The following is a 72,089-nucleotide window of genomic DNA, read 5'->3' as shown; positions in this document are numbered from 1 at the left end:
ACGGAAAATGCCGTGTGCTGGCAAGACCGGGGTGATGCTTCTACAAGCCAAAGACAACAACTGTCAACAAACCACAGGGGCTAAGGGAGAGGCATGGAACCGAACCTTCCCTCAGAGCCATCAGAAGAAACCAACCCTGCTGAGATCTCAGTCTCGGACTTCCAGCCTCCAGAACAGGGAGACAATAAGTTTCTGCTCTTTACGTCACTCAGTTTGTGGTACTCTGCAAGGGTAGTCCTAGCAAATTAATACGAGGTCATTTGGTGTCTTCAGCACAAAACCATGGGATCACACAGATCTGATGTAAACCTCTGCACTTACCAGCAGCATGACCTTGGGCCACTTACTCGCCTTAGTGGGCCTCGGGTTCTTGAACTGTAAAATGAGAGATTTCACATGCTTTATGGATAGTGGTCAAGAGTTAAGTAAGTCATAAATGCAAAGCATCCAGTTGCAATGCCTGTCTCCTGGGAGGCACTCAACAATGGCAGTGGGGTTTTCTAATGAAAATGACAGCTCAACTCAAATTCTTTCACCTCTCTAAACCACTGCACCCTCATGAGGGAAAAAGAAGGGCCGGCTTCCCCACTCTGTGAACATACTGAAGGCCCCAGACCCAAGTGTAGTAGATTTCTTTGGCTACATAACAAATTGCCACAAAAGCAGTAGCTTGAAACAATATCATCTCACAGTTCTATAGATCAGAAGTCCAGAAGGACTTGGCTGAGTTATCTGCTTAGGGTCTCACAAAGCCAAAATTAAGATGCTGGCCTGGATGGGCTCTTACTTGAAGGTTCTGTGTATTAACTGCTTCTGAGCTCATTCAGATCATTGGCCAAATTTAGTTCCTTGCCTGTGTAGGATTAAAGTTCCTGGCTCTGTCCTGGCTGTTGGTTAGGGATCACTCTTGGCTCCTCAAGGCCTGTTATCTGTTTTTACCGACAGCACCTCTGATATGAACTGTGCGGGCTTTCCACACCAAGCAATTCTCCAGTTCTATGTGGACACCAATGTGTGTTCTACAACCTAATTCACTTCCTGTCCTACCCAGGGTTAGCACGGAGTCTGCAGGCTAAGGGCTCAGTCTCACAAGATGCCTTCCCTTCAGACTCCAGTCACAAGCCCAGGCAGCCTACACTTCCGCCCAACTGACTATAAAGTAGAGGGGTTCCCATAACCCCCTCCTGAGGTTTGATAATCTGCTAGAACAGCTCACAGAACTCAGGGAAACACTACGTATGTTTACTGGTTTATTATAAAGGATATAAAAAGAAACAGCCAGAAGAGGTATATATGGTAAACTCCAGAAGAGCCCTGAGCACACGAGCTTCTGGAGGATGAGCCAGCCTTGCAGCATGTGGATGTACTCACCAGCCTTGAAGCTCTTCAAACCCCATCCTTCCAGGTTTTTATGGAGGTTTCATTACAGAGGCACAGTTGATTAAATCACTGACCATTAGTGACTAACTCAATCTCCAGCCTCTCTCTCCTGCCTGGAAGTTGGGGGAATGGAGCTGAAAATCTCAACCCTCTAATCACAGAGGAACCACCAGCATCCTGATGCTATCTAGGGGCCCATCAAGAGTCACCTCCTTAGAGTAACCTCAGGTGTGATTGAAAGGGGCTTATTATGATTAACAGAAGATATTCTTCTCACCCCTATCACTCAGGAAATTATACAGGTTTTAGGAGCTCTTTGCCAGGAATCAGGGATGAAAACAAAATATATACTTCTTACTATATCACAATATTAAAAGGTCCTTCTAGAAGGTCCCCCCCCCCCCAACTCAGCAACAGAGAAATGCCCTTGTGCCAAAACTGCCTCATATTTCAACCTTCCTGACATCTTCTCCTGCCACTAGCTGGAGAATATGCTCTGCGTTTAAAGGACTCCTGGGATGAGATTAGCCCATTTGGGTAATCTCCCTTGTGTCATGTGACATAACATAATCACAGAAGTGACACCAGAAGGCAAAGGTCACAGGTACCTTCTTAAAATTCTGCCCACCACACCTGCTATTCTTGGCTCTACCACTGAGTGGATGAGTAACTTTGGACAAGTCCCTTATCCCTATTAGAGCACAAATTCCCTTTAACTCTCATATTCTATAACTCTCCACTTGATCAAATCACACTTTCTTAACTTTATAGAATGTGTGTGCTGATTAAAGGTAGCAAAGAAACCTCTGCTATCAGAGAAGTTTTACAACCTAAATGCAACATTGTTCATCCTTTAATGCAAATTACAACCATCTGGAATCTTTAAAAATACCGAGGCAGGGGCCCCTATCCTCAGAAATTATGATTCACAGGAACTCTTGGAAAAGACAGACAAGGAAGACATGCCCTGCCCTGGGGTGGGAGCATGAATGGAGAGGGATGGGAGTCTTCTGTTTGCAGTTAAAGCCTTTCAGGGATGGGATAGATAGGGCTGAGGGCAGTGGCAGCTGGACCCAAGTGTGCATCGTAGCACAAGACATCCCTACAAGCCACATAATTTCAACTCTGTATGTTTGCTTCTAGTGGTGTCCCAGGTGTCACCTGAGGATGGAATTTACTAAACACATTTCTACAGGGACTGAAATACCCTGTTCCAGACACAGAACACTCTGGGGGAAGCCTGTCTAGCTCCAAAGCTCAAGTCTAGGTTATCTGTCTTTGAGAAAAATGAATGCAATGCATTTTTTTTTTTGGTCTAGTATCCCTGTGTAGATATGTATGTGTGTAAATATATATACACGTACATTTAGAGAGAGAGAGAGATTATATAAAATTTCTCTTATTTGCTAACAATTGGATAGTGGACAGGATGTTTATATTTGCTACCAAATTCTTGGTATACAGAATTTTGCCTTGCAGATTTTAAACCCACACAATTTAAACATGCTACAAAAAATTGTGGAAAATTTTGTAATGGGCAAAAAGACTATTGAGTGTCCTTTCAAAAGAATGCTAGGTATTTAGAGGAACTTTCTAAGGTTATCTGATTCTGAAGAGGTCTGTACCTTTCATTGTCTTTGACTATTTTGCGATTCAATAGAGACAGAAATTAACTTCTGATAAAATACAAATGATTCTCATTAATAGAAATGGCAAATCTTATTGGATGAAGATGCAGTGGAGTACTACCCTTTGGATATTGAAGAGTTTTATATCTTTCAGTAAATTTTTGTGACGTTTCATTGTATGAAGGAAAAAAAATTAAGGCCCCTTTCTTTTTCTTTGGAGGAAAAAAAAACCCACTTACTTATTTTCCCTTGAAGAAAGCAAAGGGGGTTTTAAAGTCAGGTAAACAGGGAGTCCTAGTCATTGAGGAGGGTGGAGGTAAGTCTTATCTCAGAATGTGTGAGAACAGGGGTCCTTTACAGTAGTCCAGGAACACAGGGCTCAGATAAAGTTCAACACTCTCAACAACATAGAGTAGAATTCAGCAACAAGAGAATCATCCATCTCTCATATTAAAACTACAGTGAATCCAAACTTTTGACCTAATGTAGCTGAAACACTATCCATCATAATACAAACTAATCTTTATTTGGAGGAAGGTCTTCTTTGACAGATGGGAAAGATTTTAAAATATCCATACCATAAACTTTTAAGTCACAAATTGACATTTCTCCATAAATTTGGAAGTCCTTCACTATAAAATGTATCCAAATTACAATTGGGCAGTATCTTTTATATCACATGATTCATCTAAAACTAAAGACAAGTACTTGCAATTTTTCAAATTTTGAATTAGTTGATCTTTGATATTATTTGAAAGGTCTTGAACTCTATGGGCAATTCTTTGTTTGCTTAACTCAAGATCTTTTAACTTTTGTAAAATACTTTTAGGCTTCTCATAATTTTCTAACAAAATTTCTATAACTGAAAAAAAATTTTTTTACCATCTCTCCATCTAAAAATAGTGTATGTGTATTCACACATGCAAGAATTCAAAGTTACAAGCTCAAATCCTGTTAAAAATTATTTAAAAAATTTTTAAACATTTAATTTTGATTTCAGTTAACTAATCCTATAGATTTTTTTTTGACTCTTGAGAGGAAGTTTCACTATTATTGGCTTAAAATGTCTCTTTTTACACAACAAACACCTTTTTCATTTTGTTCTGCTGTAGCAAATTGCAATTGCTATTCTTTATGACATTTGAAACATACCTCCTTCCAGTCTTTTTTTTTTTTTTTTTTGCTCTTCTAGTATATGCTATAGAATGTTATGTCCTCGCGAAATTCATATGTTGAAACCTGATCCCCAATGCGATGGTATTTGGAGATGGGGCCTTTGGGAGGTGATTAGATTATGAGGGTGGAGTCCTCATGAATGAGATTAGTTTTCTTATAAAAGAGACCCCAGAGAGCTCCCTTGCCCCTTCTGCCACATGAGAACACTGGCAGAAGACAAGCAGTTATGAACCAGGAAGTTGGTCCTCTCCAGACACCAAATCTTCTGGCACCTTGATCTTGGACTTCCAGCCTCCAGAACTGCAAAAAGAAGTTTTCTGTTTAAGCCACCCAGCCTGAGGTATTTTTGATATAGCAGCCCAAACAGACTAAGACATCATCCTACTAGTTTCTCCGTCTCCATTCAATCCTGCACCAATAGTACACCTTTATTTCAAGTTTAAAAATTTGTTTATGTGTATTATTTTAATTAGAAAACTGATTTAATTGTAACAAAAACTAAGTATTTCAGCTCAATTACTGATCACAATCTACATGGGAATTACTATAGCTCATGCTGTCTGTATAAAATGTTCAAAAAATTATACTATATCAATACATACAAAAAAAATCAGTTGAACTGAAACAATCCATTGTCAGTGACTAGATCAGTGACATGCTCATGTGTAACACCAGGAAAACAAAAGTGCCGAGCCCACACAATGCAAACAAAATATATTAAGTGATGCAACAATTAAAGTGAAATTTAGTCCTACTAAAACAATACATTTGTGTTTAATGGAAAATGCTTTACATTGCTTTGGTTTTTAAATTTAAATTAATTAAATTTAAATAAAAATTTAAAAAATCAGCCTTGCTACATTTCAAGTGTTCAAAGCCACATCTGGCTAGTCGATACTATATTGAATAGTGCAGTTTAGAAAGGGGAGAAGAGAGATTTGGGGACCTACCAGGAAATGTGGGATGTTGAAAATAGGTAACAATCACAGATTTTAGTTTTGTTGCTGTGCTATATTATCCTTCCTTTGCTGTTCCCTCAAGAAAACCTACAGAGCATTATATGTATATTATATGTATGTATTAATATTATATATGTAATGTATTAATTATGTATGAGGGTGAGTCAAAAATTATCCACACTCTGGCTGTAGAATTTAATTGACTTTTAGAAAAGACAAATACATCATTTTTCAACATTATCACCTTGCTTTTCAATATACTGTGTCTGCCTGTCAACAAGCTTTCGTATTCCCTCATTAAAAAATGTTTTAGGCTGAGCCACGAGCCACGAATGCACCGCTGTCTTCACTTCATCATAAGTGAATCTTTGTCCTCGTAGGGCTGCTTTCGGGGTAACAAACAGGAGAAAGTCCAATGGAGCAAGATCAGGACTGTAGGGAGGATGCTTTAACACCTCAAAACGAAGTTTTTGCAGAGTGTCGACAGTGCGGACATGCATTGTCATGCAAGATCACAACGCCCTTGGATAGCAGTCCTCTGTGTTTAATCCAAAGTTTAGGCTTCAGCTCTTCAATAAGCATCTCACTGTAACAAGCACTATTGATTGCTGAACACTTTTCCACCTTAATCCACTGTCACTCGTCTATTCGACAGAATCATTTCACTTGCACGCTCAATGTTGACACAGCTGTGGATGTGGACAGGCATCTGGCTCCTTCTGGATGGCTAACACTTGGGCGACCTTCCTTGAATTTCTCTATGCATTCATACACACTTCTTTGTGACAAAACACTTTCTCCATACTGTGCACAAAGTCCTCGATAAGTAACGGCACCAGGTATACCCTCAGACTACAAAAAATGAATTACTGCACACTGCTCTTCTTTTGTGCACATTATAAGTGGGGCATCCATTTTTGCTCACACCACAGTTACAAATGAACTGATGTAAAACGTTACACATGCACAGCAGTGACTGGCGAGACAGTAGCCTTGAATGGAAAGCACTGATAAGACAGTGAAAGTACGGTCAACAGAAGTTTTAAAATAACCGGCATGGGGATAATTTTTGACTCACCCTCATATAATGTATTAATATTATATACATAATATTATGTATAATGTATGAATTAATTATATGTATTTTATTTATTTATTTATTTATTTATTTAAAGGCCTTTCGAATCAGATCAGTGATTGCTTTTAGTTATTATATTTGTCTGCTTGAACTGCTATAACAAAATCCTTCATCTCTCTATAATCTCTTTTTACATACAGATGGCCAAAAAACACATGAAAAGATGCTCAACATCACTAATTATTAGAGAAATGCAAATCAAAACTACAATGGTCAGAATGGCCATCGTCAAAAAATAGATAAACATAAATGCTGGAGAGGGTGTGAAGAAAAGGGAACCCTCTTCCATTCTTGATGGGAAGGTAAATTGATATAGCCACTGTGAAGAACAGTATGGAGGGTCCTTAAAAAACTAAAAATAGAGCTACCATATTATCCAGCAATCCCAGTGTTGGGTATATATCCTGCAGAAACCATAATTCAAAAAGATACATGCACCCCAATGTTCACTGCAGTACTATTTACAATAGCCAGGTCATGGAAGCAAACTAGATGTCCATCCACAGATGAATGGAGAAAGAAGATGTGGTATATACATACAATGGAATATTACTCAGCCATAAAAAGGAATGAAATAGTGCCATTTGCAGAGACGCGGATGGACCTAGAGATTGTCATACAGAGTGAAGTCAGCCAGAAAAACAAATATTGTATAATATCACTTACATGTGGAATCTAGAAAAATGGTACAGACGAACTTATTTGCAAAGCAGAAATAGAGTCACAGATGTAGAGAACACACTTATGGTTACCAAGAGGGGAAGGGAAGTGGGATGAATTGGGAGATTGGGATTGATATATATACACTACTATGTATAAAATAGATAACTAATGAGAACCTACTGAATAGCACAGGGAACTCTACTCAGTGCTCTGTGGTGACCTAAACGGGAAGGAAATATAAAAAAGAGTGGATATATGTATATGTATACCTGATTCATTTTGCTGTACAGCAGCAACTAACACAACATTGTAAAACAACTATACTACGTCAATAAAAATTAGTGAAAAATAAAAATAAAGTCTCTTCTTATAAGAACACGAATCCTATCAGCTCAGAGCCCCACCCTTACCACCCCATTTAACCTTAAACACTTCTTTCCTCCAAATATGGCCACAGTGGGGCTCAGGGCTTCTACATACGAATTCTGAGGGAACACAAACATTACTCCGTGACAGTTATACAGACCAACAGGAACAGTCACAAAATTTTATTTACTTATTTAAAATTTTAGGCGTTTTAAGAATTTTGCTGACCAGAGAGCCACAGAAAGGTGGACCCAGTGAGAATCCACAAGCTGGTCCAGGATTTTAAACAAATATAGTTATCTTTCCCCACAGATACAGGTTAGCTAATATGTAACTAAATGTAGCTTTCCTTTAATCACTGTATTGGCTAGCTGATTTGAGGTAATGCATGCACTTCTGATTTAAACCTAGTCTTAAGTGGGAAAATACTGATTAATTTGGATTATTCTCCTCTTCTCTCTCATCCTAAAAGCGGCACCTGGGCACACAGGAGGACACACCCTGACATGGTGGATGGTGGCAGGGGGGCATCTGGCCCAGGGTTGTTTCTCTGCGGGCGTCCTCCGCTGAAGCAACTCATCCATCTGCTCTTCGGTCCCCTTCTCTTAACCAGAGGAATCCACTGTTCAGGTGCCCTTGTCCTCAGAGATCCTGCCTCTGGTGGATGTAGGCTGCTCGGTGCCTTCCTCTTGACCACCACAAAGCCTCCTGGGCAGCTCACGGACATTTTGGCTGCTATCTGTCCCTTGCTGCATCACAGGAGACCAGATCTGGAATGCCATCTTAGGCTCTCCTTGCCTAAACATGCCATTGTTTCCATTTTGCTGTGACCCATGCCCCTATACTGGGGCTCCTCTAAGACACCTGCAGTCTCCCTGAAATACACCCTTAGAAATCGAGATACAAATTTTCTTTGTCTACAGAGGTCAGTTATCTGAGGTTTTGTGTTCTCTTCAACTCAAATCAGCTGCCAACCCAATCAGGTAAGAAGACTGTTGATGTCCTTCTCGAGAACCTACAGCAGTGGTTCACCCTCACTCTCCTCATTAAATCCTCTCAGGAATCATCCCCCACCCAACCTCAGATAAGAATGAGTTTCTGTCATCCTTAAACCTGGCCCTTTATCACCACCTATTACCCCACTGATGGGGTACACTCATTAACATACTCAGTGTTTCCAGTCCTCTAGATCTGGCCCCAGCCCACTCATTTTCATTAGGATATGTAGAGAGAAAAGTAGAATAGTAAAATGAAAAATCTGGCCCAGGCGTGTGCAGCCTTGCTGCCCGGTGCAGACTTTTGGGAAGGAGGTGCAGGCCTGGTGTGATCTTCTGTTCGGACAGAGTGAAAGAGACCATGCAGAAGGACTCCGGCCCTCTAGTGCCTTTACATTGGCTTGGCTTTGGCTATGCAGCACTGGTTGCTTCCGGTGGGATCACTGGCTATGTAAAAGCAGGCAGTGTCCCGTCCCTGGCTGCTGGGCTCCTCTTCGGTGGATTAGCAGGCCTGGGTGCCTATCAGCTGTCTCAGGATCCAAGGAACTTTTGGGTTTTCTTAGTTACATCTGGAACTCTGGCTGGCATTATGGGAATGAGATTCTACCACTCTGGAAAATTTATGCCTGCAGGCTTAATTGCGGGTGCCAGTTTGCTGATGGTTGCCAAACTTGGAATTAGTGAGTTGGGTAAACCCCATCAGTAGCAGTCATGGCCCAGCTTGGACTCATGAAGAATTTTTAAATTTCCACTATTTTTAGCATAGTAAGATAAATAAGTACAGCATTTTCACATATTCTGACATTTTACTTAAAACAAAAAAACCAGCACTGAACTTTGCAGAGAAAAAAATCAGTCATTATCTTTACAACCCTGAAGAGGTGGGTAGAGTGTAACATAAGAGCTTCTTCCTGCCGTTTGATTCCTGTATGTTGGTGTTATCTGTTCTCTCTCAATCTATAGGTAAAATCTCCAGGAATAAAATGTAAGGTATCACCATTGGGGCCCCCAAAACCCCATGCTCTACTCAGAGGAACAGTGTGAAAAAGATCTCTTAACGAGATTTAGCCTATCTGTTCTTTTGTTTATCTTGGAGCACAGACCTACTTTGAAATTATGTTAAATCAAGTAAAATAAAGTTTACTGTAAATAATAAAAAAAAAAAAAAGAAAAATCTGCACACTATCCACCTAGATTCAACACCAGTTAACATTTCATTGTATATGACTCTAGCACGCTCTCTCTCCACACGTTTTTTATACTCCTTTTTCTTCTTTTTAAATCAGGCATATTTAAACAAGAAAGCATACATTACTTACATTAAAATAGTTTTCACATAGTAAAATTATTAAAAATTTAGATTTAGGTTTTCAGAAAAATGGAGCAGAAAGTACACAAAGTTCTCATTTACTCTTCCTGCCACCCCCCCCCCGCCCCCCACCCACAGTTTCTCCTGTTATGAACATCTCACATTAGTGTGGTACATTTGTTATGACTGATGAACCAATATTGATATACTATGATTAATTAAAGTCCATAGTTCATATTAGGGTTCACTTTACGTGCTGTTCTATGGGCTTTGACAAATGCAAAATGTCATTTATCCACAGAATAGATTAACTGCCCTAAAGATCCCCTGAGCTTTGCTTAATTCTCTCCCCACCCCCCATCTCCACCAAAATCCTAGCAAACACGGATCTTTTTATTGACTCTATAGTTTTGTCTTTTCAAAATGTTATATAGTTGGAATCACAGTGCACAGCCTTTTCAGACTGGCTTCTTTCACTTAAATATGAATTTAAGAGTCCTCTATGCTCTTCTCATGGCTTCATAGCTCATTTTTTTATTGATGAATAATATCCGATTGTATAGATATAGAACATTCATTCACCTGTTTAAGGACTTCCTGATCGCTTCCAGTTTTTGACAATTCTGAGTAAAGCTTCTATAAACATTTTTGTGTAGCTTTTGTGTACATATGATTTCTCAACTAGTTTGAGTAAATAGCAGTGTGATTGCTGGATGGTATGGTAATACTGTGTCTAACTTTTTAAGAAACTGACACACTATCTTCCAAAGTGGTGTACCATTTTGCATTTTCACCAGCAATGAATTAGAGTCCCTATTTCTTTATATCCTCACCGACATTAGGTGTTGTCAGTGTTTTGGATTTTGGCCATTCCAATAGGTGTGTGGTGAGTGTCTTATTATTGTTTTCTTTTGCAATTCCTTAATGATATATGATGTGGAACATCTTTTCATATGCGTATTTGCCATCCGTATATCTTCCTTGGTGAGGTGTCCAGATCTTTTGTTCACTTCTTAATTGGGTCATTTATTTTATTATTATTATTGAGCTTTAAGAGTTAGTTCTTTGTGTATTTTATTTTATTTTATTTTTTTTGGGCACACGGGCTTAGTTGCTCCGCGGCATGTGGGATCTTCCTGGAGCTCGGATCGAACCCGTGACCTCTGCATTGGCAGGCGGATTCTTAACCACTGCGCCACCTAGGAAGCCCCCCTTTGTGTATTTTAGATACAAGTCCTTCATCAGATATGAAGGACTTTCTCCCAGGCTGCAAGCTAACAACCATAGTTTTATAGATGCTGGTAGAAGACTCAGACTTGTGCATCAGAGACAAAGGACTTTGCTACTCACAGCACAGCAAGGGGCATGAACTTCTTGTTCACACTGGCTCCTCTTGCCCTCAGTTCCCAGGGGGGTAACGCAGAGCAGCCCGGTTGGGGGGTGTGGAGGTTTGTGTCACAAGTAAGGAACTCCAAGCTCAGGAAGCCTAAATCTTTTATAATGCGCTGCAAGGAAACCTGCTTGACTTTTACCTGAGAGGGAGACTGTTTTTATCAGGCTACACTTTAAAAAAAACCTTTCCCTTTGGCTTAGAGAGAGACACTATCTTTCAAGGCTGTCTGCTAGTCAAATGTCATTGAAAAGATGGTTTGGCACAAAAGCTGTTAGTGTCTTTGCTCACAAGATTGTGCAGAAATTGATAAAGAACCATCTCCCTACAGTCACGACACAACACCTCTAAATATCTTGGTATACGTACTCTAAATATTAATCACCATAAAATTATCACAAATAAGAAATTTGACAATGATTTCATAAATCACAACTCCAACAATTCATTAATATCCAATCCACAGTGTAGCAGAGGTAGATGGCAAGTGCCAATTTATAGTTGACACAGGGTACAAACTTCCAATTATAAGATGAACAAATTCTGGGGATGTAATGTACAGCATGGTGACTATGGTTAACAACATGGTATTGTATATTTGAAAATTACTGAGAGAGCAGATTTTAAATTTTCATTACCAACAACAAAAAAATTATATCTATGTGAGGTGATGGATTAACTAAACTTATTGTGGTAATTGTTTTACAATATAACCATATATCAAATTAAGTAATGTACACCTTAAACTTACAAATGTCATACATCAATTTTGTCTCAATAAAGCTGAGGGGAAAAAAGAAACTACCTACATGTCCAAAAATGAGGAATCAACCAAGTAAATTATGGTAAGTCCGTACAGTGTTAAAACATAATTTAGCCATTAAAAATTATATTATATAAAAAAATAAAAAATAAATAAAATAAAATTTCTCCAAGTATGCCAATAACCTGTTTTATGGCTTAAAAAACAAATCCAAAACAGATTCCTATCAAGGTTAACTATTAGGTTTGGTTGTTTTGTCTCTTCAGTATCATCTTGTCTAGCACAACCCCTTCTCCTTTATTTTTTCTTATGGGGGAAGAAGAGGTCCCACATTCTGAATTTGTCTGATAGCTTCCTTGTGATATCATTTAACCTGCTCCTCTCTCCCACGTATTTACGGTAAATTAGAAACTGAGTCTAGAACGTAGATAAGATTCAGATTAAACCATTTTGGCAAAAACACTTCATAAGTGACGTTCATTTTAAATACAGCGAGAAAGCAACATAGCAGGAGGCACTTAATGTCAGGCTGTCTTGCTACCAGTTTTGATTACTTGGTTAAAGTGACAACTGCAAGATCTCTCTTTCAAAGGTGCCATCTTCTCTTTGAAATTTGTAACCAGTCTGAGATGTAATCCTTTCGGCATCAAGCAAATGGCCTATTCTCCAACAGGTTTTAGCACCCATTGAAGTTTCTTCCCTAAATTAATTATTCACTGGGGTTAGGCTTTGCTACTAATTGAAGCCAACCTTCTAAAATTAAAAGAAGTGAGGATGAAAGCAGGACAGGAGGAAGAAGGAACATTTCTCTCCCTATAAAAATGTGTCTCTTAAAGTTGACAGCTGTGTTTTTCAAGAGCTCATTTTGGAATACCAAGTCAAGAATTTTACTCTGTTCTTAAAGGTCCCCAGCATCTACCCTTCCCTGGGGCGGGTGAGCCTTGGCCTTAGTCCTGGCAATGGAAAGACCACAGAACAAAGAATTACTGAGAAGGAAAACTGTATCGGGGAATATTTCAAATATGATCCAGCTGTACTTAAAGAGCAGTCTTTCCCAATGGTGGAGGTAGAAAATCATCCATGGATGTCAGAACGCATGGGCAGAGGTTTGAGGAGAAACATAGTATTCACACAGGCTCCGTATACATTCCTCCAAATTACTTACCAATTTAAAAAGAAGTAGCTTTCAAGCTAAGAAGGCAGACCCTTTTTTAACCAAAAGATCAAAGTTAACATCACCAAAAATAGGACAAACTGAAGATGCTTCCTGATGTACCTGGGACACAACATCATTTCTGTGCTCCTCTTTTGTAGATATAGCAAACTCTGGGTTAAATCAGGCAAGCCCAGGCTGAAGGACACGCTGGAATAACTCTTCTGTGCTCTTAAAAAATGTTGCAGTCAATTATGGTAAAGGAATGCTGAAGAACTACTGCAGATTAAAGGAGATTAAAGAGACACAACAACTAAACGCCATGTGTGATTCTGGAATAGACTGTGGATCGAAAAAAAAAAAAAGAAGCCATAAAGGACCTTCTTGGGATAACTGACAAGATTGGAATGTAGACTGTGGATTAGAAAATAGTATTACATCCCTCTTAAATTTCCTGATTTTGAGAACTGTACTATGATTATGTGAGAAAATGTCCTTGTCTAAAGGAAGACATGCAGAGGTATTCAGGGATAAAGGGACCTATCTCCAACTTACTCTGAAATGGTTCCAAAATACACATATATGAAAATATATTTAGAGAAAAAATGAGAACATGGGGCAAATATAAACAAGTGGTGAATCTGAGTAAAGGGTGTATGTATGACTGTTGCAACTTTTTATAAATTTCAAATTATATTTCCTCCACCACCAAAATAAAGCCACTCCTGGTTTTTGTTTTTTGTTTTCCTTTTTCACTTTCTTTACTTCCTGCTCTAAAATTCCTATGGGAGAATGAGAACTATCCTGGAGACAGAAAACCTGATTATAACTGTCACCTTCAACCAGAACTTGTTGGAAGACCTTGGGCTAGATCCTTTCTCTCTCTGGGCCTCAGATTTTTTATCTACATAAATGTGAAGTCAAACTCTAAGGTTCTAGGATTCCAGCACCAACTGCCGAGATGGAAACGTCACGGGGGTTTTTTGTTCACCTATTGGGGCTCTGCTCCTCATACTACCAGATGAAGCCTTCATCTCCAAGTCTCCATCTATTTTTCCAGCTGCCTCTGAAGAACCCAGAGTAGATTGAATTTGTTGCTTAAGCTGGATCAGAAAGAGGGATGCTGCTTGTTTCAAGGGATGCTGGTGCTAAAAGGACCAATTCTGTGTCTTGATTAGCCAAGGTATATCGGAATGCCCAGGACTTTTGCTGCTGCTCTTGGCTGGGGCTGGGCGGGGGTGGGGGTGTTGTTACCAAACAGACGTTCGCAGTTCTTTGCTGGAGAGAGCTGCTAACTTCAAGGCATCTCTTGAATGGGGTGGGTTGGGGGTGGTGGATGAAAAGGGGACACACTACTGCTCCCACCTCTGAGTATCTGGGTGGCTTTCATCCATGGCCCTTCCTTTCCCCCATGGCCCTTTCTTCAAATTGCCAGACTGAAGGTGTCTCTGAATATAAACAAGAATTCAAACTTCCGAACCACTGACTATAGCTATAACACTGCTGAGCTAGAAAAAAAAAATCGAATAAGACCTCTAATCTCTCTCCTTTCCCATTTTTTTTTTTTCTGGAAAAAACAAACAAACAAAAAAAACCCAAACCCATAAACATATGGAATCTGGAAATTTAGCATAAATAGTTAAAAATTAATTTGAGTAGGGGTGGAAACTGCCACAGCTAAACCAAAGCAACACATCATGGAGCCTTCTAGCTCTGTGCACATACCTTCCTGAGGGCTCTCACACTCCATTTCAAGTCATTAAATGTTCACATGGTAGAAAGTCTATCATCTGTTGATCATTCAAGGTTGGAAAAAAGGCACCTCTCCCTTCCTTGAGACTTTATGAGTAACCCATGGATTCTAAACAAACCTTCTAAACAACTCACTGATAAGGGCAGCAATTAATTTTATCAGTTATACATTACCAACATTAAATCACCAATATGAAAACAAACCAGTATTCTTCTCTCCGCCCCCCCCCCCTCCCCAGGAGTCAGGAATGGAGAGAAAAGTTTGTTTAAAGTGATAGTGAAGCAGTGAACTGCAGTGCTTCCCAGTGGACACCATTTTGTTTAGACCTGTCTAAAAGTGAGAACCACATCACTAGCCCTAAAGCTCCTCTGCTCTGTGTTTAGTTGAATGCCTTTTCAAGTAGAGATGCCAACTAAGATCAGATGAAGATTACAGAGTTCAGCAAATTGATCACTCTCATTTCTTCTTCCACACATCACACACCTCCTTGTGATGCTCTATCAGTGAAAGAAGACCTTCTGATATGAGTGGATGATGGTATGTTAAAATCTCACAAATCTGGTTCAGTTTTACATCCTGTATTTCACAAGAGGCCTTGGTAGTGTTACTACTAACAGAGGCCCACTTGTCAGTTCACAAACACTTCCACACATAGTACCTTATTTCATTCTGAACATAACCCTGAGCTATAGGCAGGTAGACAACTATTTCCACCAATCAAATGAGAGGGGGAAAAAAAAGCCCAGAGGCTTAAAATGGCTTGTTCAAGGTCACAGAGTCAGTGAGTAGCCAAGGTAGGACTAGATCCCAAGAACAGTGACTCCCTTTTGAATGCCACAGCCATGATGCCCTACTGGTCCTAGTCTGACAACTGAGGGACTTGGTTGCATAGGTCTTGCTTTCATATCCTTTCCCCCAAGGACGGCTGGAGGAAAGAGGATTTGGGGAGTGAGGAGCTGGCTGTGAAGATGAGTCCAGGAACAGGATTCTGGTTAGGAAGGGCTATGCTAAAGCCAGGAGAATACTGAGTCGCAGGCCAGGGGTGTGGTGTATCACCATCACCACGGGATCAGGAGGAATGCCTTTGCCCACTCGTGATCTCCAACCTGAAAGAGTTCCTTAAACTGAAAGATGAAAGCAACAGCGAAAACCAGCTAGATAAAATGGCAATAATTCCCACTAGGAAAACCACAGAGTGGGTTCAGCTATAAGCACTGATGACCTCAGATGTCTTTATAATGCTGTACAAAAGACAAGAAATGACCACAGCAAACACGGAATTTTAATCTGAGGGAACTACAGTCTTACAAGTGTCGAGGAAACTTGGTAGGTTGAGGATCTCACAAAGTATGACCCCGTGGAAAGTTGAATCATTGAAAAGAAATATCTAGTAGAGGAGTAAGAAGAGTCATATGAAATGTTAAGAGGGTGCAGACTTAGTTGGAAATCCATAGACCTGAAACAGACAGTGAAGAGCATGTGGGTGAAGCAAAAGGAGGGAGAACCAAAATTCTACCAGCAGAAGTATGCTCCTTATCAAAAAGGCTACAGCAAACATTATTAAGAGAGACAAAAAAGTCAAGACTGAAGAATAGATTAGAACTCTAGTTTCTTTACATAAGGCAGGCCTCTAGACCCATAAGAAATTGCAGATCTGTTGGAAAAATAAAAATGGTAAAGGTTAGACACAATGCCAACTCCAGTCATTTCTGATTTCTCCCATGGCACACACCCAGAATAATCTGTGAAAGTGGAGAAAGACTGGATACAAACCATGTTCAAGTTTTCCAAGTGGGGAGAAGGACAGATTCCAGAAACAACTGGCAAGCAATAAAAATCCCAGACCAGAGTATTGAGCAGGTGGTTTGTCATTTAGGATGGAAAACGGTGGTCTCCAGGAGGCAGCATGGGTCAAACAAGCCATGACAAGGTGACTTCGCTTCCCACAGTGACTGGACTGACAGCGCAGATGAGGCAAGAATGTAGAGGGCTTGCCATTAGCAAAATTTCTGACATTTTCTCATAATAATGGACAAAGTATTTAGAAACATGGGCTGGATGTTAGTAGAAAGAGTTAAATCTGTAGCTCGTTGGGCTTGCCCAAAGAGTATTGATTGATGTACCCACGACAACTTGGACAACAGGAGAGAGTTCTCCAGTTGGCTTCTGAGCTTGATCCTTGGCTTGGTTTTGATCAGAATTTTTATTAATAACTTGAGTAAAGACATAGAAGCTGTAGTGTGCTAGAGCTGGCTTATGAGTGCAGATCATTACGTTTTTAGAAGATTTGTGAACAGGTTGACATGTTAGCTTGTAATTGGCCATGGTGGGGTATTTAGACTACAGAAGTGAGCAAGCGCTATAAATCAGGGCCTTTCCTTTCCCCTCCCAACAAGAACTGGTTGTTAAACATTTACTACTACACACTGAATAGAAAAGAGTGTATTGGTTAGGATTCATTTGACTAAAGCTAAATTGGTTTAAGCAAATAAAACAAACAAACAAATAAACCCCAGCAATTTCAAGTAATTGGAAAGTCCAGGATAGAGCGTTGGGCAGAGTTGGACACTGGCTCAAATGATGTCACAAAATCTCAGTCTCTCTCCCTATACCGCTCTCCCTCACGTTGGCTTCATTCAGCAGTAACTCAAGGCTTTTATCTTATCAGCATTGCAATGCCAGTGGAAAGAAAGCCCCTCTTCCTCAATAATTAAAAACAAAAGATCCACTCACTTTGATGAAGGGAAGAGAATGCTATGATTGTTCAGTCCTGGCTTATGTTCCTATCTCTGGCTACAGAGACTGAGAACAGGGGAGTAGCTGGCCAGATCACAATGCCGTCACCAGGAGAAAGAGAGACGGATGCTGGGCATCCAAGAAACACGTATCCACTAAGTGCACTTATTTGATCTGTGAAAAAGACTGAGGAATGATAATTCAGCTAAAAAAGCGTAATCTCAGGATGACTGAATCCATGGGCATAGAGTGTCAAATAGGAAATGTAAGAGCTATTCTAACTACGTAACTACTCTTGGAATTTTGTATTCAGCTCTTGGCGTTGCGCTTCACAAGGGACATGAAATATTCACAAGAAGGTCCTAAAACCATGTATGTAGAAGAAAGTATGAAAAATGGCTGAAGAAACCAGAGAATGTTTGCTTTGGAGAAAAGAAGACTTCAGAGCACATGGTATCTCCATTTTCAAGCATTGAAAGTCTGCTTCTAATAAATGATGTCCTCTGTGTGACTCTAAAGGGTAGAGTCACAGGACCAGGGGACAGATTTAGTTCAACATAAGAAACTACTCTCTGACCATGAAGGCTGCCCAACAACTTGGATGGGTTGACACAAATCAGGGAGCTCTTTGTCACCAGAAATGTTCAAACAGGATTTGGATGACCAAACTTCTGGAAAGGTATAGGAGTCTGCTTGGGATATTACATAATGGGATAGCATTTTACGTGGAGGTTAGACTCTAAAGGCAGCCAGGCAAAAATCATGGGTAGCCAAAATCACCTTGAAAATTACCTATAAAGAATGGTTAATATATTGTAGATCATGGGTTTGTGCCTGTGATACATATGTATAAATGTACAATGTATTTAGTGTACAATATAACAGAGAGCAGTCTTTTAAACACTGGCATGACAAAACCTTTGAGAAGTGTGTGGGGACCAAATAAAACCACTACTGACTCAAGTCTCCTATTCACTTTGGGGCACATAGTGATTGAATGTGACCGTGGATACACTGCTGACAGCACCTCACTCTTCCCTGCCACTCCTCTACAAGCACATCTAGGTGAACCATCCTGTTGTGTAATAAAATTGAACTGGCCTTTGTCCCTGGTTCCTGGGAGAAAGGCTCTAAATCCTTACAGTTTCCCAAGTAAGAGGAGCATCTGTTTATTCATGAGTGTCTTGGATCACACCTGAGTTTATGCTAAGAGATGCGATGAGTCAGGATGGGGGCTGGTCACCAGAAAGACTACGTGATTAGACGTTTGGGACTTGGAGCCAGCTCCACCTCCAGGAAGGGCAAGGGGACCGGAGATTAAGTCCAGTCCCATAGCCAATGATTCCGTCTGTCATGCCCATTAAAAACTCTGGAGATCAGCTGAGTGTGATTTCCTGATTAGGGAACACACTGATGTACTGAGAGAGTGATGTGTTCCACCAGGAAAGAGCATGGAAGCTCTGCACTTGAGACCCTCCCATGCCTCACCTGATGCATCTCTTCATTTGGCTAGTCCTGACTTGTATTTTTTAGAATAAAACTATAGTCACAGGATGGTGCTTTCCTGAGTTCTGTGAGTCTTCTAGTGAATTAGTAAGCCCGAGGGGTTGTGGGAACTTCTGAATTTGTAGCCAGTGTTCAGAGGTGTGGGTGGCCTGGGGACTCCTAAGGGGTAGCTGGCATCTGAAGAAAGGGCAGTCTTGTTGGGGACCATGCTCTTCAGCCTATGGATATGACACTAACTCTGGGTGACTAGTGTCAAAAGCACACAGCATTATTCCAGCTGGTGTCAGAACAAACACAACCTAAACGTGGGAGGTGATTGTACAGTACCTCCGACAATAATTCTCCAACAACTCCAAAGAAGTCTACTTTTTAAATGACAGACTCAACAAAATTAAAACTTTATCTTGGCCCACAGAAAAGCCATTAGGCAATAGTCTTGTACCATCTTACTTTACAAAATTAATGTTTAAGATGCAAGAAAACTGGACCCTGAAAGTCTTTGGCTCATGCAGTTTCACGTTACTGACCAAGGTTACCAGAGAGCAGCTGAGGTCTAGTGATGCAGCATCTAGTCCACAGGGAGGTCAGGCCAGGTAGGAGAGGAAAGCAGTGACTCTTTCTACGTCAGAATATGACCCAGGAGACACTAGCACCATAATAATAAGGGGAGCGCTCCCACGCCTCATGGCTTGAAGGTTGGCAAGATTTTTCTCTTCCTTTTTTCTTTCAGAGAAACATGAATCAAAAACATCCACTGCCAATTTCACAGAAATCTGGAGGGAGGGGAAATCCACTTGCCAGCTCTTTCGGGGCAGAAAGGACACTGCGTTATTTCCCCAGCCCCTTCAGTCAGAGGCCAACAGCAGCAGTATTCATCCCCAACACAGCGTCTATTCAGATCCCTTAGGATGCCCCAGAGATGCTGCCCTGCCCCCCTGGCAGTGACGGGCAGGGAGTGAATTCCCAAGAAGGCAGAAGGGAGATCAAGGCGGGAAACTATAGGGGGATCTTCTCAGCTGAGCGTAAGGAAGGACTTTCTGAGCAGAAAGTGCTTCTCAGCAGACTGGGAATGAACTCCCTGTAACCAGCAGGTCTAAGCTCAGGGTCACAGCCATCTCATGTGGGTAAGAGGACAAGGAGATGCCCACACCCCAGAAGGGGTGAGGACATGAGAAGACACTTCAATCCCTGCAGCTCTGACAGCTTCTCGTTCTGACTGTATGTTCACAGTAAAACAAGGGAAAATAATCCCACGTAAGGAGACTCGTCCGCTGTGTCCTTACCACAGATATTTCTCAACAGTAAATCCCACTAGAGCACCTCCTGCATGATGTTATTTAGGGCAGTTAAGGGAGATTTTGGAACTACTTCAATGCCATATAAATTCATTATCTAATGCTAATTAAAATGATCTGTTTGCTGTCACTAAGGAAAATCTTGTTAGGGAAACTGATGAGCTGCAGCGAGCTGTCACTGAGCTGGGAGCAGATGCACGCTCACAGCACCACACGTCCCATGTCACCGACAATTAAAGGTGAAGGAGAGTTAACCTGGCCACGTACCTGGCCTCAAGCAGGTTTCTAGGGCCAGCCAGTCATCTAATGAGCACTCAGCTGGATAGCAGGAGACCTGCCTCGGACCTGCTATGTCACCTTGGGGGCAGTCACCTCACTCTCTGGGTTGGTTTAGATCAGCCTCTTTCAACCTAGGATGTACATTAGAGTCACCACAGGAACTGTCAACAATTCAATATCCAGGCCCCACCCCAGACCAATTAATCAGAATCCCTGGAGAAGGGGCCCAGGCATCAGTATTTTAAAGCTCCTTAGGTGATTCCAATGTGCAGGTGAGGTTGATTACCACTGCATTCAATGGTCTCTAAGGACCGCTCCCTCCAGTCCTGTACCCCGCCCCATTTCCAGACTAATTGAATGACGAGAAATCATTCACTCAGTATGTTGCTCTCTTGCAGACACTGGTTATAATGAGTCTGATTCAACGGAATTCCACATGAGTATCAGCTGTTAAATCATGGAGGTAACTGCTGTTAAATCATCACCATGTCTTAGGGACTTCCCTGGTGGCTCAGTGGTTAAGAATCTGCCTGCCAGTGCGGGGAACATGGGCTCAAGCCCTGGTCTGGGAAGATCCCACATGCCACAGAGCAACTAAGCCCGTGCACCACAACTACTGAGCCTGCGCTCTAGAGCCTGTGCTCTAGAGCCCTCGAGTCACAACTACTGAGCCCGTGTGCTACAACTACTGAAGCCTGCAAGCCTAGAGCCCATGCTCCGCAAGAGAAGCCACCGCAATGAGAAGCCACCGCAATGAGAAGCCCACACACCTCCATGAAGAATAGTCCCTGCAGCCGCAGCCAGAGAGCCCACACCCAGCAACAGAGACCCAAGGCAGCCAATAAATAAATAAATTTATAAAAAAAATCATTACCATGCCTTAGTTATTTTTGCATATGCTTAGCACATACTGGGTGCTTAGTACTCATCTTACAAATGAATGAGGCAGAGGCCAAAAACTCCACTTGCAATTCACCTCGTGTCTCTGCTTCACTTTGAGCAGCATTTTAATCACGTTGCTGCTCTTTATCACTCAGCGGAGCAAGAAGGGTTAGTTACTGAAGTTAAATAATGTAGAAGACTCAACTTTGTTTAACAACAAAATAGCCCCCAAGAGTGGACTAAACAAGAAAAGTTTATTTCCCTAAACACATAAAAACCTTGGTTTTCAAAACATGGTCTTGGGACCAACACAATTCGTATCACCTGGGAACTTGTTAAAACTCCAGGCTTTGGGGCTCCAAACCACTATCTACCGGATCAGAGACTTCGGGGGTGGGGCCTAAAAATCACTTGGTAGTTCAAGGCTACCATAGCAACTCCATGAAGTTGTCAGGGACACAGGCTCCCTCCTGCTGCTCACAAGCCTTCTTTTCTAGGGTAAGAACCTTGTTCCGTGCTCCAACACAGCTGCTGAGGTTCCAGCCATTACATCTAAGTTCAAAGAAGTAAGACAGACAAAAAAACCAGAGGAGGGCGCTCTTTCTCCTTTAATGTGACTTCTTGACCGAGTACAATACTTATATCTCATTGGCAAAAAATTTTTCTGTGAAGAAGGTAGAAAGTGTTTTTGAGTTGGGCACAGCCCACCCAGCCCAAAACTGGAGTTCTGTTTCTGAGGTACTGAGATAGAAAACTAGTTGCTTCTGTCTCATCTAATCACTCAATGATGATAATAAGGAAAACTAAAACTTACGCGTGCTTTTCATGTGCAGGCACTGTGTTTAAATACATCACATGACAGTATTCTATTGGAAACTGTCACAGAGTGTGTGTTCTTAGCCTCAAAGCTATGCTACTCTGATAAAAGTGTTGGTGGAGGAGAAGAGAGAAGGTAATAACTGATATTTTATATCATTCTTCACCAGCAGGAATAATGCCATCACTTAATAAGGTTGAGCTTGCAAAGCAACCCCCACCCTATTCCAAATGGCTGGTTTGTTCTTTGTTAAGCGTGCCCTTTTAGTTCACTAGGACGGGTCTGCAGTGATGTCTGCACATTAAGAAGCTTGGGTCTAATGCAAGGGAGGATCCAGGATTTGTGGGTCCTAAAGCTTGTACGATTTAGGATCTCCCCTTAAGAAAAAAATTAAATTATGAATACAAAATGAGGTAGCAGGTTGGAATGCCAAGCAAGCAAAGGGCCTGGATGCTTAAGCCTCGCTGGCTTCACAGCAAGTCTGCCTGCAGCCGAACGCCTCCCTTCTGGCCCGGCTGCTGATTGCACGTGGCAGTGAGGACACAGTGCAGGTGACTGCAATCAGGCAATCATGGACTATTTCATCTAGAAAGGGCATTGGAGATGATGTTGATCTGTGCTTTTCTAGCTTTTTGTTTGTTTTTAACAGCAGAACCCTGTTACAAAAAGAAACCTAACTCCAAATCTGAACATGTTATACAGATATAAATGCGGCTGCTCTCATTGAAGCCCAGGTGGCTGGTCAAGAGCCCCATCTGCTCTGCCCCCACCTCCTACCACACTGCTGCTCCCAAGGCATCTCTGGGCAAACTGGGACTTTGAGGATCCCATCTAAAAACCACCAGATCACGCCTCCCACCGGACCCGAGAGTCAGCTTCGCCGCTTGCCTTGGACCCGTGGGCCTCACTGTTCCTCCAGATGGACCCCAAATGCTCCTACCCCACTGGCGGCTCCTGCAGCCACGTTGCAGATGCACCTCCTACAATAAGAGCTGCTTTTCCTGCTGCCCCGTGGGCTGTGCCAAGTGTGCCCAGAGCTGCATCTGTGAAGGGGCCTCGGACAAGTGCAGCTGCTATGCCTGATGTCGCGGACAGCCCACCCCACGTGTCAACAGAGCCACCCGGACAAACTTTCCGTTTACACTTTTTCATACAACCTGACCTGATGCTACATTCCTTTGTCTCTGAAATCTGTGAATTGTAATAAAAGTTGCTGAATGTAAAAAAGCAAACAAAAAACCACCGGATCTACTGGCGGGTTGGGGGTTAGAACTCACATCTATCTAAAGCACTTTTCATTCTACTGTAATAATCCTTGGATTCCTAGGCCAGCCCTCAAAGGCCTTTTGCTGAGCTGTCCTCACCTTATTCCAAATGCAGGATTTGTTGTATTGCAGAATCAACCACAAGGTACCACTTGCTTCTAAGGTGAGTCAGAACATGCCTGTCCCACTGCAACCCTGGTGGAGGAGGGCTGTGTACCCCGTCCACTTAAGTCACCGAAGATTATTCCCCTGAATTACTGGTCCTCTTTCTCCCCTTCTTCCACTTGGCACCTCTGGCCTAGTCCCTGGCACACTGCAACCGGGTGACTTGGGAACCAAACAAGGCAAGCAATATCTAGTCGATCTGGGGAAGCATGAACACCTACAGAGTTTTACAAGGCACCTTCACGTACATGATCTCATTTGATTCTGACCTCTGAAATTTTCAGGTACGATCTCTATTTTTACAAAAAAGAAAACAGAAGTTTCTAAAGATTGACTTACCTACATTCCTGGTTAGAGTCAGGGCTGAGCTCCAAAGCCAGATCTTCTGAAAACAAACTCCAAGTGCTTTTCACTGTGGTACTGCTCTCAAAACCCCCTCCCATGTGCAGTGAATCTTCTTGTTAAAGTGGCAGAACCCACGCAGGGTCCAAGCTTCTCAAACAAATCCAAGGCAATTTCCTCTACAAGGCAATCAACTGGAGCTGGCCCACCCTGTCTCCTGGTGCTGACTCACAGCCATCTCTGCATGCCAAGACCACTACCCAAGCTGAAACCCTGCACTTCTCTGCTGTTCCTAGGCTTACTGGCCCAGGTGAATGACCTCAAATTACCCTCTGCTCCTTCCCAAGGAAACAAACTCCCTCTCCAACCAGCCTAGCTCTCAGCATTCTACCTGAACAAGCTGATAGACTTTGAAGGAAAGTGTTAATCACAGGCTACAGCTAAAGGTGCCGTCCCTACCAGGGTTATTTGCATTTAAAAAGGAGCCAATTTGGGCTCAAGTGCTTTCACCCCTGCTTCCTAACCTGTGGGGAGAAGAGACTGCGGGGGGGGGGGGGGGGGGGGGGGGGGGGCCTGCAAACCCTATCTTGCCCCGAGCACTGGAGTGATGGCTTTTCAAAGGTACTGCTTTAAATTGTAAAATATGTATTTTAAAGTGGTAATGAATTCATGGACCTTCCTCTGTGATTTCTTAGCCAATACAAGCTAAAAAGTACAAGTGTAATATTGCAATTTGGGGCAAAGGTTGCTGAGAGGTTTGATGTCAAAAAACCTCAAAGATGGGAACTTTGACTTCCAAGTCACGGCTTTATGACAACAGCGGCCTTTCCAGAAATCTCCCATGATTCTACCTGCCCACTAGGAAGTCTGGCCCTGGGAGTGAGCCCCAACCTATGTGTTCAGGCCCATTTCTAGGTCCATGCCACATGTAAACTCAATTTAATCCTCACAGTGACTCAGTGAAGTATCTATCATCATCTTTTATAAAGGAGTAAACTGAAGCAGAAAGGTTACGTAACTTGCCCAAGGATGTCCAGTTAGCAGCCAGGCTTCAAATCACATGACTCTTGGCCAGCACACCTAACCACTATCCTATACTGCCTTTAATTTCACCTGATGTTCATTTTCCAAAGGAGTATAATTTGAGTGTAAATATATAGCAGAAGACACCTAGGAGTTCAGCAATAAAGAAAAGTTTTGAGACAGGTAAAAAGCTACTATAGAAAAGTAGGCTCATGTAAAAAGAGAGGAAAAGATGGATACTGTATTCTACCAATGGTAACACCACCTTGATTCTAAAACCCACCATTATTTAGTTATCACTAAGGAAAAAGCTGCCTGTTAAAAATGACCAGGCTAAGATGCCATGGACTGTAAGATGCATCCTTTCAGATCTGTTAAAATGGGATACACACACACAAACACACGTGCATTTTTAGAATTGATGAAATGCAACAATAGTCCTTTGCCTGGTGCTGCCTGCATGGATAAGGAGCCTGAGATCCCAGGGGAAGGGAGAGCATCTCGCGAGTTCTCTCACAGAAGCCCCAGAGTTCTAAATGCTCTGGTTTTGGTCCCATGCCAGATTCTGATTTGATGCTATTTATTAAAAAGAGCATTTCACCCATTAACTTGTCATTGTGGCCAAGTGAATGGTGCTGAGATCTGGGAGACCTGGGTCACGTGCACCTGGTGAAGGCAGGTCATGATGGGTTCACCTACCCAAACAGGGTGACTGTGAAATGTGAGAGGAGGGGAGTCCCCAAAAGGTGACTGCCAGACCAAAACCCACATCCACCAGGTTTATTATACGCAGATACAATGGGTTCCAACACATATCTATATTTAGAACTAGATTTAAGTATTAAGCAACACAGATGGGGCAGAATAGTTGATTTGGCAAGAAAAATAAAACCCAAGACTCGTCCATTTCTTCAAAAGCACTTCCTTGCTGTTACACAGGTCTTTAAAAATCACATTATCATTTCTATCACTGTCTACTGTTGAATGTAACAGCAGCAAGTAAATGTCTTTACTGGCAGGTTTATCAATAAGAACATGAGTTTTAAATGCAAGAGGATTTCTATCTAAAATGACAGTCTGTTTTCAAGCATCTGGAAGTCATTTAAAATATCGAAATTATTCATTATGCTTAATTAGAGTCATCAAGAGCACAAAGTCAGATGATTCTCATAACCTTACCAGATTTCTATCACCTTCCACTTAAGTGTCATCACGTATCAGGCACAACTAAGAACTAATCATTTCCCCCAAGATAGAATTAATTCCCCTAAAAACAAGATAGCATGGACCAAAATTTCTTATTACCATGTTTTTGCATTTCTCTTCGTCCACTTACATTCAGCAATGGGCATGAGGCCACGTTTAAACATTAGAAATCATTTTGATACAGACTCCAGACACCACTCCTCTACAAGGATGGGAGTGGAAACATCAGACACTGTCTTCCAAGGCACAGTTTTGGGTACAAACATGCACACAGCAATCAGTATCTGTTTGCAAACTCTGGAATGCAGAGCAGAGCGGGGCCGTTTAGTTACTATTCCGTTTAGTTACTATTCGTAAGAGACATGAATTTCAAAGAACCTATCTACTGGTTAAGACTTCATTTAAAACCTTAAGAATTCATCGGGGAAGAAGGTTAGGGAATTTGGAGGCACTGTGGTGGTGATAGTGTTAAATTTAGAAAACGAAAGATGGTGTATTCGTTTTCTATGACTGCCTAACAAATACCACAGACTGGGTGGCTGAAACAACAGAAATCTATCTCCTCACAGTGTCTGGAGGCTGGAAATCCAAGGTGAAGGTGTCAGCAGGGTCTGTTTCACTTGGAGTCCTCTTGCCCTGGCTTGTGGATGGCCGTCTTCTCTCGTCTTCACATGATCTTCTCTTTACGCGTGTCTAATCTCTTCTTACAAGGACACCAGTCATACTGAACTAGAGCCTACCTATGGGACCTCATTTTACTCTAATTGCCTCTTTAAAGACCCTATCTCCAAATATAGTCATATTCTGAGAAAATGGTACAGGGGTGGGGACAGTGGTTAGGATTTCCACACACAAACTTGAAGGGGACACAAATAATTCAGTCCTTAACAGATAGAGATGATTAAAAACTTAGTTTCTTTAGGTTACACAGTTTCAGAGGTGAAAAAAGAGTTCAAGTGGCAGATTTTTATGTTTATTTAAGTTCATGAGTTTTAGTATAGAAATAGTTTGATTAGTGGCTCAGTATAAACTGTTGCTGCTTTTTCTGAGACCTTGTGCTCTCTTAACCACTATTCTAAAAATATACACACTCTTAAGAGTGACTAATCTGCTATAATTAAGATGTAACCTTTCCAAAATTTCATTGCAAACAGAAACAGAAGTGCCATCGCATATTTTAAAGAGCCTATCTTTTGTGTTCAGGCATGCAGGAAGCTTTAATCCATTAGGCAAACACACATATCCCCAGGCTTAAAGGGGAACAGGTTCTCCTTCCTTCTAGGCAATATCTGATTGATCCCTGAGAAAAGCATGGGGTGCAATCTGAAAACTACAAAGGCTAAATTTTAAAATTAAAGACATTCTCTAATCTAGTAAACTTTTCCATGGAGAACACATCCTCCATTTACCCAGGTAGGCTGTTCTCAATTTGGTTAAAACCATTTGTTAATTTCTGCTAAGAATAAATTAAAATGATATAAAGTCAAAAAACAACAAAGGAGGGACTTCCCTGGTGGTGCAGTGGTTAAGAATCCGCCTGCAGATGCAGGGGACACGGGTTCGATCCTTGGTCTGGGAAGATCCTACGTGCCATGGAGCAACTAAGCCCGTGCACCTAAAGCCCGTGCTCTGCAACAAGAGAAGCCACTGCAATGAGAAGCCCACTCGCCACAACTAGAGAAAGACTGCGCACAGCAACGAAGACCCAATGCAGCCAATAAATAAATACATAAACATAAAAACAAACAGAAAAACAACAAAGGAAATAGGAGAGAAGCCATCAGTGAGTGAACAATAGCAACAAATATCTGAAAGAAGAGGAAGCCACAGAGAAAGGAGCAGGGCCAAGAAAGCTGAACACCACATGCAAGCAGAGGAGCAAGTTAATTCTCACTATGATCTACAGAAAATCCCAGAAAGTAGAGGTGCTAAAGCACTGGGGAAAGCTGGAGTGAGGCCTAGGATGGAAAACAGGGATACTGGCTTAAACTGGCTGACTACCACTCCACACCCTGGCAGAAGGCTGAGAGTTTACTTTGTGGACTCACAGTGGTTCAGCCTCTCCAGACTAGGGGATCCCACGTATGAAAGCATGAAGGAGAGGTACTGTACTCAGAGCAGGTGGGTTAATGAAAATCTGCACACAGTGTTGAGCAACCAGAATTCTGGCTGCCAGGTAGATTTCCCTCTAGAGGCACACAATGGCCCAGACATAAGGCCTTCGGATCCTGACATCTGGAGGACTCCAGTGAAACAGCGGCATCCACACCTCGTCACCTGTGCAACGAACAGTCAGCAGTTCACTGGGGCCTGCCCCCTTTCTAATCAGTTTTAGGTGTCTTAAGTATATAAAGGAGAGCCAAAGATCTCTCCTTGAAAGTCTCAAACATGAGAGACCAAAATAAACAAAAAGTGTAGGCACCAGAAAAAAGACAAAGCAAAGTAAAACAAATTAAACATAAAAGACAACATTCCCAGGGATTTAAGAGCGATTTCATTCAAAAACAAGAAAAGAACACGTCAATGGAAGGGCTGCCAGAGAAAGTGGAGGAAATTTCTCACCCAGAAAGTGAAAAGCCAAAGAACTGAAAAAGAAAATTAGAGGATCAAACTGGCATTCGAAATCTGCTTAACAGGAGTTTCAAAGAGAAAGAATAGAGAAAACAGGGTTGGAGGAGGAAGGGGTTAGGGAGACAATACAAACACAGCCCCCAGATAGAAGGGCTTCACTTCTCCGACTAAAATCCTCAACAAGTACCCAGCATGCAGAATGAAGAGCAGACACACATGACACATAGCAACACATGTGATCCTGAAACGCAAGAAGGAGGCTGGGGATTAAAAAAAGTCTGGAAACCTTTCAGAGAAACCCCTTACACCCCCCCTCACCCCCAAAAAAAGGCCACATATAAAAGACTGAGAATAAGAATGGCACTGGACTTCCATAGTAACTCTGCAAGCCGAAGAAAGTATTGACCAATGTCTTTATCCAAGGCAAAACTAATTTCAAACTAGAATTCTATATCCAGCTAAACTAAAATAGGTGCCCAGGTGAGAAAGTGTAGAATAAAGACATTTGGACTGTAAAATTTTACCTTGTATGCATTCTTTCTCAGGAAGCTACTAGAGACTGTGCGCCCTTCAGAAGGGGATGTTCAGCCAGAAAATGAAATGCATGGGATCCTGGAAATGGGCTTCCCATAGGAGACATGAAGGGAAGGCCCAGGATGATGAGGATGGCTGTGCTGTGGTGTTAGGACACTCAGAAAGCCAGCTGGCTCCAGGAGGGGTGTCTGCCAGCGGACCTGATGTACTGGATAGCGCGGGAATTCGTATGCAGCGACAGGTTGGCACCATCTTGGCTGCAAGTTTCTAAAGAGTCAGCTCAAAATGGCCTAAATGATAAATGAAAGTTAATTCTCTCACCTAACAGGAAGTTCATGAGAAGGGCAGCTCCAGGAGTTGATTTATTCAGCAGCTCAAAATCAAAGTTCCAGATTCTTTCAAGCTTTTGCTCAGCCATCCTCAGGATGCTTTCTGCATATACTAAAGTTGGCCAGCAGGCCAGTTGTTCCCTGTGGGTCTGAGATCTAAGGAACCTTTCCGGGGAATATACTTCTCTTCTGAGGTTCACTGGCCAGGCTCCTTCCTAAATCCTTCACTGACTTAAGGAAGGGCCCCCGGGATCTGTTCACACCAGTGCTCTTTTGCACAAGCCACACAAGGGAAATGTTTGTATGGCCCAGTGGAGTAAGAGATGAGGCTGTTAAAATCTTAGCACACCTATGACCCACTGGAGGCACACTAGATGGGACATATCAGAGCCATGGGGAAAGGGTGGACACCAGAAAAACATGGGAGCCTTGCCAGGCTGAAAAAAGAGGAAAATGCCTGCTGGAGAAGAGTGCATGCAATTCTGATGGACAATTTGAGAAAAATTAGTAATAGGAATGTAGGAAAGTAAGCAAATAAAAATAAATGAAGCAATTTATTAACTCTGGGAAAAAGAAAATGGTATAGGAAATATCAGGACAGTTCACTACTTCCTTCAGTATTTAACAGTTGACGTCAGCATAATCATATAAACCAACACCAATTTATCAAAAATAATCCAATTCTAGTAGGAACATGGAAAGAAAAGAAGTAGGGGGACAGTGGTGGTGAAAACTCTCAATCTGTATTTTTCCATAGTAGGAAGTCAAAAGAAAATGTCTAAAACTGACAGATTTAAAAAAAAAAACCCTCAAAAACTACATATTAAAAAACTTAGCAGAGGTAAAAAGAACTGAAAGTCATTGCTTCTGGGGAGGACAAGGCAGGGGTGTGGAGGAGTGGGGCAGAGGAAGGATTTCTACTTTTATTATATGCTTCACAGTACTCTTTCAAAACTATGGATGTTATTTTATGTTTTTAGTCTTACAGATGGAACAAACAGCAGATTTTTTGTCTCCCTCTCCTTCTAAATGGGCCCTTTATATGGAAAACAAACTCACAATATAGCAGTCAAACAAAAGCAAGCTCTTCCCCACTATCCCCTCACCCCACTCCCAGTTCCCCTAGCAGTCCCATCTCCACCCTTAGACCTGGCTGGTGGAGGGGACAGGGTAGGGGGAAAGTCTATGCCAAAAGAGAATTACAGGCATCTGCTCTTTTGCTCCTGCAGGGTTCCCTGCACCCACAGGAAAGAGCACCAAGCGACACACTGGCAGCCTGTGCGATGGGAGTAGTCCTGGTAGGAAAGGCACAGCCATTCTCCTTAGGTGCAGCTGCCGTGACGAGCCGAGTGGGTGTCCTGCTACAGCAGGCTGCTTAGAGCAAGCAAGCAGTCAGGTATTCACAGGCATGGCTACGTGAGCCTGACTGAATCCTTCCAAGGGCTACCAATCCTTTGTTGCTTGGAAACCAACTGTAATTTTAAAATTCAAACACCCTAACTGTACTTGAATTCAAATTTCTGCACGATTAACAAATCTGCATCTCCTTTCTTCTAACTCAAACCCTATAGGCCTCAACTACTTGAGGGAAAGTCCCAAGAGAGAAAGGCTCATTAAAAGGAGCAATTTACTTGGAAGGCCCCGTTTCAAAGACAGGAAGATTCTCCTGTGACCTTGACCTTAACACTGCTACCCACTATGACCCCCTAATTCCTCCAGCACAATCCCCCCTACAAATCTTAACCTGCAGGAGTGGCCTGTTTCAAACACAAGCTAGCACAGCACCTAAGCCACAGGTAGCTAGGCAGGCAGCTGCCCTGGAGGCACTGTACCCCCATCCCTGCACCCATCAAGCCCCAAGGCTTCTGAAGTCCAGCTCAAAGCCATTAACTGCCACCTCACGACTCCCACCAAGGACTCCCTGTGGCCCTTCTTTACCATGTCCTGCCTTCCTCTGAAGCCCATTCAGGTTCCTCCTCCTTCAGGAAGCCCTCTCAGACTACTGCTCACTGCAGATGTCTTCTCCCCTGAATCAATGCATGCAACTACTTTATATAAATTTGGTTGGTCCCACTGCGTATGACTGTTAAACCTTTCACATTGTGATTTGCGTACTGTTCAATACGATAAAAGAGAAGGCTGAGATTTTTTTCTTAAAAAGGCCATTTTTAGAAATTATTTTATAAATAGATTCTTATACAAAGAAGAAACACATATACAGAGCACTCAAATTACCAAGAAAGATGGACCCTAGCCCTTCTTTTCTGCGCTGGGAAAACAGAAGAGGAAAAATGACTCCAACTTGTTCTTAACTGTTTCCACCTAGGCAGTCAGTTTTTCAAGTAGCATTTCTATCCCTTTGCTGGCGTTTTTGGTTTTTTCCAATGTGGGAATCAGGTTTTTCAGTCCAGTTTTGACTTTACTTGCAACTTCTTGATCAGAACTCTGGAGAAGGCTGAAGAGAGAAGATAAAAATTAACAAACAAAAAATTGAATTTCATAAAAATCCCTCGATCTCCTGCAAACACTACCTTCACACATAGTATAAAAAATTCACTGACTTGTGAGATGTCTTGTAACAATAAACACATTTTTTTTTTCATTCATCAGATGAATGATGGGAGCTAGTTGTCTAAATTCTAAAACCATAATTGCTCCTGCTTTCACTTTGTCTTAGGACATCATCCTACCTTAAAATTGTTTACTTCATTTATTCTATCTTTCCTTCTCCACCTATAGCAAAGGACCCTGTGTTTTATTTATCTCATGGCACCACGTGTACAGAGCAGACAGTCAAGAAATGCTCACTGAGTGACAATTCACACGTGTGAAAAGGTGTACATGGAGGAAAGGTGGGAGGTATGAAAGGTAAGCAGTTAATGAATGGCCTTCTTACTGAACTCTATTACTAAAACATTGAGTGAAGGGGTGAAGAACTTTACCTTGGAACCTAACTGCCCAGACTTGAAATCTGCCTCTGCCACTTAGTAACTATACAACCAAGACCATGCTATTTAAATTGTCAAAGACTCAGTTTCCTGGCCTGTAGAATGGGATCAACAAAAGAATCCACCCTCTACCTAACAGGGTTGTTTTTTGAGGCTCACATGATCTCGTATCCAAAGCACCTAGCCAGAGCCTGACATGTAGTTAATTAACCACTCGATCAGTGTGAGTCATCAAACAAAATAAGCTCTGCTCTCTGAGACCTTGCTGGAGTACTCTATCACACATTCGCGGAGCCCTGCAGGCTGGCAATAAGCTGGCCCCTTTCTCTAAATAGGGGCCAGGTCACAGGCACTCAACCACCAAACACCAGGGCTGAATTTCCTATTCTCCCTCTACTTCCTCATGACCACATTTAAATGCTGACCACTGAAACACATCCTAGAATGAAATCACTTGGCATTTTTGAAAGACGCTGGCCCCAATAATTTCCATCATGTCCACAGAGAGGAGGAGAAGTTAGCAGCCCCAAGTAGCATTCCACTGCTTGTGGGAGACAAGCAACAAGTACGCTTGCCACCTGCAAAGCTGAAAAGTAAAGTGTCCTCTTAAGAGACTTGTGACTCACTAGGTGTTTTTATTACATACCTTGGCTAAACACACAGCCACATAGTGCATAATAGTAATACAAGTTAATATTTACTGAACACACGCATTAGACATAATGCTAAGCATTATGTATGCATCATCTCAGTTTTCATAACAACCTAAGAGTATCATTAATCTCATTTTACATCCAAGAAAATTAAGGCTCAGACAAGCTGAGTAATTTGTCCAAGGCCACACAGTGAGCTGGGACTGGAACCCAGGCAGTCTGTCTAGAGTTTGTGCATTTAAATGCTAAAGAATTATGCTTCCTTGAGTTATTTTTCAGATTGCATACACGGCTGATTTTTTCTCTCAGAATGATGCTTTTTTTACTTACTCTAAAAAAGATTTAGCAAAACAAACAAAAAACTGAAAAACACATACATGAACACACTCATATACTGTACAAGTTTAAAGAAAATATAAACAAGCAAAGAATTCTGCCAAACAAGCAAGCACATGGCAAAATTCTAAAACCAAATAAAAATAATTATATTAATTGATTATTAATTTATCTACAGTTTCACTTAAGAACCTCAGATACTTCATGTCTAGATATTTCATATTCCAGTTTTAAGAACTGTTCCATAATAAACCTACAATATCCTTCTCATGTTTGCAATCCACCCAAGGGGAGCTCTGGCTGATGAGCTATCTTTACAAATTAATTTTAGGGCAATACTGGAGTTTTTAGTTAATTGAGTGTAATGAAAGAATGTGTCAGTAGGTGTTAACACTCCGAATGCCTGGTAAAGAAATTCATGTCAAAAATAGTTCATGTTTCGGCTAATGGACTCTGGCTGTTCAACATCAGCTAGAAAATTAGCTAATTTTAATGGGAAATGAAGTAGTAATCTGTATCACCCATATCTGGAGATACTGATACACCTAAAAAAAAAAAAAAAATGCCCATTTGGAATGTACGTATTTGTGAGTACATGTGTACCAAATCAAAAAAATATATTGAAGAAATACGTACAACATTTATAAACAACACAAATTAAATTGCACAGTATTTTGCATGTGAAATAACTGTGGGAAATTCACTGAGACTGGTAACTCTTTTTCCAAATCTCGATAACACAACAGGGAGAAAAACTCAACAGTGATTGCTTCAAAACAACACACAGAGCTATTTAAAATGACTATTCTTAATAGAAAGGTTTTATCTGGGAATAGAATACATGGAAATTTCAATGTCCTGTAAATTATAAACTCAACCTATGTCCAGACAACAAAATACAAGTTAAGCATATGTCTCATTTCACAAATCATCAGTTTTCTATCACTTTAATTAGAAACAAAGATAAGCATGTAGACTTTAATAGCAAATGCGTCTCAAATCTTTTCAGAATAGTTGAAAGCAAAGGATTATATGTAAAGTCAGTCACATTTTAAAAAAACAGCTTTGGCAGTTTTCACAGGAACAAAACTAATCCATTAAAGAAGAATTCAATTACACGTTGGTCAAAACCATAAATGTGGTAAAACAGTCAAATGATGCCTTGTAAATGTCACAATTGTATGATCCCTGCCAACCAAAAGAAGGCATATGAAAAAAACTGTAAGACTGATGGAAAGAGTTACATTTGCTCTCTAATTTTTGGTATACTTGTCTAGGCCAGGAGTGACTGAAAGGAACACTGGACTATTGGAAACAGACATCAGAACCGAGAAATAAACGTGAAGGAAGCACATTTTGCACAACAGGCATTGAGGATGAGGACCCTGAGCAGAGAAAGGCACACACTCTCCATACCTTGAGAGAATAATGGCTCCTCGATTGACACTAGCCCAGGCCTTCAGGTTCTTCATACCAACATGCTCTACAAGTGTTTTTGCAAAACAACCTGTAAAATAAACTGAAACTACATGAACGTCATATACCAAGATTTAAAATCCCAATCTTCCTCTCTACTACCCTTAGTGCTGGAAGCATGTTTTAAGAAGAAAGCTAATAAAGAATTCTCACCCAATATCGCTTAACACTAAAAATACAGCTCAGCTTTACATAATGCGTTTTTAATACGGCCATTTCTTTCAACTCTGACCCAAATCCTCAGCTACGTTTAGCAGTAATTACTCAAGAGAAACAATGAATTCTTACAAAACGCTCACTTGGTCATGTTTGCATTTCTTTGTACCATTTAATGATTTAACCCTGACCTGAAAGTTACTCAGGAAGTAAATGTTTGACAGCAGCACCTCATGTTTGGTTAAAATCAAGTTTCCCCTCAAGGAAAATGCTCACTCAGAAGGTGCCTTCAACACAATTAATGGTCAAATGACTATTCTGGCTTACACCTGGCAATTTCTCTCTACAACACTAAGCATTCGTTAACCCATCAAAAATAGCATTCATCTTTTGTTATTTTAGTACACCTGATTCCCCAGGTCTTAGAGTATATTAACTTGTTTACTGTGCCATCTAAGTGTAACTAACTCTTGGACAAAGGAGAAATTCTGAAGACTAGGATCTGGTACAGGTGGAGGTAGGGACAACCTATCTTAAAGGTAAACATTTTGGGTAGGTAGCATGTAAAATTCATTCAAAAATACCCAAATGTGAGGAAACTTTAAAAGCCAAGAGGCCTTTCACTATTCGCTATTGGTTAACAGATATGGCTATTTCACTCTTTGTGGAACATGCTCAAGACAGACAGAAATCAGCTGGTGAGGCAGACAATGTTTTCCAAAGGTGACCACAACAATACTTCCTGTCTGTGTATGCTTCCAGAACAGTGTCCCCCATCTAGAGGCGGAACTGATGTCTTCTCCTTTCGAACGGGGTGGGCCTTTGTGACTGACTTAATCAAGAGAGTGTGGTACAAGTGACCTTAAATAACTTTTGAGGCTAAATCATGAAAGTACCATACGTGCACCTACTTTGTTCTCCTAAAACTCAACCACTATATTGTGAGGAAACCCAACAGCCTAGGGAGAGGAACGGAGACTGCTGGACTGTGAAAGTAGATAATCCAACCCCAAGCCAAGCTGCCCCAGATGACTCGGAGCAGAGCTTCTGCTTCTGAGCTCCACCAAACACCAGCCAAATCACTGGTGTTTTGAAAACTACTAAGTTTTGAGGTGGCTTGTTACACAGCAACAGATAACCAAGACAGCTAGCCAGTCATTTGGTGCTACATGAAAATGACAACTACATCAAGTCCAAACAGATGTGTTTTAGCGTTGCCAGTGCAATTTAAATAAGGAGAAAAGTCACTAGAAAATTCCTGGGATTTTTAAGAGTAAGGCAAGACAACTTCTCTGACATAAACTCAGCTCAACTATGCACCAACTTTTTAATAATGAAAAAGATGATTCAGTATGTTATTTTTTCCTTCAAAATTACAAGAAGTTTTCTCTTTTATAAAAAAATTTACAGTGAGAAATAGGCCCAAGTCTCTGTTCTTAAAGGCAGTGAGAAGTGACAGCTCTACTTCTATAACGACTGTCTCACTAGCCATTAGAAATGCAACTTGCCTCAAACATAAATTCATGATCCATCACTTTTTTCAGACACAGTAATAGAAAGCCCAAACTGTTTTAACTCAGTGGGAGGAAACCTCTTTAGTGGCTAAAATACCCGATGGAGTTTGAATTTAGAAAGAGAAGGTCTGGTCAAAGATAGGACTGAGAGGGGAATGAAATGCAACTGTTCACTTACTGATAAATAAAAGATGCTGTCCTCCTCTTGAGAGCTGAGTTTCTACAGAGCAGCTGTAAGGTTTATGAAAAACCAGAAAGTGCCAAGGACTGGCTTGCTCTCTGGTCATATGTATTCCAATGCCAAATAGGCATCAGTTCAAAAATTCTCTGATGAGATAATTTTCTTTTGCTTATCCTTTCCTCAAAACTAAAGATAAATATGTTTTTCAGTTGGGGTGATGATACTCACAAACCGGCCCTTCTACTCTGTTCTCACCATCCTCAAAGAATAAAACCACATTTTAGAGCACTGGACAAGCCTGTTTTGAAGTCTGAAGTAGCAGAGGAGAGAGGAGAGAAAGGGAGGGAGGGTGGGGAATGGAAAGAAAATGAAAGGATTCTAGGAGGCAAATTTCCAGGGGAAAAAGCATTATTTTCAAGCACTAAATCATTTCTTACTCACAGACATCATTTCTAAACACTCAACAAACTTTCATTTGAACTTAAATGGCCAGCATAAAGTTCGGGGATGCCAGACATTACTGAAATTCCACATTCAATACAAGAAAAGGTCAAGTTGCACAGCCTACCTTCTCTTCCACTTTCTTTCATCTTTGAATCTTGTTCTATTAACCACTTCAAAACAAGATGTCCTGCAGGATGTTCTGCAACATGAAGCTGTAAGGGGTCAAGAACACATTAATTAAAACGCTGTTTTCATCCACTCGTCATCACCACATACGGACAAGGTCTCAGGCGAGTTGAAAGTTCCATAAGGCTTAAGGGGTCTTTGTCTGGAATGACCACTACACCTGGAGGGATGAGAGATCTACTCCAACCCTTACTGAAATGAAGATGGTTATTCAAGATAACAGGGCCACTGAGGCAGATCATCTTCAGCTTCACAAGCTCCAGTCTGACCAGCTCTACCACCAGGCTCATCTTAAGATCATGCTAACCACTTTCCAGATCATCACATGCAATTCTGAGGAGCAAAGAAACCGACGGCACAGAACACTGCAGCAGAAACATTAAAACCTAATGCTGAATGCTGTTTAAATACAGGTGCCTGAGGAGCACTGCCTAATGAGCAGGCCAAGAAAGCACCTTTCAGCTTTTCAAAGGGCCACATCAACTGTTCACACAGAGATCCTCTAGAAACCTCTCCTTGTGCAGCGTGGCAGACAAGGGGCTCTACCTTGTTACAGAGGAACTTTCATTACGTCCCGATTTGTTAACAGGATCTGCTCTTATGAGGACAGGAGCCAGGGTGTCTCTAAGATCCACGGCCCATTTCTTTCCCCATCTCCTGAGTCAGAAAACAGCATGCTCCCCATCCATGTCTGTCCACCAGGAGCTCACAACCTAGTGCGGGGCGAGAGCCTGGCAGCATCTGGCTTCCGCCTTCCTCTTCCCTTTGCTCACTGATTTCCAGCCCCCTGAGCCTCCTGTTTTCAAACACACTGAGCTCTTTCCTTCCTCCAGGCTGCCACATGTGCTCCTCTCTCTGCCTAGGATCTTCTTTCTTCACTCAGCTACTAATCCCTTCTGTCTCAACTTAGCTTTCACTGCCTCAGGAAGTCCTCCTAGGACAGGTTGGCTCCCATTCGTATACAATCCCATAGAACCTGGAGTTTTCCTTCACACCACATCTCTTCCACAATAAATAATCGTTTGCGTACGTATTTATTTAAGTATTGTGATTCCCCAAACTGTATTCTCTTTCTGGGGGGGAGGGGAGGGGGGACGGTGTTGACCACGGCCTGGCACATGTCCGGTGCACGAACCAAGACACTTAGGGTACAAGGCAGAATAACATGAGGCCCAAATAACACAGGCAGGCGCTGTCAGAAAGAGCAGACTTTCTGATGGGGAGAGAATTAAGGAAGACTTCATGGAGAAGGACTGCGAGGACCTGGAAGGATGAATGAGGCTTCCCACAGGAAGAGCACTGGAAAATGGAAACATGGGCAGCAGCTGAGGCTGCGAAAAGAAGTACACACAAGTGAAAGAAGTGCAAGAGTCCACAGCAGATTCAAAACAGAATTAAGAACATGGAAGATGCTGGAAAGGCAGCCTGGATCAATCATGGACAACATTAAGAGGAACTTGTTTTCACTCTGCAGGTAATGTGGAGTCATCAAAAGACAAAGAGTGAAACAGCACTGTGTTTTGAATTCACAATTTCCAAATGTACTGTGGGTATGAGGTGAGTTAATTATCATTAAAATTCTCTTTATAGCAACATTCCCAGTGATTGGAGTTTCTGCGGCCACTGCAGCTGTCCCACCTGTCTCCCGATAGCACATTACCTCTCCATCCTTGCCCCCAGGATGCAGCTCTGCCGCTGCCAAACTGGCAATGGCATTCATGGCGGGCTGCACATCTCCAGTGGCAGCTCCCAGGATGTCAGCCACCAGCACACACGCAGACTTATCCAGCACCACCTCTTCGGCGTGTCCTTGCAGGTAGCTTAACAAAGCCGGAGAAATGGATTCTAAGAGCTCTCGTCGGCGGATCTCTGTATCTTTCTTACTGCGGGAACATGTTGAATCAAGAATTAAGGTAAGATAAATGGCGAAGGAAATACAGTGTTTTATTATCACAGAAACCTCTAAGGGCTTATAACGGTTTGCGTCACGCTCTATTGTAATTGTCTAATTTCTGTTGCGTATGTAGATAAGCAATTTGAGGGCTGGGTATCTGTCTTCCACCTTTGTGTCCCCAGAATCTGAACAGTGCCTGGCACAGAATGAGCACTCAGTGAGTGAAGCTTGCCTGTGTAACACACACAAAAAATCCTAAACCAACCCCAATTCAAATAATGACAACAGCAATATATCTTACAAGACAACACATGTTTAGACTACTTTACGGACTGTGCTCTCTAGAGTACTTGATTAAGTGGTTGCTTTAAACATCAAGCAAAATCATAATAAACCACACACCCAGGCACGTACTATGTGCTGGGCATTCTCTTGGCAAGATGCTTTTATTTCCCTTCCAGGATAAAAACTTTAAGAATCGGCCCAAATCACAGGCTGAAACATGGAATTCACCTTTGGAGTTTGAGAGAGGGAGGGAGCCTGAGAGGTGCACGTGTGCGAGCAGATTTACGCAAGCACGTGCCATTCACAGTGAACGAACGACGACGCGAGTGGAGGAACAAAGGGCGCACGCCGTCCTACTGGCCCTTACCTGTGTGCATTACCATCTCCCTTCTGCAGAACTTCAATGATCTCTCGTACTGTGTGTGCAGGATCTCTGGGGCTTAGCAAATACAGCAAGACCTTCCTTCCATATTTGTCATTTACTATGTTAGGCAAGGAATTAATAATTTCCTGTAAAATTATAGAAACAAAAACTGAATCTATACACTTAAACTATGTTTGGAACCCGAAAGGTAAAGAAAGATACATAAGTTTTCCCCAACGTACTTAATGAAAAATGTACAGCTAGCTCTGAAGGCATTTCATTAAAGCACAAAGAAATTTATACTTGGAATACAGAACTGCCTCTCTACTGGGACTAGCATTACTGAACAATCCATTTATATCTAACTGATCAAGCTCAAGGACTTAAAAAATATATATTTAAAGGAGTTATCTCACTCATTGTAACCAATATTTCTTAGGCCACTATTATTAGAGACATTGCTTGCAGGGGCCACTGAGCAGATACAGTTAATTTGCAGCTGCACTTAAATGTAGCAGCAGCAGCATTGATGAGGACCATTCTTATTAGAATTTCCCCACTGAGATGTATGTGAAGCGAGATAAAGAAACTCTGTTAAATAGAACAAGTGGATAAAGGCTTTTAAAGTTAGGTTACTTATTCATGGCAAATGAAGGCTGTTTAAGTATCGCATGGAAAACAAAAAGAGAGGGGGAGGGAAATAAATGCAGAAAGACTCCATGGAGCAGTTACAAATAATTGCATTCTATGACATTTCCAATCAACTTACCAAGAACAGTAACCTCCTTCTCTAGTTGTTTGAATTTAAGGAACAAAGGCAATGTCATCCCCACCCTAACTGAGCTCCTGTGTAGATGTGGTGATGTTTGCAAAGACAGAAAAGTCACTGTTTAAAAATTCCTTTCTCCTAAGTACGCAACAGAAAAATCATTAGTCTTTCCCTCTCTAACATGCCTATTTCTTACAACAAACCTAATAAATATTCAAAGCCATGTGTGTTTGAACACCAGAGATTCTTCAGAACTGACTGGGACCACAGAAAGAATTCAGTCCAACCACTCAGGTTTACAGATGAGGAACCCAGAAAGGGGGGAGGTGACCTGCAGGAGGATGTGAGAAGGCCAATGAAAGGGCTCACACTAGTCCTGGTCCTCTGACTTCAACGCTAGTCTCTTTCAAAGTAAAACATACACCCCCCTATTAAGGAAAGGAATTCTCCAGGAGATGATATACTCAGATCTGCTATTCTCTTAACTACCTACTGATTACAATGAGATTAGTAATTTTAGTGCAGGGGGCAAAATCCAAAAAATAAAAATAAGCTAGAAAATAGGTGTGATAGCTCTAATAACCACCTCAAGATGAATATGAATTTCAATCACTCAGAACAAATGACTTAAGATTTCAGTAATAAAGGGGAAGACAGAAAAAAATGTATATAACTTCACAGGGATGGAAGCTCTTTTGCAATTTCAAGGTAAACATGACCCACAGTAGACTCAACATACACGTTTTTGAAAAAGAGGCATTCAGTGCCACAAAATATGGGCTACCTTTCGTGTGGCTTTTTCTATTTAAAGTTTAACCAACTCATAAAAGAAGATAAATGCTGCAATCAGTTTAAAGAGACTGAGAATGATACATAGCTTAGGCCAATTTCTACAATCATTAAAAAACCTCCACAGCTTTTCTGTCCTTAAAAAACCGTCTGGGGTATTACACCTTTAAAACACCTGCTTTCCTTTTTTTTTTAAAGGGAGGGTGGTAGTATGCAGTGAAGAACTATAAATGGCTGCTATTTATTTTTAATTAACTTTTTTTTTCTTGGCATAGGAGGAAAAGGGGTGGCATGAAGCCAGCAATGTAGTCTTTAAGGTACTTGACCTTCTCTGTGGGTTCTACACTTAAGGACTACTGCAGTGTGCCTAGCTTGGGCAGAAATGGTTTCACCTTAACACAAGATGCGTACAAAATCCATGCAAAAATACTACTCAAGGACTAGTGCCCAAATTCACTGAACTTTTACTACCTTTCAGTTTGTAATTAAGGAATTTAGAATCTACACTTATATTGGTCTGAGGTTCTTAAAAGAGTGCAATGTTTATAAGCAATCATATGAAACTAAAAAATGTTTACTTAAAAATGTGATATCATTTATTTCTCCCCCAACTCCCCCTTATTCCTGGTTTCCTACCATCAAAAACATTCATCTTGGAAAAACTAACACAGTGTGAGTGATGCTGTCTGATGGAGTACTAATTCATTTCTCTTTAACCTGGGTTGCACACAGAGGAGAACAATTTCTAGATGATCACCTGGAGAACACTAACAAGTGCCATAACACGAAGAGATAGGGAAGAGGCAGCTATAGCACAGCTGATTTGTGCTGAGTTTGGTCTTTGGGTTCAAGCTGCGTAGCCTTTGGAAGATCCTTTAACCTCTCTATACATCAATTCCCTTATTGCAAAATTAAACGATACACCTGCCCGACCTGTGGGTCACTACCAGGAGCAAATTAGAAAATTCACTCTGCAAATTGGAAACTGCTATAAAGTAATTATCTTCATATGAAAAACCTATCAATATACAGCATCTTAACTATGGAGATTAAATAAAGCTGATGGAGTCATGAGTTTGGCATCCTTAAAAGAGAAAAAAAACCCAACAATGAAGGTTCAAATGTAAAAGTTTTCAATTCACTTTCCCCCTTACTTAGAGAAAATCACAACAAAGACTACTGTTGTAAACTCTTCCCTTATGCTTTAAAGCAGGTATGTAAACAGAAGAAAAGTGCAGGAAGAACAAAAGACCTCCCTTGTGAAAATGTGTGGCCATTCCGACCCTGTGTTGGACCTTCGTCAGATTCTTTGGCGTTCTTGTTTTGCCAAACCTCCTTTAAAAAGTAAAGGTAAAGGTCAAAATGAAAGGTGCATACTGGAAGTAGGGTTAGAACGCATATGCATTTTCAGTGGAAGAAAGAAATGCAAAATGCAACATACATTACTGGGCACCTTGCCCATCCATGGTCACGTTCTTCTATAGGAGATTGTGTGTGGGAACAAAAAGAAATGCAGGCTGGCCTTAACCTTAAAAAGCTAAAATTTAGAGAAACAGATAAGAGAAACTCGATAAAAAGTTAAAAATAAAAAGAGATTTAAAGGATACAAACAGAAGTGTAAAAACAAGGTTAGAGTACTGGCAGTGACTGCAGCCTCTTGAGTGTTTTGTTTTAAAAACATGGTGATTTTATCCAAAAGTCCAAGTTTTTGGCTGCACTCAAGAAACTGGGACGAGGTTATTAAATGCACAGAGTTTTGGTGTTGCAAGATGAAAAAGTCCTGGAGATCGGCTGCACAACAATGTGAATATACGTAATACCACTTAACTGTATACTTAACAATGGCTAAGATGGTAAATTTTATCACAATTAAAAAGAAAAAAAAATTGGAAGATCTATCACCATGGGGCTCACATTTCCAGAGGCTGGAGCCAAGGGTGGCTACCACCTTGGACAGGGCATGTGTACTGTAGTCCCTACCACCCCCACCCCCTGCAAAACCTGGCCTGCCTCACTCATTTACCTGCCTGCTCAATGAATGTGCATGAGTTTGTAAGCCCTGGGTCAGATCACAATTAACTGCTAAATGTACAGAAGGCAAAGACAAAAACTGTAAGAGCTGAAAGAACGGGGGAGCAGGTCTGGCTGAGAGATCACAGAACATTACCTGGAGACTGAATTGGAGCTTGGTCTTAAAGAGAAAAGGAGAAGTGTATGTTAGGCTATGATTTCAACCTGACATTTCAGGAAATCCAGTTACTCTGAATAGAATGCTTAGCAACACTAAGTTTTCCTGGCTATTTTTAAAAACACTGCATAATGCAACAGGTTTTGTAGTGGCTGGGTGGGAAACACAGACACATGACTCTATATAAACATATGGGCAGCATATCTAGCAGCTGTCAGTTCTGCTAAGTAAATGCCTTAGAGAAACAAAGAGACGTACAGAAATGCTTACAGAACTATTTGGAATAGCAAAAAATAATAAGAATGTTTAAAGTTATAAATACTTAGGTTCTTTATAACTAAAGTTATAAACAACCTAAATGTCCATCAACAGGAAAATGGAAAAATCAACTGCAGTATATTCATATAGTACAAAACTATTTGGCATTGAAAAATAAACGGTTTAGAAAAGTGGTGGGTAAACCATGGCCCGTGGTTCAAATCTAACCAGTAAAATGTTTTTGTACATCCTTTGAGTTAAGAATTTTTTTTTTACATTTTAAAGTGTTGCTAAAAACAAAAACAAAGTAAACAAGAATATGTGAGAGAGACCATACGTGACCCACAAATCCTAAAATAATTACTATCTGGCCCTTTATTAAGAATGCTCGCTGACCCCGATGATGACCCATAAACAATGCCACAAGGAAAAAGCAAGCAGCAGGAGAAAACACACATCACTTATACACTGTAAAATGCAAAATAATATCACAAACATCTACATATAGCAAAAGGATGAGGGAATGCATGCAAATAATAAGCACCAATCCATCACAGCGGGTATGGCGGTGGAGTGAGGATACGCCCCCCCCAAAAAAAAGTACACAAAGGGCTTGAACTTCAACTGTATTTGGCAAGCTTTACTTCTTCATGCCCCATCAGGTGGGAGGCTGCGTGTTCACTGCTATTATTCTTTATACCTTCTGTATAGTATCTTAAAGATATTACGTTTTAAAGTATGTATCAATTTTCACTCTCAAAGAGTAATTGGCCAGTGTACTTACTTCCCTTTTAGAGGATCACTGCTTTTAAAGCACCTGCATCATACCAACAATTCCAGGATGGGATTTTATAAGTACGTTTATTTTGGAAAGTAGAGTAAGTGGGAAACAGTGTGTATCTATTTTGAAAGGTGAGGGCTCAGCTGACCAGGCTGTGATTCCAGCCTGACATTTCAGGAGTCTGGTTACCCTGAACAGAATGCTTAGGGACACTAAGCTTTCTTGGATATCTTTAACAAGCACTGCATACTGTAATAGGCTTTGTGATGGATGGGGGGAGCTGGGGTGGGGGGGGGAGATACAAGAGCAATTAGCATTCCAGAATTTTATCACTAGCTACATAGTTTAATGATACACAGAACCCGTTGAGCATTTGTCAGCTAGAGGCAAGACACCAGCAAATGAGGCCACTCTCAGGGAAAGCTGCCCTAATATGAGAAAGTTACTAGGAATGCGGTTAAACAGTTGTGGGAATCAAACTGATAAGCACAAGGAATTAAAATGGTTTCAACAGCAACTTTAAGCGGGATAAATCTTTGGAAAAAATTAATCTAGCAGACAATTGTGGCAAATTGTGAAGGAAGTTTGGTTTCTCTTAAAATCCACTTGGAACAGTTATGCAAATTTAGTTTGTCATGAAAATATTAAACAAAAGCAAGCTTTCAATAGCCCAGCCTGTTTCCATTTTCATGAAACAACTTTATTCATTAGCTAATCTATGGCCTCACATTTCTGTCACTGGAATGAAAAACAATCATTATTGATTGGAGTCAAAAGGGTAATAAAGTCACAAGGAACATGTCAAAATACTCAGTTTGTGACATGAAAGTCCTGCCAACTTGTTTCTTCCCACAATCCTATCCCAAAGAAAGTCATCACAATCTTAAAAGTCAAGAGGCAAGCTGGAAAATGACAGCAAGGGCATGAGAAATTCACACACTGGGACCTACAGCTGGCATCTAAGAAGACAAATCTCCTACCCCTTTACTAGTTGGGACATTTTTCCTAATCACCCAGCTCTACTGGTCCAGATAGGCTACAGAGAGGCCACAGCACCACCACAGGCCGACAGGTAAATTCTCTTTCTCAACATCCATATGCTTCTCCCTGCAGATGGTGTGGAAGTCGCTTTTGTCACTAAGATTTCTGCAAGGGCCCCATCCATGTGTACCAACTTTCAGATGAATAACCTGTGTTTACACAGGTTATGTGTTTTTTAAAACATTTCCAGGTTTGGTCCCTGCTACCAATGTTGCGATTTCTTATCCCTTCTCCCAAGACCTCTATCACACATGTAACACCACTTGCACACTAGAAAGGAAAAATAAAATAGGATCACAGAATCTGAAGTCAGAAAAGGGGGCAGTCACCACAGAATGAAGAAAATTATTTCATAATGCAGTTTTTACTTGGGTGTAGTTTTATAAGAGAACAGCTCAGTTCTTCTGAAGGCAAATATAGGGTTAAGTAAACCACATGCAATTATTACCACTTTATGGTCATTATACCAAGCTAAAAAGCTAAATGTAAAAAGGAAGCTAGTATTTTAATTTTAGTTAAAGTTTTTCATCTAACTCTACACCAGCTTTCATGAAAGCTCTAAGAAGTATCACAATTGAATGAATTTCATCAGTTTTTCTTCTCTAGTTTAAATCATGACAGATGTATTGATAAGCTATGCAGAGGCAGTTTCTCCAAAGGGAGAAAAAAAGGTCGTGGATATCTTCTGCCTGGGTGGAAATAAGTTCCTGAATAATTAAAGAATTAATATGAAAATAAATTTCTGATCAAATCTAAACACTGCATTGATAATTTTTCATTTAGTATGTTTTATGGTCTAAAAAGTCACATTATCCTAATTTAAGCAGTCTTTTACATATTTAAAGCAATATTAATTAGTAATAATCAAATAACAAGATTATGGTTTGTACAGGAATAAAGCAACCCCCCAAAATAGGTGTAAGGCAACTAAAAGATAAGAAATACTGGCAGGAAGCGCAGTTCAAGGTCTTTACATGTCTACGTGTGAAATCAAACTTACACACCCACAAATGATATATCAATTCAACTTAAATTCAAGGCCATGTGAATTACTTACTGATATGATTATCTGCTTCACAAGCTTAGTATCATCAATACAATCAAATGCCGCCAGTAAAACCAAGTGGGAGTATTGGCCCTGTAGGAATTGGAAGCCAACAAAGGTTAAAAAAATACACAGATTCTCCCTTTTCTTCTACCCATGGAGTTACTTTATAAAGGTTATCAATCTGACAACTTATCCAGCATAATACAAATGAGATGGATAAAAGTCACTCAAAGAAATGTGCTTTTGTATCAGGACCTAGTTAATTATATTCTAGGTTGAGTAAGAAAAAGAAAGAAACAGATAAGCACATTCTTCAATATCAAATAGCTGAGACTCATTTTTTTAACTAATCAGTATATAACACCTCTCAAAAATAGGTATCCTGTTAATGAATAGCTACTTGAAAATTAAACAAAGAAAATTACAGTGACAAGTGAAAAAAAAAGGATATAAAACTATATAGAGTATTCCAATCATGAAAAAGAAAATATATAAACTCAGATATAATTATATACACAAAATATACATAATACACATACACAGAAAATCCTGGAAGGAAAAACACTGTCACCTCTGGGTTGAAGGATTACAAATAACTTTTTATTTTCTTTCGTATATTATACAATTGCTTTAAAATAAGCCTATATAACTAAAATAGACACACTAAAAAAAAACTAGAATATACTTATATACTGAATATGAGAAAAAGATAAAAAGTTACTTTTAAAAAATAGAGCAGCATGAGAGCATACACATTTACATTAGGACTTTCACAATTGTTACTCTCGAAATAACAGAATTATTTCCATGATGCTGATATTGTTCCAAAGATTTAAAGAACTTCTACTTCATGTTTAAAAAACAACAGAAAAAACAACTTTTCAAAGGTTGTGGCATATTCCTTTTGTACCCCAGACGATGAAATAAATATTTTTTTACTTCAAGAGGGATTTGACTTTTGCTATCAGCCAACACTTATTCACAGCCAGATCCGATGAATATGGCAGGAACGATATCTCAACTAGAAACAAACTGGAGAAAAGTAACAAAGCTCTAACATCTTTACTATATATATAAGACCAACTAAAAATGGGCTAAGAACATGAGGAATCAGTTCATAGACAAAGAGAAGTACAAATGGCTTTAAGCACATGAAATCATGCTCATTAATTAAGGACAACAATTAAAACAATGAAATACCATTTCTCACCTATCCTATGCACAAAAGTGACAGCCCCTGATAATATACCAATTCGGCAAAGGTTTGGGAAAAAGCAAGCACACTTTTATGTTGCTGGTGAGAATGTAAAGTGACTCAACCTCTTCAAGAGCAACTGACAACACTAAAAATTTTAAATGCGTGTACTTTCTAGCTCTAGGGAGGTATCTTACAGACATGCTTCCACATATGAACAAAGGATATGCCCTAGAGAATTATCTGAAATAAAAAACTAGAAACTACCATGTCCAATAGTAGGGACTGGTTAAATGAACTATGCAAGTCATACAATAAAATATGATAAAGTCATTAACAAGAGGTAAATAGATGTATATATATTGAAATAAAATGATCCCTGAAATGAATTAAATGAAGAAAATAAAGTAGAGAATATTGTGCATATAGTACACAACCACTGGTTTCTGGTTTTTTAAGTACCATTCACAGAAGCACGCCCAAGCACAAAATATCTGAGTGAATACAGAAGATGGAACAGAATTTAAGTGAGAAATAATTCTACAATTACAGTTGGAAGTTTTAACACACTCCCCCCCCTCGGCAACTGACAGAACTAGATAATGATAAATAAGTCAGTAAAAACATTCACAATCTGAAAACACTACAAACCATTCTGATCTAATTGATGTTTACAAAGGACTACACTCGCATATTCTTTTTAAGACATTAACACAGACGATATACTGGGTCATAAAATAAGTCATTATGAATTTTAAAAGAAATTTTAAATGAAATAATACAGGGTATGTCAAGAAATTCCTAGTATTTGGAAATTAAACATTTCCAAATAACCCATAGACCAAATCCAGGGGCTGTACTAGTTTCTCTCACCCCTTCAGAACCAACTCCTTGAGATAAGAAAGGCATTACATTGTTAATTTGTTAACATCCCAATGCCTTGTGGGGATTAGCGTCTCCAAAAAAAAAAAAATTACTGTTGAGGTAACCAATTTGTAAAATTAAAACAATCTTATTTTATTACTAAGGTGTCTTCTACTATTAATACCTTTCAGAACTTTTTTTAATGTCATTTTATTTTTATTTGTTAATTTTTATTTCATATTGGAGTATAGTTGATTTACAATGTTTCTGACGTACACTGAAGTGATTCAGTCATACATATACATACATCCTTTTTTTTTCAGACTCTCTTCCCATCTAGGTTATTACAGAATATTAAGTAGAGTTCCCTGCGTTATACAGGAGGTCCTTGTTGATTATTCACCCTCTGTATAGTAGTGTCTATATGTTAAACCCAAGCTCCTAACTGATTCCTCCCTCCCACCTAACAGAACTTTCTACTAACACTCTATTTTTACTCATTTCTAATTTAAAATATTCAAACTAAAATACTATGCAAAAAGATTTACTTAATGATGAATTATGAATCACATAATTTTCTCATTTTCACTAGAGAACCTTATTTCATTGTGTTACAGCAAGTTAGCTGCCTTCTATGTGGTTTTATACTAACTCTCTTCCTAGTCTTGAACCCTACAGAAGACAACAGTTATGTATACAACCACAGACCATCAACTTATTTGTGTCTGAATTAGCATTTACTATATCAAGTAATCACTACATGCTAGTAGTTCTTAATGAATTTTTCACAGGGAAAAGTTGTTGATATCATTAATTTTAGTTCATCTGTAAATTAGAAGCTATAAAACATAAAATAATTCAAAGATTGAAAACTAATGCTTACTACTACATATATTTTAGAATTACTATGGAAAACTATTTAGTATTCAAATACATAGAAATACTATTTTTTGAGGCAATTAATTCCTCAGAAAAATTCTTTTTATATCCTCTAATTTCATTCAAAAAGCTGTTACAGCATTTCCAAAAGATTCCAAAGAAATATAAAACTTAATAACTAAAATTTTCTTTGACCACTCTACAAATTTAATCTAGGAAAAAAAAGAGAAGCTTCACTTTCTGTGATGTTTTGGTGGTAATGAAAATTGGTAACAAGTTTCTGAAGCGCAATTTACCTAGATGCTAAATATCAGATCTTCAAAAATTATCTAATAAAAATGGAAAATTGTCACAGTACAATGTTAAATGAAAAAAGGAGAAATTCACTTTGTGTAAATTTAATAATATATAAAAATACATGCGTATGCATAAAAACAGATTATAACAAAATGAAACAATAAATAATCTTGGTAACTTTCTGAATTTTTCAAATTTCCTATAAGATATAAATGCATGTTACTATTAAAAACAATTAAAAGAAATATGTAGTTTTTATACTTACACTAGCCACCTTTTCAACATAAGTCTTCATTGTTTTCACAATCACTTTCCTGTCCTTAAAAAAGAAAAACTGTCTCAATGAACTTACAGCTACAGGTTTAGTTATAGATTAGCTATAAATTAAGGTATATCATAGTTAAAAATTTTATATAATATTAAACCTTCATTGGAGAGGCATACTTTTCATTAGTGAAAAGTTATTCAGGCAGAACCAAAAAATGCAATATACTATAAGAAGCCCTCTTTGAGCTGTTATAATCTGAGACTTCTATGTGACAATCAATTGAGACATAAACATGGAACCATAAAATTATTAGCTGCAGGGCAAACCTAGTGCAACTGCCTCCTTTTATAGTAAGAGCTGAGATCCCTCTGCCAATATCTGAACTGTCTTCGACTGCATAAAAGTCCAGCATACAGATGGCATTCAATACATTCTGAAGAGAAGTTAAATTTGTACTAACAAGTGGGCAAAATACAACTGTTTCTTAAAGGCAGAATTATACCAATCAAGGAAATGAGGATCATTTCTGTTAAGCTTCTATAATTAATACAGATCTTTACCTTTTCCCTCAAAGTACTTAAGAACCATGGGAGCAAATGCATAGCTGCTCATTTTCTTCTCCTTCCTCTCCCTCCTCCATAACAAGAACTTTAAATGAGGAATCAAAGAGGCTGACAGGTACCAAAACTTTTATAAACTTAAGCCTAACATAAATACTGTGTTTACTTGCTTGACACACCCCTTCCCATACAATGACAACCCAAGGTTTTCTGACTTTAAGGAGAATCTAGTAGGCTCAAAGGGGAGCCAGTTTCTGTGAGGCCTTGAGGCACAACTTTGCAAAGATCATACTGTTGTGCACAACAGGGCAAAACCCCAAAGAGACTGAGAAAGCCTAAGGAAAGGCAAGTCAAGCGCTGACTGACTCTTACCTTGGGCGTGCCGTGCCACAGGCAGTGCATGGCCACTCTGGCGCCATCGTGTGTGTGCGCCAGGTATACCACTGCTTCTCGGATGGCTTCAATCATTTCCTGGGGAACAAATGCAGTCAGGGCTTTGGTTTACTCTTTCTTTTCGCTTTTTCACAGTCTGTCTACTAAGGAGCAGTGAATGAAAGGCAGAATGTATGGCTAGCAGACAATTTAATTTTTAATTTTGTCGACAGGCATACATACATACAACCTCTTCCTGGAAACATTCTTTTCCATCAAGAGCAGCGAGTACTGCTGGCAGGCTATTTCTATTAAAATACCTGAGCTTTACCAACATCTACTCAAAAAGGTATGTATATGGGACTGCCCTGGTGGTCCAGTGGTTAACCGTCCGCCTTCCAATGTGGGGGACGCAGGTTTGATCAGGGAACTGGTCAGGGAACTATGATCCCACATGCTGCGGGGCAACTAAGCCCACGCAATGCAACTACTGAGCCGGCAGTGGCGTGCCACAACTAGAGAAAAGCCCGCGTGCCGCAACAGAGAGCCTATGTGCCACAACGACTATCCTGTGTGCCGCAACTAAGACCCAATGCACCCAAATAAGTAATTTTTTTTTTTTTAGAAAAGAAAGTTTACTTAAAAGAAGTAAACTGCTCAGAGTGGGGGTGGGGGTGGGGGATGAACAATTGTCCTGGAAAACACAAGAAGCATGTACATGGCTCAGAGTCTCACTTAATAAAATAATTGTGGAAAAAAAAAACAAAGAAAAGAAAAAAAAGTATGTATACAGTTGACCCCTGAGTGCAATTCGAACCAGGAGGAACAGTGAACCTGTCCACTTATACACAGATTTTTGTCAGTAAATATGTACTATAACACAACCACATCTGCAGTTGGGTAAATCAACAATCAGAACTGCTGATGGGGAGAGCTGATTACAAAAGGATGTTTGACTGAGAGGGATGGGAGTGTTGGCACCCCTAACCTCTGTGTTGTTCAAGAGTCAACTGTATACGTATAACATATTCTAAACAACTTTTCAGGAAAAAAAGAAATCTAAGAGTTGGCTGTGGTAAGAAAAGAGTTTTTAATAAAAAAGCCAGATAGAATAAATAAAATGTTCTCCTCTAAAAGAATCATGTAGGAAACCAAAAGACTAATTCTGTCTGAAAAAATTTTTCTTTTTAATTTATCACTGGATTACCTCTGGAAATCATATTAATAATTCACCATAAAGACACTTAAATAACATTTCTCTAAGAAAACTTTATCTCTATATTAACATTTAGACTAGGCCTTATCAATGACCTTTAAGTAAAAATCCAATCAATTTATTCCAAGGTAATTTTGGCTTATTTTTAATCTTTATTTCTTACTTTCAATGTATATAATTTCATAATTATATCTGAAAGTCTAGCATATAAGACATAAATGAGTTTTGCCAGCTAATAGCTGCAGGGCCAGTTTAGTCCATTTCTAATTTAAAAAGTTACATTAAATAAATATAAAGTCTCCTGCCAGGAAGAAGGAAAGTGGCCTATTTTTATCAATAAGGAACAAGCAATTTCACCCTTAACTATGAGGGTGAGTCAAAAATTATCCACACTGGCTGTAGTTATAACAGAATTCTTAATATAACTAGAGTGTGGATAATTTTTGACTCACTCTTCTATCTTACAATCCTTTTCCAGGATAAATTTCAAGAACATAGGTTTCAGCTTACATACCTAAACTTATGACTCTCTTCAAAGCTATTCAGTTGGGGAGTTAAACATATATTCCAATTACGCTTCTTTTATCTCCAAAGGTTTTCTTTTTAAAGTCTCTCTATTGAAAATGCCCCCGGGGCCGCAAAGATTTGTCTGATTACTTTATATTTGCACTAAGTTCCCAATGATGTTTTGCTATTACTAAAATACATCCAACACTAAAAAGACAGACTTTCCACTACAGAATATATTCAAATGATCATTTTCTCAATTCTGAAAATAAAGTCCTGCCTCACTAAATCCAGAACTGTGAGATACTGTGCTGTGCAGGACAAGAGGGAAAATCCCCCAAAGAGAATCAGCAACTGCTGTGGTCACTGAACCACATGCTTAGGCAGGTGGCTACTCTTGGAAAACCATTTTGCATGTCAGTTCTGAGAGGATCAAAATTCCTACGAATGTATAATCTGGCATATTGGTTAAAAAGATGTGTCTCGTTATTTATTTGGTCACTGCTTATTATTAGAATGAGAACAAATGGACGAGTTCATAGTATGACGAGGCAAGCAAAATTCAGGGCACTAAATGAATTCTCATCTGCATTCCCATCACTGACTTGAAGGGCAGTGCAATTTACCTTCACTCTCATGTAAGGCCCAGGTTTTCACGGTCCATTTAGTTTTACCTAAGTATCCTCCCGTAACCTTTTAACACCAATATAATTTTTTTTTTTTGTATCAGTACAGGTGAATTTCAAACTCCCTGAATGCTGAATATTCCTCCACGCGTTAGTTAATTTTCAATTAGGTTAAGCTAGAGGACACTCTCTGGATTATAATTAAAACATAAAAATTCAATGAAATTGATAAAACTGGTCAATTCTACTGCCTCTGGCAAAAATCTAAATGGAATTAGTAGACTTCTTCAAAGGAAGTTTAGTGCATCATCTTTTCTAAATAAGGAAACAATTCTTTATCATTTCAAAAGCCAATATACATCAAAGCAGTATTTCACATTTTTACACAGCACTCCATGTTTCAGTTTAAAAACTAAAACCAAGAACTTACTGATCTCAGCTTTGGGGGTGCATAGGTAAAAAAGTCCAAGAATACTTTATGCACCAGGGAGTGCTTAATCACAGCTTCTCTGAAAACAGAAAAAAAGAAAAAAAAAAGTCAGATCTGTCACCACAATAATACAGAGATAGGTAACCTCACCTGTCCTAAAATAATCAAAACAAGTGAAATGGTTTTAGCAGGTGTCATGTCATAAAATAGATCATATCTTTAGTAACACTAAGACTTAAAAAAACTTTTAGACCTATGAAAATATTTAGTGCCATTTACAACCAAGACCAGAGTACAAATCTCTAGTATCTAATCAGCAAATATGAAATTATCATTCAAAATACACTCGACTTTCTTTTTTCTTTTTTTTTCCTTATTTTTTTATTTATTTATTATTTTTTTGGGGGTACACCAAGTTCAATCATCTGTTTTTATACACATATCCCCGTATTCCCTCCCTCCCTCGACTCCCCCCCACCCTCCTCGTCCCATTCCTCTAAGGCATCAACCATCCTCGAGTTGCACTCCCTTTGTTATACAGCAACTTCCCACTGGCTATCTATTTTACAGTTGGTAGTATATATATGTCTATGCTACTCTCTCACTTCATCTCAGCTTCCCCTTCACCCCCCGCCCCCCAAACGTCGAGTTCTCCAGTCCATTCTCTGCAACTGCATCCTTGTTCTTGTCACTGAGATCATCAGTACCATTTTTAGATTCCGTATATGTGAGTTAGCATACAATATTTGTTTTTCTCTCTCAGGCTTACTTCACATGACAGACTCTAGGTCTATCCACTTCATTATATATAGCTCCATCTCATCCCTTTTTATAGCTGAGTAATATTCCATTGTATATATATGCCACATCTTTATCCATTCATTTGTTGATGGGCATTTAGGTTGCTTCCATGTCCTGGCTATTGTAAATAGTGCTGCAATAAACATTATGGTACATGTTTCTTTTCGGATTATGGTTTTCTTTGGGTATAGGCCCAGCAGTGGGATTACTGGATCATATGGTAGTTCTATTTGTAGTTTTTGAAGGAACCTCCAAATTGTTTTCCATAGTGGCTGTACCAACTTACATTCCCACCAACAGTGCAGGAGAGTTCCCTTTTCTCCACACCCTCTCCAGCATTTGTTGTTTCCAGATTTTGTGATGATGGCCATTCTGATCGGTGTGAGGTGATACCTCATTGTGGCTTTGACTTGCATTTCTCTGATGATTAGTGATGTTGAGCATCTTTCATGTGTTTGTTGGCCATCTGCATGTCTTCTTTGGAGAAATGTCTATTTAGGTCTTCCGCCCATTTGTGGACTGGGTTATTTGCTTTTTTGGTATGAAGCTGCAAGAGCTGCTTGTGTATTTTGGAGGTTAATCCTTTGTCCGTTGCTTCATTGGCAACTATTTTTTCCCATTCTGAGGGTTGCCTTCTAGTCTTGTTTATGGTTTCTTTCGCTGTGCAAAAGCTTTTAAGTCTCATTAGGTCCTATTTGTTTATTCTTGATTTTATTTCCATGATTCTAGGAGGTGGGTCAAACATCTATATTCTTTTACCCAACAATGGACAGGCACATGATTAGAAATCCGCTTGTGAACTATTTTTTAATGGCTATTTTCTTTCTGTCAAGCCTCCTTTATAATGCATCAGTTTCACAAAATCATTTTAGCAGTTAAAACCTAAATAGATCAAAACAGTATCAGCAACTGCAGCACCACCTGACTGATCCAAGCCTCCTAGTGTGACATTTGGGGAATACAGATGTACACTGGAGGCTAATGATCAGGCACCAAAGACTTCAAATTCACATGGATAATCCAAGCAGATGGCAAAAACATGTTGTTTTTAATGGCAAAGCTTTGTTCTGAGCGCTTTGGAAATATTAACCAATTTAATTTTCATAAATCTCTACAAAATATAAACTATTACTATTGCAATTTTATAGATATGGAAACTGAGGCACAGAGAAGTTAAGCTGCCCAAGGTCTCATAGTTAGTGATTGAGAGAGCCACCAGGATTCACACCCAGGAAGTCCGGTCCCAAAGGCAATGCCCTAACCACTCCACTATGGTACAAATGCCAAGAAAACTACACGCATGGGCTGTTAAAGTCTCAAAATCCAATTTAAATAGATTATAATTGGGAAACTATCCACTTTTTCTATGCAAAGGCTATATAAAACTTTCAAATGCCATTTGTTAAGAAAAAACATAAACAGCTTTCTTACTTCTGGGCCATTGGAGTTAGAATCTGTTTCATTTCATCCATGATAAGCTCTAGTTTTTCTGGCTGTACCTCTAATACTTTGTCCAGAGTTGGGTGATCTGCTGACTGCAACAGAAGAAAATCAAACCCCTCTAAATTTAATCAACTTTCTTCAACTTCAGAACAAAGAAAATCAATTACAGTCATTTTACATAAACTTAAATTTTTAGATTTCCCATATTCATATAACAAAAGCCCTGCTATAGATACACTCACATAGTAATTCTTGATTATCTTATTCTCATTCTATATACCCACCAATGTACTTTCAGAGCCAAGCTAAATAACCAACCAACTCAACCATTTACAACCAAGACCAGTATATACCTGCAAGCACCTAGCATGTGCCTAATCATAAGATCAAGTAGTCAGTTAACAAATTCTTGCCACCATGCATTTGGTAATTAGCTGGATATTCCTATAGTGACTGTGACAGAGGATAGAGAGCACTAAGTTAAACCCAGGAACTGAACTTGACTAGCAGAAGCAACCCAGGAATCAATCCATCTCCCTCAAGATAAATGTGTGTATTTGTGTCCTAAGGTCTGATAGATCCTTTAACTGACCTAGTCCCATTACCAGCCTTGTACTAAATCTAAGGTTGGGTCTCTCTACTCTGCTTCCTCTGTGCACACAACCCAGAGAAGGGTAATCCACAAACATGAGGAAACATGGGAGAAGGTAGCAGCAGGGAGCTCAATGCTCTTCAACCAGGGCTGGTTAGGGGGTGTTTACAAAGCTTCAGTATTAAGAATCTTCTTCCTTTGTCTATCTGACTGTAGAAACAGAAGTACCAGAGCATTGCACAGAGTACTTGGGAAGAAGTAACAAAAATAGTTTTAATTTACAGGGGATTTAAAGATTGTGCTCTGGGAGAAAGAAATGCTCATTACACCAGAGACAGAATAATCCAAGCGGATAAAAGGTATGCGATAGTCTCTTGAAGGACCAACCAAAATAAAAACACATTCTGAAAACAGGGCATTAGAGGTACGGAACAGCACACAGAAAAAGTAAAAATCTCTAGGAAAAACATCTTGAAACATCACCTTGTAAAGCTGAAATGTGTTCCCATAAAGCTCTTCTGTCAGCATGTTCCTCTGCTCCAAGATGGCTTTGTCATTGTAGGCGTACTCCACAATGGCGGACGCCTCCGCATGCCGCAGCATCTTCCTCACATGGCCTTTAAAACTTCTCATTATCTCTGCAATCTGTGCCTTACTCCTAAACCCAAAGTGACCATGGGAAAAGTAAGTGACAGAAGGAGAAAGCTGGGTGGCAACAAAACATAACACACTTCATCTGAGGCCAACTTATCATTGTGTGTGTGGGGGTGGCTACCACAGAGAAATGCTATGAGAAGGAAAATCAAATTGCCTCGTACTCCTACCTTGTATTTCTTTTTCTTTTTTCTCTCTTTTTTTTCTTTTTTGTTTGGCCATGCTATGCAGCTTATGGGATCCTAGTTCCCCAACCAGGGACTGAACCTGGGCCCTTGGCAGTGAGAGCACAGAGTCCTAACCACTGGACAGCCAGGGAATTCCCTCTACCTTGTATACCTAAGTGACTCGGGAGCCAGCCTGCCTAGGTTTGAAACCTGGCTCTGCTTACCAGCTGAAAGACCCTGGGAAAGTCATTTAACCGCTCTGTGCCTCAGCTTCTTCAGTTATAAAATAGAAAGAATAAGGTTGATGTGAGGATAAATGAGTTAAGATGCACTGAGAACTGTAATCAGGACATAGTAAGTGCTCAACAAATGTCAGTTCCCACTAGCAAATTGTTCAGCTTAAAAAAGGTAGGGTAGAAGGAGAAAAGGAGAAGGCACAAGTCAAAGATGCAGGAATAAAACATATTCTAGGATTCTCTTTTAAAACAGGACTTAATCACAAGTATTTCTATTCTAACCTAAAATCATCAAGCAGCCAATAATTCTAGTCAGAAATACAGTTTTTGAAAATTTGTCAGCTGTACTTTTTTATTGTTGATTAGCGTATTTTGGCATATTATAATACTTGAGAAGGCAAAACAAGTATCAATTTCACCTAGTTTAGGAAACCCTCCCATCTTGACATTCCCTAACCCACTAACCTTGCCCCTCCCATCACTCCATCTTCTAAATAACTGGTGACTAATTGCAAGTTCACTATAACCATTTCTCTTCTTCAGGGCTTTAAGATACAGTCGTAAGAACAATGAAAGCAATACCATCATTTTACATTAGTTTAAATAACATTAATTTTCTAAGACCACATTCCTTGCAAACATGCAAGCATCTGCTTAAGGCTACTGTTATGGTTACAGACTTTTACAGACATTTATTTGCATAGGTATCCACACCTTTAAAAAAAACTAATAAAAAAAATTTATAAATAAAACAACTTACCCATACATGAGAAACTTCTTAACAATATTTCTGGAATATTTAGCTTTGCTTAATTCAACCAAATCACCTGAAAAACAAAATACATTACAATGATTGGATAACCTCATTTCAGTCCTCCAGAAACAAGTAAAGAACTAAGTGCACAATCCTGAAACACAAACAAATAACTCCCTATTCGTCCCAAGGCAAAAAACAAATAAAAACAGAAAAGGTCCTGCAGAGGACACACTGCTATCCCTCAACAAAATTCTTTTCCAGGGCAGTGTTGGGTATTTCGAGAGAAAACAAGTGACTTTTTACAAATGATTACAAAATATATTAAGAAATACCTCGCAGTTCTTCAAAAGCCTGTTTTCTCTGCTCTTCGTTGCCATACTGAATGTAACACTGGATCACACGAGTTGAATCATGTGCAAACGCAATCTGCAGGAAAACATTTGGGGCCTTTAGACAAATTCTCCCTGAAAACAGATGTTTCTATCATACTATTTATGTTGTACTGCTGCCTCTTTTACAATTCCTTGTCAGAAATAAAGTAGGGTTTTCATGGCTAATCAAACCTAGGTTACTTAGAGGTAGAAATTCTTGTTTAATGGTTCAGAATGGCATTCTTTAGTTTTGCTGACTACCACATGGCATTGAGACAAGAATGTATTTAACTATTCTACAAGAATGTATCTAACTATTCAAGATTCTATCAGTATAATCAAAACCAAACAAAACCTGTCTAATGATTATACACACTTATTTCTCATTTCTCTGATAGTTATTTTCCCTAAAAGAGGAATTTTCCAATGCAAAAATTCTATTATTCTACAATTTTTTTTAATATAAATGATCTAAGAATGTTTAGCTTTGGCAACCAAACTCTTGCTACATAATTATACCTAATTATTATAATAATCTAGATACACACTGGCAATTACATTATGAGCTAATCACTCCATTTCTCACATTTTCATTATAATCCCTGAACATACATCATTATATTCCTAGAATTTCAAATCTGATTCTCCAATCCAACCCCCCTCACAACTACTGGATGGATTAGATTCTCATTGAAGGACTTGCTAATCAATTTTCTAAATCAATAACCACAGATCATCAGTCATGTACTATTATTTTTTATATGCTACAGTCTACTTTAATAGTGCTTATTACTTGCTGCTGAGTCTGTCTTTAAATTTTTAGATTCTAACAAGTCAGAAGATGAAGGTATACCTTCATCAAAGTCATGGATTTCAAAAGAATTTCCTTAAGGGAGATTTGCATAAACATTTTTGATGAAACTTTAAAAATATTTTTTTTAAATAAGGTTGTTTTGTGCATATACTGATTATCTACTATGTATCAAATATATGTGCTTTAAGTATATTTTTCTCATTTAGACTCAAAGCAACCGTAAAAGTGGGTTCTTGTTATTAGAACTTTATAGATGAAAGTAAGTTTATGAGAAATTAAGGAACTTGCTATCCTTGTGGGGATGAAACTTAACTTCTCTGAGCCCAGATGTATCAAACATCTAATAGGGATGATGACTGAGTTAAAGGATACAAAGTATGCACTGGTTAGCATAATTCCTAGTACACAGTAAATAATCAACAAAGAGGCTGTTATTGTCTAAAGGCACACATGTTTTAGACAGCAGAGTGAGTATCTGAATACCAGACTAACTCCAAGGTCCATGGGCATGCAGTAATAACCTAAGGGTAATTGGGAAAGGATCCTGAGTGTAAATTATTTATAAATTGGGTATAACAGACTACTGCTAGAGATGAAGAGGCGTTCTATCCTAAAAAGATCTTGCTGGCTTTAAGAAAGCAGTAGCTGGGAACTTGCTGTTTTAAGACAGTACTTCAAATTGCAATACAGCATCTGGTTAAACCTACATACATGGTTCAGTAAAGGTTGCCCCTCAAGGGTCCCCAAAGATACTGAGTCTGCTGTCTTACAAGTGATTATCACTATTTTATCCAAATACACAAGAATCAATAGAAGTTTACTATAAAGCAGAATTAAACAGCAAAAACAAATATCACTTTAGAACCCCCAAATCTATTATATTTTAAAGGTCTTTGCATGATGCTTGTAAAAGCAAGGAAGAAAGTAATCATGTGTTTGCATCATGCATACTAAATAGCCAACAATTTAGAACATACAAAAGTATACAGAGTTCACAGCAAGACATTCTAACAAATACTGTTGAACTAATAAATTCCTTGAGATAGCTTTAGGAGAACACTGATTTATTTTAAGTAAATTATTTTAAAATGAACAGCCATAAACTTGATAGCCTTTTTACAACTTCCCAGCAGTAAGATCTCTATTAAACTTTTTAGTCAGTATTATAAAAGGTATTTGAAATTTGAAACCAAATACATTAAAAACAGAAAAATTTCACAATGGTGAACTACCATAATGGTCAACTACCCTTTACTGAGAGTCAATTTCAATTTTTTAAAATTGCAACTATGAGTGTGCCCTACTTACAGTTTTAATTTTCCCTTGAATCAACTTCTGCAAATCACTCATCAACTTCACTCTTTTTTCTTTGTCACAATCTTTTCTATAAAAGAAGTAGGAAACATAGCCTAAGTAAAGACATTATTTCAAACACACAAAACTAAAAACTATACCAGTGTATGTTCACCCCGTTCAGTATGATTTTCTCTTCGAAGAGAGCAAACCTCTGACATTAAAATTACTATTCGAGAGCAGCCAGAGAAAAGTAATTTTCTCAAAGGCAGAAACTCATCTTACAAGGTATAATTTTATGCATCAATCTAAATCTTAACAGCCAGAACTTCAAAAGTAAAGAAAATAAAACAAGTCCAAGACACCAAATACTCAAGTATTTCAAAACCTAGTCGAAAAGAATTGTCCTTCATTTTCTCCGAAATTTCTCAGGAAGGATGTCAAATCCATTTTAACTCTCCTGCATTCTCATAAGCAGATCTGATGCCAACCTAATGATTCCACACATTTCTGCAATGGGCATACATCCAAACACCAGTGCCACTATGGAGTGTTTGAGTACTCCCTAAATAACCCAAGTGCTCTGTCATTTATTTTAGGACATCTCACCATTTACTAGGTACACTGTTACTCTTCCATCATCTCAAAAGGCTTAATAAAGACGCCATTAAGTAGCATTACCTTCTTAAGATCTCCCAGATCTGCTTTGCCCGAACAACAATGTCATAGTTGGTTTTATCACTGAGTTGCCTGCTCTGCTTCAGTTCTTTCTTCTTTTTTTTGAACTCATCCCATTTGGGTTTCTTGGCTGCTGACTCTAGTCATTACAGAAATTATTTTCAATTACATTTAACATTCTCAGTGCCATAAACACGTACAAATTAGGTACCTATGGCAATCACTAATCAAGATCAATACTCGTTGTGGAAACTAAAAGGGGGAAAACATCATTCCCTATCAACTTATACTTTATTTCATTTTCTGAGCAGTTTACACATTTTAAATGTGGTTGACATCAACTATTCATTCATTCAACAGCTATTTACTGATTCTTAACAATAGGATACCTATTAAGAAAAAAAAGGAAACTAAACAGATGACAAAAGCAATTTTAAAAATTTAAGCATCTTTTTCAACTGTAAGATAAAATTTTACTTTAGAACATTAAGATCATTGGATTTTAGGTATAATCAGTTCTTGATGAAAACAAAAACTGGTCCAAATTAACATAGGAAAAGCAATATTCAAAAATTCACTATTCTGAGTGCTGCTATGTAATAAATAGGTAATTTAATTCTTACAAAAACACTATGAGGTGGGTACTATTACTATCCCCTTTCATGTCAGGGAAACAAACGCACCAAGCAGGTAAATTCCTTGTCCAAGGTCACATAACTCCTGAGTGGCAGAGTCAGGATTCAAACCCAGATATGGCTCTGAAACTTTACTCTCTGCTGTCTCTTACTCATGACAACGCACAATCAAGATTCCTAAGTTTTCTACAATTCAGGTCATGCTATAAAAGTATCTTTCTATTGGTTATTTTTTGTCTTCACAATCTAAGTAACTTATTAATTGAAGAAAAGAGCCGAAAGAGGCCAAACAAACAAAAAAAAAGTAATAAAACAGGTATTATTTACATAAGTACCCTGCAAAGAACTCTTAGGAGAGTAAGTTATTTCTAGATAGCTCCCCTTCTCTGATTAGAAATACACTCAAAAAACAAAATTCTCCTATAATCTCAAAACCCACGGATTACCATTTTATCTTTCTTGTCTTTTCCCCTACATGTTTTATATTAATTTCCTACTATCTGTACTTAAACATTATTATGTTGTAAGCATTCTTCCATGAAACTAAATATTCCTTAAGAATATAATTTTTAATGGCATAAAATATACCACAACCTATTTAATTACTTCCCTTACTTCTCACTTACTTATTTCCAACCTGGTAATAGATTACAGGCAACAGAAGGCATATTCACCATTAATATAGCGCATCATGTACTATACAGCAGAGGATAATAACCGATACAGGGTTCATTTAATTCTACAAATATCTGGGCACCCTTGAATCAATTTGGGGGACATATAGTATCCAATCCCCCTCAGTTGCTGGTATAAAAATGAGAAAATAAAATTAGAGTTCCATTTTCAGATGGTGGGAACTTATCTCCTATAGCAAAAGGAACCAGGGCTACACTATAATAGATGGGGATGTGTATGCATTTAAAATGCAGGTGTCAAGAACTCCAGTGTGGCAAGGAAGATTTAGGACCTAACAGAGAAGCTAGGAAAGAGTAGGTAGGAAAGAGAAGCTGCAAGAGAAGGGGAAAAGAGAAAAAATGGAGGCATGAGCATGAAAGAATTCTTCAGGCCTAATGAGAAACAATGAAAATTTCGCTCCTTTCCTCTCTCCCTACATTCCTGTCTTAAGGCTGCTGTCCCTCTAGTGAGGAGCCCTAGGCAGAGAAGAAAACAGGGACCAGGGCTAAAGGACTGGACTAAGACGGCCCCACAGCAGTGGTCTCGGCTGGCAGCAAAGGAGCAGTGTCAGGCTGTGCCACGCTGAAGAAAAAGAGCAGACACCAGAGAAATTCTCATGATGCTGCAGGGAAGGCATATGCTTGTCAGCACGTATATCCTGGAAGCTGCTTCTTTGAGACCACGACTGGACAAGCAATGCACAGCAAGGGCAGGTTGTACCACAGACAGCAGAGCTCTGGGTTAGAGATGACCCCTTGAACATCACAATGAACAGATTCTTAGTTTGTTTCAACAGACAGAGAGGGAGGCCTGCCCACATTTCTAATCAGTTAGCAACCTATCCTGAACCAATTCAAGTCAAATCTGCCACGTGTATACTATACCTTCTCTGTAACTGTTTACGGGGTCTGAGCCATCTGATGGGTTGATGATATTAGAGCGGCTCTAATAGGGCAGGGTCTATACGTTTCTTGTTCACCAGGGCACCTTAGCCAAGGTGGATGTTTTGCTGGGACACGTTGAATTATTTAAAGCTGGCTTCTGTGCTGATCAGCTGAGGCCCGCACCCTCACTGATTACTTTTTCCACTGTCTCTGAGGACAGTGCACAGAAAACTGAAGACTTTGTTTGTTAAATGAATAAGTTCATTAATTTTAGCCAACTGAAAGGAATGTTTTATTGAGGTTCCAATGTATACAGCCATTACAACTTAGCCTAATTGCACAGCTAGGGGAATTCAGAAAGGGCCTAGGAAGTAAGAACTTGTAAGTACCAGAAGATGATTTTGACCAGAGAAGACGCTTTCTGTTGTTTATTTAATCCCACCTACCCTCCCACCCCCACCCCAAATATTGCCTGTCAAGCAACTAGAATGGGAGGTCTCTCACAGACTTCTAGAGTCTGTGCACAATGGTTCAGGTAATCACTCAGGCAGGGCAAGGACTTCTGCAAAAACTATATTAAAGGAATCAGTGCTTACCATCATTTTTACTGTTTGGCTGGAATTTTCTCTTCCTGTTGAATTTATTTGCCTGCTGGAATTTGTTCTTTGATATTTTATCCCCTTGCTGCTTATTCTTGAACTGCTTCACACCTTTTTTCCCAGGTTTTGTGGCAGTTTTCTCAAAGTTCTTAGATGTGATTTTAGGTCCACCTTCCTTAACTTTTTTGGGGAAAGTCTTTGAAGAACCAGAATCTAATGACAATAATAAATAATTATTAGTTCAATGATCCTGGGCCTATATCTTTTATGCACTGGGTTATATTTGTTACAAAAAATTACACACTCTTTAGTGAAATATACTTTGTCTTACTCTCAAATATGGAGCACAGCAGGACTTAAAAAATCAAAACAAAATTTAAAAACTTCCTCTGATTATAAAATTATAATACAGGTTCATTATAGAAAACCTACCAAGTAGAGAAATACATAATAAAAGCTACCCATAATTCTAGAGATAACCACTGTTGTCAGGTGTATTTCTGTTTTAAGCACATATCACAAGATGAGATACTGTAGTGTGTGTGTGTGTGTGTGTGTGTGTGTGTGTGTGTGTGTGTGTGTATTTTGGGGGTCAATAACATAATAAGAGTCTAAGAAGAAAATGAACATTTAAAATTTTAAAAATGTATCATATAGACAAATTTAAAATGTTTGTTTTTCAAAATTTCTAGCTGTAAGAAAAAAAAAAACCCCACAAAGAGTGCTTAGGAAACTAGTCATTGACACAATTCCTGACGTCTCTATTTTGCAATACTGACACCTGATGGAATAATAAAGACATCACAATTAGAAATCCTGAAGATCTGGCTTACCAGTAGATGTATTTATCAGCCACATAAGAAACATTAAAATAAATTGTTGTGGTGAATTAGTGTGACTAAAGTGCGGGAACAGCATCACTAGCTGAGATAAGGGGTCTTTCACAAGGAGAGCGCCCACCAATTACCCTGGGAATTTCTGAAAGGTCTAAGTTTCACAGGGAACTTGCAAACTCATATCTAGTAACATCTATTTTTTCTACTATTTTCATCCTAACTCTAACCCATGAATAGACTGGAATCTGCTACACGCACCCTCATCCCACCAATCCTTCCCTCCAAAGGCCAAAACCACCATAGGAAGCATGTTTTGAGTATCTTACCATTGTTTTTATGAAACCTGTTTTTCTCTTGTGATGTCTTTGTACCTTTTCCTGTGATTTTTTTTTTCCCTTTGACTTCCATTATAGCAACTGTGGAAAATAAAAACAAAATTCAAAAAAGGATCACCGAATCGCTCTCATCCAATAAGTCATTAGTGGTCACGGCCACATTTACTCCTTGAGGTCACAGATGCAGGACAAATTATCTGCGTCCAGCACAGGCACCCATGAGTTCAGGAACAACACAATCACTACTTCTAAGATTGTAAAGGTGAAAATAAATAAGATACCAGTACAAAAACTAAGAACACACACATACCTTGGCTTGTGTGTGATGTTTTGGAGGCAACATTTCAGCAACAGTAATGGCTAAAAATAAATCATTATTTACTCTAAGCATGATACAACTGTCAGTGTTTGCATTTCTTACAACCTGGGAAGACTTAGTGATGAGAAAATGACAATATTACCATTTGATTTCTTGGTCTCTATCCTAAAAAGCCAGGAACAAACAATACACTGCACTTATCACATATTCAAATATAATGAAAGAAAATAAAAGATTATCTAAAAGATTCCTATGTAACCCGAGGTAGCTAAAACAAAAACTAACTTCAAATGTTTAACTTGTTATTCTTTTAGAGGCAACCAAGTAATTTTCAAGACCTCCAAGTGCAACTGTTGAAATACTTAATACTTCATTTTAAAGGAATCTGCTTAACAGGTTACTTCTGGGTAGAGACCCCACTTGTGCACAGGGCAAACTCCTCAGCTGCCCAAGGCTCCTAAAAGCAGCAGAATATATCAAGAGCAAAAGTTACTATGTTTTATCTATTTTTGTACCTTCCAAAGTTGCATATTCAACTCATTACAAAATTTCTAAAGTTGACCCTTTCGAGTAGATGCTAGGGATCCCTAGACAATTCCAGATATTTCTAGACAAGAATTTTCCATTAAAAATGAAAAATTTCTCAAGATACTAATAGGTATAAGAGAAAAGAAGGGTTCTGGGGTAAAATGTATTTGGGAAACACCAAAACGAAAATAATTAACAAAGCTTTTTTTAAAGAAAGGCAGATTCTTTTAATTTGCTAATTTAAGCCATTAATAACCAAGCACAAGGTAAAGTATGCAGAATTTCCCAACCACGATAGAACCACTTTTTCCTGGAATATCTCAAGGGACTAGCAGGGTAACAAAGAACACTCTGGAAAATGAATGGCCTCTGAATTAGTCAGGTCATTAATGACCCACTCTATCACTTGGCTACAGCCTTCAAAACCACATCTGCATCCCTTAGCTCTTCTGTGCATGAACTTTTTATTTTGATGTAAGTTTAGTTTTAAAGAAGAGTTGGGACAGATACACAGAAAGTTCCAGTATACCCCTCAGCTTCCCCTAATGTTAACCTATTACCATGATGCATTTACCAAAACTAAGAAATAACATTAATATGATGCTATTAAATTGGGGTTTCACCAGTTTTCCCACTAATGTCCTTTTTCTATTCCAGATATCCTGCATTTAATCATCAGGTCTTCTTAGTTTCCACCAATCTGTGACAGTTTTTCAGTCTTTGTTTCTCACAACCAGGACATTTTTGATCAGGCACTGCATAGAACATCCTGCATTTGGAGTCTGTCTGACATTTTCCCTTGATCTGACTGGCATTATGGATTTGAAGGAAGAGTATCATAGAGATGAAGTGCCCTTCTCACCCCGTCACATTAAGAGGAGCATGATATCAACATGACTAGTGATATTAACCTTGATCACTTGGTTAAGGTAGTGTGTGCCAGGTGATTCCACTGTAAAGTTACTGTTTTCCTTTCCATATTCTATTATTAGAAGCAAGTCACTAAATTCATCCCAAACTGAAGGGGAGGGGACTTAAGCTCCACTTTCTAGAGTGTGGAGTATTAAACAATTTGTTTGAATCAATACATTAAAGTCCCCACAGCAATTAACAAATATTTTGGACGATGTACTTTGAGATCATGCAAATATCCTGTGTCCCCCACTGATTTCAGCACTCTCCAGTGGACCTTGCCTGTAGCAATTACTGTGTTGTTTTAATGGTGATCTTCTATTTCCCTACTTACTTTTACCTTTATTATTTTGAATCCTTCTGTAGGGAAAGTTTATTCCTTCTCTCCATTTATTTAATCATTTATTTACATCAGTATGGTCTCACCAATATTTTATTACTTGGGGCATGGACAAATAGTATCTTTCTTTTGTTACTAAAGTTGTCCCAGCTTTGAAATCTCTAAGCTTGCTTCTGTGTCCTTTTAATGTGGTCCACCTTTTTTTTTTTTCCTTTTTAGTGTGTCCTGCATTCCTGGCACTTGTTCCAAGTTTACCTTTCATTTTCCCTGCGCAAGCCCTAATATCAACCATTTCTCCAAGGAACCTTCTGGTTCCTCTTATTGAAATCTGAGTGCTAGGTGTGCTTGTCACTGGCGTGTCACTGCTTCTAAGTCTTTTCACCAGACATAGCTAGGTAATGTATATTAGCCTATGTATACACACAAACCTGTATTTCTGTATCTATTAAGTAAGTTCGTACTAATGTCTCCAACTCTAGTCACGTGCCACAGGGTTATAGTTGCTAAAAACAAATTTACCAATTATAATACGGTGTTTATCTGCAGTTCCTCACAGTGTCCATTCAAAACACTGCTTTCCAAAGTTACTTCGGTCAACTCTTTTGCCTCCACTCCTTCAGTGAGGTCATTTTACACATTTGTACTAGTAAGATTCATTTTGTGCCAGTGTGCATTTCATTTCCAGACATGTCAGTTGACCTCCCTTTCATCTGTACATAGTCAAGTTCAGTCTTTCTGGTGTACGGTGCTAATTTTGACAAACCCGTAGTTATATATGCACCACAACTCCTAAAAGTCCCCTGTGGAGCCCCTTTGCAATCATCCTCTCCTGGCTCTCTTGGCAATGATTGATGTGTGTTTCTACCCTCTAGTTTTGTGCCTTCTCAAAAATGTCACATAAATGGAATCAGACAATATACAGTCTTTTGAGTCTTGCTTCTCTCGCTCAGCAAACTGCATTTGCTTAGGGACCCTGTACCATCACATCCAACCATCACATTCCAGTGTCTTGGAACTGTCTTCTCTTTTTTCCTTCCCTCCATTACCCCATTCGGGCTCTTTACCTCTTGCTCAGATTGTTTTCTGCCATTAGATTCAATTTGCTATGATCTGCTCCCTGCTGCCCAATTAATCTTCCACTAACACATCTATTCATGTCATTTCCCTGCTCTAACACCTTCAAAAGTTTCCCACTGCTTATAGGAACAATTTCAAACTCTGTCTGCCATTCAAAACTTGGTCCTAACTTACCCACATCACAATACCACACTGAAGCCAACCTTACTCTCTCACTATTCTTTTTCAGGAGCCAAACTTTGTCATTCTCTATCAATATAAATCCTACCCATCCTTCAAATCCCGCCTAAATGACAATTTCTTATCATTCCTCCTCCATATGCCTTCCTTCTTTCTCAAGTTATTTTCCTTATTCCTACGGCACATTCTGATGACCTTCTTACAGCTTAACACTTTGGACTTGAAATGTACTGAATACTTACACACTATGTGCGTAATAATGGGTTTTCAAAAGACATATACAAAAAAAGTCAAAGTATGATAATAGAGACAGGCAAGCAGAAAATCAAAACACGGCATAATTAAGAATTATAACTGAAGTATATAAAAAGTGTTCAGACAGCCACAGAGCTTGAAAGCCCAGTTCTGCCTTGTGAAGGAAAACAGCGGAGATATCCCAGACAGAGAGGGACGCACGAGGCATCGTGATTAATCTTTACTGCTCTCAGCAGGCTCAGCAATGCACTGTGAACGTAATGACCATTCAATACCCACCTTCTAAATGCTGGCATTCCTCAAGCTTCCCCTCTGTCTCCACACTTCTCCCTAGGTAATCTCATGCAATCCCATGGCTTTCTATGCTGGACTCCCAAATTATTTCTCCATTAGGAGGAACATTTCCTTGGGCTCCAGACTTGTGTATCTAACTGCCTACCTGAAACTTCCATTTAGGTATCTAACAAGCACCTCACCCTTAATAGAACCAAAATATAATTCTTTAACTGTATCACCAATGCAAACCACTCCCAAACAATAACATCCTCATCTATTTTTCCCTGCCGTATTTTTCCCCACTTCAGCAAGGACGCATCATCCACTCCACTGCCCAAGGAAGAAATCTGAGATTTACCTGTGCTAGTTTGCTCTTGTCTGCTACGCCCAATTCTTCAGTAGGTCTTCCCAAATCTTTAAAAACACCTCTAACCCTTCAATTTCAATCACCACTACCGCCACCCTAAATCAAACCATCAACAACTCAACTATATAATCAATAATAATCCAAATTATTATACATTTTCCAAAAAGAACCAAGGCCTATTGCGGTTCTCCCTTGCTTATAAGCCTTCGCTGTGTTCTAATAACGAGAATATTTTTCCGTTGTAGAGAAAATCGAAACTCCCACCACGGCCTTCAAACCCTACAGAACCTCCTCTTACCCTACCCCTTTATATGGCTGAACTTCCAGCTCACTACCCTGGTCCCGTTTCTACAGCTCCCACCTCAGGGACTTAGCCCAAATGACTACCTCTGGTGAAAGTTGTTCTCCCTGGGCTTCCAGATTTCAGGGTTGCCTCTCGCCGCGCTCTAGGTCTCGACGTAAAGATGCCTTCAGACTTCCCTATCCTTTATCTCGGCACCCAGTTCGTTTCCTTCCTAGCGCTTACAACTTGCAACTGTACACCCAGGTTGCAAACTGGGCATCTAGCACCGACCGGACGCAGAGTGGATGTCTGTCAAACATACGACAGAAAGGCTGAAAGCGTGGCAGGGAGAGTTGTAAACTCGCCCTTGTCGCCAGGCTTCCATCAACCCCCAAACTCCCAAAACAAAAGGCCACAGAAGGCCGCCCGGCGGGTGACAGGCACGAACACCTCTACCCGAGAGATCCTCCGACTTCAGCCAGGGCAGGGGGCGAAGCCCTCCCGGGAGCGGCCGCGGAGCCCGTAGCACTCACCGCACACGTGCGGCCCAGGCAGGCGCAGGTCCCAGCTTCGCCGCCGCGGCTTCCGCTTCCTCGCCTTGCCCCGCCCCCTAGTCGCCTTTTTCCTTCTTCCTCGGCCGGGCTCGGGTTAAGGGGTGGGGATTAGTCAGAAAAACGGAAATTCGGCCTTTCTATTGGTCCGCTTCTATTTCCACTTCATCCGGAGGCGCGAGGGCGGCGCCACAGGCGGGTTTTGGCCCCTGAAAGGATCCGTGATAGTGGCTGCTGAAAGTGACGTCACTCACCCTGTCGCTTCCCGGCCGCGGGGAGCGGGTGGTTTCTCGCGAGGGCTGGCCGATTGTGGGCTGGGCTAATTTGGGCTCGAGGCTAAATAGTTAACTCTTTGCGAGTGCGTTGGTTCGCATCCTCCCTGGCAGTCCAAGCGGCGGACGTTAAAGGGATATCTTGAGAGGCGGCTAGAATTGCGATCTCGTACTTTTCCGCTTCTTAGCTGTATGCCTTTGGGCAAATGACTGAATTTCTCTGAGCCTTGGTTACCTGATTCATAAAATAAAGATGTCTAGGGCTTCCTAGGTGGCACAATGGTTAAGAATCCACCTGCCAATGCAGGGGATACGGGTTCGAGCCCTGTTCCAGGAAGATCCCACATGCTGCGGAGCAAGTCCGTGTGCCACAACTATTAAGCCTGCACTTTAGAGCCCATGAGCCACAACTATTGAGCCCATGTGCTGCAACTACTGAAGCCCACGCACCTAGAGTCCGCGCTCCGCAACAAGAGAAGCCACGGCAATGAGGAGCCCGCGCACCACAACGAAGGGTAGCCCCACTCACCGCAACTAAAAGAAAGCCCACCAGAAAGAGAAAAACAAATATTGTATGCTAACTCATATATACGCAATCTAAAAACACAAAACAAAACATGGTACTGATGAACCCAGTGACAAAACAAGAATAAGGATGCAGATGCAGAGAACGGACCAGAGGACACGAGGTTGGGGAAGCGGGGGTGGGGGGGGCCAAGCGGAAGCTGAGGCTAAGGGGAAGCTGGGACGAAGTGAGAGAGTAGCATAGACATATATATACTACTAACTGTAAAATAGATAGCCAGTGGGA

General features: G+C 39.8%; 2 protein-coding genes across 7 annotated transcripts; one reads left to right on the top strand and one right to left on the bottom strand.

Annotated features, from left to right (window-relative positions):
• Nucleotides 1-8,617: 8,617 nt before the first annotated feature.
• LOC130846536 (transmembrane protein 14C-like) lies at nt 8,618-9,011 on the top strand. The gene has a single exon (XM_057724825.1). The coding sequence runs from the start codon at nt 8,667-8,669 to the stop codon at nt 9,009-9,011; it is 345 nt and encodes a 114-aa protein (XP_057580808.1). The 5' UTR covers nt 8,618-8,666.
• A 20,916-nt stretch (nt 9,012-29,927) lies between these two features.
• Nucleotides 29,928-71,057, bottom strand: PUM3 (pumilio RNA binding family member 3). 6 transcript variants are annotated; one of them, XM_057721385.1, is made up of 18 exons: nt 70,989-71,057; nt 65,910-65,999; nt 64,745-64,960; nt 61,958-62,093; nt 61,292-61,367; nt 59,131-59,224; nt 58,802-58,868; nt 57,468-57,642; nt 56,381-56,484; nt 54,149-54,227; nt 51,370-51,468; nt 50,435-50,488; nt 46,944-47,024; nt 40,064-40,206; nt 39,178-39,400; nt 37,456-37,543; nt 34,977-35,085; nt 29,929-32,078 (listed from the first exon to the last, which is right to left on the bottom strand). In XM_057721385.1, exons 2-18 carry the CDS (start codon nt 65,989-65,991, stop codon nt 31,946-31,948), a joined length of 1,959 nt encoding a protein of 652 aa, XP_057577368.1. In that variant the 5' UTR covers nt 65,992-65,999; nt 70,989-71,057; the 3' UTR covers nt 29,929-31,945. The 6 variants fall into 6 exon arrangements, with proteins under 6 accessions (XP_057577373.1, XP_057577368.1, XP_057577370.1 ...); XM_057721387.1 differs by having other exon boundaries at nt 34,977-35,079; XM_057721386.1 differs by lacking the exon at nt 70,989-71,057 and adding an exon at nt 70,560-70,978.
• Between the last annotated feature and the right edge of the window lie 1,032 nt (nt 71,058-72,089).

Source organism: Hippopotamus amphibius, chromosome 2 (assembly GCF_030028045.1).
Source record: "Hippopotamus amphibius kiboko isolate mHipAmp2 chromosome 2, mHipAmp2.hap2, whole genome shotgun sequence".
NCBI lineage: Eukaryota > Metazoa > Chordata > Mammalia > Artiodactyla > Hippopotamidae > Hippopotamus > Hippopotamus amphibius.
The sequence above is the reverse complement of the archived record's forward strand: the minus strand, read 5'-3'. Positions and strand labels throughout refer to the sequence as shown.

Bases quoted from the DNA above. Each gene is read 5' to 3' on its own strand.
- LOC130846536 (XM_057724825.1), top strand. From the start codon at position 8,667: ATGCAGAAGGACTCCGGCCCTCTAGTGCCTTTACATTGGCTTGGCTTT.
- PUM3 (XM_057721385.1), bottom strand. From the start codon at position 65,991: ATGGAAGTCAAAGGGAAAAAAAAAATCACAGGAAAAGGTACAAAGACA. The intron at 58,869-59,130 runs GTATTTCTTAAT...TTTGTTTTTCAG, and splicing joins GGCTTTTGAAGAACTGCGAG to GTGATTTGGTTGAATTAAGC. The intron at 35,086-37,455 runs GTAGGCTGTGCA...ACGTTCATGTAG, and splicing joins GAAAGAAAGTGGAAGAGAAG to TTTCAGTTTATTTTACAGGT.